At 36.4% G+C, this 72,089-nt stretch overlaps 1 protein-coding gene across 4 annotated transcripts; it reads left to right on the forward strand.

Moving 5' to 3' along the window:
• The first annotated feature begins 14,929 nt into the window (after nt 1–14,929).
• On the forward strand, nt 14,930–53,741 carry LOC117911336 (MADS-box protein JOINTLESS-like). Of its 4 annotated transcripts, none has more exons than XM_034825664.1 (5): nt 14,930–15,058; nt 15,556–15,758; nt 27,632–27,731; nt 27,804–27,843; nt 53,265–53,741. In XM_034825664.1, exons 2-4 carry the CDS (start codon nt 15,577–15,579, stop codon nt 27,828–27,830), a joined length of 309 nt encoding a protein of 102 aa, XP_034681555.1. In that variant the 5' UTR covers nt 14,930–15,058; nt 15,556–15,576; the 3' UTR covers nt 27,831–27,843; nt 53,265–53,741. The 4 variants fall into 4 exon arrangements, with proteins under 4 accessions (XP_034681555.1, XP_034681554.1, XP_034681557.1 ...); XM_034825666.1 differs by lacking the exons at nt 14,930–15,058; nt 53,265–53,741 and adding exons at nt 15,074–15,250; nt 15,427–15,441 and having other exon boundaries at nt 27,804–28,086; XM_034825663.1 differs by lacking the exon at nt 53,265–53,741 and having other exon boundaries at nt 27,804–28,086.
• Nucleotides 53,742–72,089: the final 18,348 nt, after the last annotated feature.

The raw sequence follows: 72,089 nt of genomic DNA on the forward strand, positions 1-72,089 counted from the left end.
AATATTTATGCTCCAATTTGAGGGAAACAATAAAACCAAAAAGTATTTTCCTATTTTGTCTCTATTATTAATGGTAGAATGACATGTTTACTTTTTTTTTTTTTTTTGTGATTCTCTTGTTCTCTTTAAGCTTTATAATCATATTTTCTTTCTAAACTAGGAGAATATTTTATTTTCCTTTCTGTTAAGGGAATATTTTATTTACTTTTTCTGAATTATGAGAACTAAAGCATAATCAACAACTATCTACATTATTCATAATAATGAATGAAAATAAGCTCTCTCTTTCAACAATCTAAACCATCAAATACACTTTTATTTTGCTTGACCTGTCATTTGTCTGCCTAGAAACACATCTTAAGGAGGCTATTTATTCCCCATGAATTCACATGGCAACCACAGTTACAGTTTCAATAAGAATATAGAAGATTTAGCCACTGCAACATTTTGTAGCAGTTACTTGATTCATTTTGATACATAAAAACATATCTGTGGTTCAGATGATATACAAATAATACATTAGTTCAAAGTACATAATAAAATAACTGATTCACAATCCATTAGAGTCTCAAAGCAATAAAACTCGAATACATGACCAGAATTTTAAAGTTCATCTCATTAAAATGATTGTTTGACCATAACGAATAAATCATTATGATTCCATTTAGTGATAAGGATAATCTTTTTTCTCTTTAAGAAGTTACATGCATGTATCTCACAGGCAATGATAAAACAGATATGAATCACTCGAAAAGCTTCACAACCTGGATACAGAAGGATTAAGGTCATTGACAAATTTACGTAAAATCACTGGCATAGAAAAAAGATTTTGATAGAGGTATCACATGGGAAATCTTCAATTTAATTTTATGAAAATTTTACCTCTTTATGTTATGAAACAAATCAGGTTGAAATAGGGACAGTAAAATTCTTCTAGAAAGTTCTTTTGAATGTTCATAAGATTTTACTTAAAGTAATTTTATGATAGATACAAGTGGCAGCCACCTTTAAAAGTTTATCAAAGACGCAAAGGAGTGGGCTCCAAGGCCCAAGCTTTAATTTGGCACTCTCTAGATGATAATAGGATTAGTAGCAATCTTATATAAGTCAATATGGGTTCAACCTAGAAAGTACTTTCAGAAATTAAGTTATGGACTTAGTCAATGGTTAAAGTTACCATTTTCAATCATTATTGTTGTCATTTTCCAACAGTCTTTAATGTGGTCAGTAATCAGTTCAAGTTTCTCATTTTCAAGTTGCACTTATTGTGTCTAGTTCCAAGGAGTTATAAGTCCTTAGAAAAGTCTTATATAGTAGTTGATTAGTCTTTTAGAAGAAATCAATCAATGAATGAATTTTTAGTAGCCAGTTTTTCCTTTGTGAGATGCAAAGAGTACTTGGGTGTGAAGCCTAAGGTTTCTAGGAGTGATTCTTAAGGTCCTTTCAATTATACTCTCCTTTCATTTTTTTTTTTTTCTATACTACATCAATTTTTGGTATCAAAGCAAGGGTGGTGTCATGGCTACACTATCTAGAAGGAGTTTTAGAAGAAGATTAACCGATAGCCAACGTGATGAAATGTTGATTCGGATGGTGGATCAACTTGATAGCCTCCATATTCGACTAAGTAATGTCAAGACATGAATATCTCAGCCCACTAATGAGTCATCACATGTTGAGTAAGGGGAAACATCTCAAGCTAACAGCCAGGAAAATGGGGACGAGCAAGAGGCAATTCAAGCACCACAATACCCTATGTTTAAATGGGCTAGAGGATTACTCAAAAGAAGACATGAAATGTGTGACACTGCTGGAGATATCACAAAGACAGTGAAAATGGAGGCTCCTAAGTTTGAAGGAAAAGTAGATGCTACTCAATTTGTTGATTGGTTGGTTGTAATTAAAGAGTACTTCAATTGGTATGATATGATGGATGATCAAAGAGTGAGGTTCGCTAAAATGAAACTAGTGGGCTTAACAAAAGTTTGGTGGACAGGTATTGAAGGAAACAATGGAAGGATGGGGCTACCACCAATCAGCACAAGGCAAGAGATGAAGGCTAAGCTTCGAGAGATACATGCCTATAAATTACTATGATAAGTTGTGTGACCAACTCATTAATTTGAGGCAGAACAACATGCCCGATTTTTAAGTATATGCAAAAATTTGATAAGTTAAAAAAAAATGAGCCAAATAGTAGAAGACCATTGAACAAAACTTGCAAGATTCAGAGCTAGATTAAGGTCTGAAATCAAGCGGTAGTTGTTGCATCCGCTATTATACAGCTTGGAACATGCCTTTCAAGTTGTATTAGACATGGAAGAATACGTGGGACATTCATTGCATAGGAAACCAGAAGTTATGACCATGGAATCCGCCCAAAAGAAGCTCCATGACACAAGTTGAAGTATGAAGCCAAGCTCATCTCATCCATTTAATCCACCTACAAGGTTTAAGTCATCTTCTTCTCAAGTGGTTGATCTTAAAGGTAAGAGTATCAAATGTTTCAAGTTTCAACAACCTGGCCACATGGCATACAATTGTCCAAAGAAGAACTTGCATATTGGGCTGGAACATGAAAAGGAACCAAAACCACAGAAGGACAAGCAAAATGAAAATTCATTTGACTATGGAATCTATAATCCTGTTGACTTGGATAATGAAGAAGTGGACATTTATCTAGCTTTTGTTGTGAGACATATTCTTGCAGCCCCTAAAATGGAAGAAGAATATGAACTGCTCAACGACTTCTCAGATATAGGTCCAGTAGATTTGCCTAGTGAGCTATCCCCACTCCACAACATTCAACATTCTATAGAGTTTATGTCGGGATCTCAATTGCCTAATTTTCTGGCCTATCGTATGAATCCAATTGAGTATGCAGAGCTAAAAAGATAAGTAGAGAAGCTACCGTCCAAGGGATTTTTTAGCTAAGTCCTTGTGCTATCCTAACCTTACTAACCCTTAAAAAAGATGGCAGCTGGCTCCCATGCCTCGGCTTGATGATATGTTGGATATGATGGTTGGTTCCTACATCTTTTCAAAGATAGATCTAAAGAGTGGGTATCATCAAGTACGGTTAAGGCTCGAGAATGAGTGGAAGATTGCTTTTAAAACAAATGATGGTATCTATGAGTGGCTAGTCATGCTTTTTAGCCTCTCCAATGCTCCTAGCACATTCATGCGCTTCATGAATCAAGTGTTTCAACCATTTATTGGCAAGTTTTTAATTGTTTACTTTGATGATATTTTAATCTACAGCAAGACTAAGGATGATCATGTGTCTCATTTGTGACAAGTTATGAGAATCCTTTGACAAGAGAAACTCTACATAAATTTGAAAAAATGTTCCTTCATGACCTTAGCTATTGTGTTCCTAGGTTTTGTTGTTTCAACCAAAGGGTTAGAAGTAGACCTTAATAAGGTGAAAACCATCCTGGAATGGCCAGTTCCTAGCACATTGTAGGAACTACGAAGTTTTCATGGGTTGTCCACATTTTATTGACGTTTCATCATAAGTTTCAGCAATATTATGGCTCTTATCATTGATTGTATGAAGAAAAACCAGTTTGTTTAGACCAAGGCAACAACAAAGGCTTTTGAAGAAATAAAGAAGAGGCTAACTGAAACATTTGTTCTACAACTTCCCGATTTTTCAAAAGTATTTGAAGTAGCTTGTGATGCATCAAATGTGGGAATTGGAGGTGTGCTCAGTCAAGAAAGGCATCCTATTGCATTTTTCAGCGAAAAATTGAATGAAGCAAAGCAAAAGTATTCAATCTATGATAAAGAACACTATGTCGTGGTTCAAACTTTGCACTATTGGTGTCATTATATCATTTCAAAGGGGTTTGTCTTATATTTTGACCATGAAGCTCTCAAGTATGTCAACTCTCAAAAGAAGCTTAACCATCGTCATGGGAAATGGGTCTCTCTCTTACAAGAATACACCTTTGTTATTCGGCATAAATCTGGTGTTGAGAACAAGGCAGCTGATTGTCACGGACTTAGTCGTTCACTAAGCTCATGCGACACTTAGGCAAGTCAAGACGCTTGATCTTGCTAAGTCAACCTTGCTCCCCAATGCTTAGCTTGCTAGGCTAAGACGCTCACGACTCAAAAGTTTAAGAAGCTTAGTAGGCAACTCTTTAAAGAATGGAAGCTCTTATTAACTCAAGGAAGCCTTTACAAGTGCTTGGAAGCTCACTTGCTTGGTTAGGAAGTGATTTGGGTGGTGCCTTGGCCAAATGAGGGTCTTACCTATTTATAGGCACCAATGGAACTCTCTGGAACCTTGGAGGGTTCCTTACAAATCAAGAATATTCTAGAACTCCCTACACTAATCTATGTACAACCCTATGTACAAGAATATACAAGAGATCTCTAGAATTCTCTAGAAAGCCTTGGACTCCTCTCATGCCTTCCACCATAGTGTAGAGATGTGTGGACATCTCTAGGCATCTCTAGAACCTTTCAGACTCTTCCCACCAATAGCTTAGTGTGATGGCTCCAGGAGTCTCCAGAATCTTCCCTCCTCCTATATAAGCCCATGGGAAGGGTCATTTGAAGCATCCTGTGACACTCTCCCCCACCTATGTCGTCGACGTCCTCGTCGTTGCCTCTTTCTGAAACCTCTCGATATGTTTCCAGAACCTTCTCAAGGCATTCGCATGTTCCCAGCTTGCTTGCCTCTTAGGTAGTCCTTTCCATTGGACTAGATACTCTATCACAGGAGGGACCCCTTGTCTCCTGGTGACCCATTTAGCCAGGATATTCTTCACCTCCTTCTCTTGTGAGGCCTTAGATGGATGCAGACCCGTGCACTTTCGATGCTTAGAGTGCTGCTTCCTCTTACCCATCGAGTTCACCTTTCCTTGGTGACCTCGTCCATGTGTGTGCGGGCTACCTCAACTTGCTCCCATTTTGCCTCCTTTACTTGCACCCCTGATAGTAAGGAGGTCTTAGGCGTACCAGTAGCTGCATTGAGCCCATATGTGCTTTGTCTTCCTGCTCCCTCTTCTCGATCATGGCACTAAGCGCCTTCCTCTTTGGACAATCTCATGCCCAATGTGGACCGTCACACAGGAAGCATTTGATTTTAAGCATAAACTTCTTCCTTTCCGCCTTACCCCTTCCTTCTCGGACGTTAGGCGTCTTACCTAATCCCTTTTTAGGAGCATTGTGGTCCCTTGGAACCTCGTCTCCCTCACCCATGGTGTGGCTATCCTCCAAAGACTCAACCTTGGATGAATCTCCCCTCTTATAATCCGTTAAAGACTCTACTACTGCCATGACAGTGGCTAAGTCTTGAACACCTCGGCGTCTTAATTCCTGCTTGGCCCATCCTTGCAGGTTATCCATGAAGTTGAATAGCAACTCCTCCTCAGTCATGTTAGGAATCTCAATCATGAGTGAAGAGAATTCCTTGACATAGTCGCGTATCGAGCCTGTGTGCTTGAGACACCTCATTTTTTTCCTAGCCAGGTAAGCCACGTCCTCAGGGTAGAACTGCCTCTTAATCTCCCTCTTGAAGTCCTCCCACGTCTCTATGGTGCAAATGTCTTTCTCCATATCGGCAAACCTCCGACGCCACCATAGAGTAGTTGTGTTATTAAGGTAGAGGGTTGCAGTTCTTACCTTAGCCACCTCATCCGTCAATGCGATAGCCTCGAAGTATCGCTCCATATGCCATAAGAAGTTATCCAACTCCTTGGTATCCCGCTTGCCACTAAACCCATGTGGCTTCGGCACCTCCACCCTAGATGCCTCCTGTGTGGCCATGACCCGTGCCGACACAACAGCCTTATAGATGGCCAACTCCTGCCTAACCTCCTGGTCTCAGGACTCCATTCGAGTGGCCAAGGCCTCTATCCTAGACTTCATGCTAGCAAGCATGCTCAAGACCTTTCCTTAGAGGGTCACAAACTCCTCGTGTGACATTGGTTGAACCTGTGAGACTAGCACCCTCTCATGAAGGTCTTGGATCTGCTCCCTTAGATCCTCTAAGCCCTTCTCCATGCCTTACTCGATCAAGTCCAACCTCTCCCGAGTGTCCGCCATGGCTAGCTCCACCTTGGCTAACCTTGCCTCCATGTTGGCAACGACATCACGAGATTTATCCTTCTTGTCCCTGCCCCATGCAGTAGGCTCAGTCTCTCTCCCACGGGTTTGCTCGCTATTCTCTTCTACGTTAGAGCCCAACATGCTTCCTTTACTATGCCCGATTCGTAGCCTCGCTCTGATACCACTTGTCACGGACTTAGTCGTTCACTAAGCTCATGCAGCACTTAGGCAAGTCAAGACACTTGATCTTGCTAAGTCAGCCTTGCTCCCCGATCCTTAGCTTGCTAGGCTAAGACGCTCACGACTCAAAAGCTTAAGAAGCTTAGTAGGCAACTCTTTAAAGAATGGAAGCTCTTATTAACTCAAGGAAGCCTTTACAAGTGCTTGGAAGCTCACTTGCTTGGTTAGGAAGTGATTTGGGTGGTGCTTTAGCCAAATGAGGGTCTTACCTATTTATTGGCACCAATGAAACTCTCTGGAACCTTGGAGGGTTCCTTACAAATCAAGAATATTCTAGAACTCCCTACACTAATCTATGTACAACCCTATGTACAAGAATATACAAGAGATCTCTAGAATTCTCTAGAAAGCCTTGGACTCCTCTCATTTCTTCCACCATAGTGTAGAGATGTGTGGACATCTCTAGGCATCTCTAGAACCTTCCACACTCCTCCCACCAATGGCTTAGTGTGATGGCTCCAAGAGGCTCCAAAAGCTTCCCTCCTCCTATATAAGCCCATGGGAAGGGTCATTTGAAGCATCCTGTGACATGATGCTCTTAGTCAAGTGGTGTATATTCTTTCTTCTATGGCTATACAGGTTTTGGGATTTGATTTGTTGAAGTGGGATTATAATTCTTGCAAGGATTTCAACATTTTATATGATGCCTTTGTAGCAGGGATTGCAAGAGCATATCCAGATTTTTCGCAGCATGATGGATACCTCTTCAAAGGGACTCGCCTTTGCTTACCTGACACATCGCTTCGAGAGCAAGTGATATGGGAATTGCATTCTGAATGAGCAGCTGGTCATTTTGGAAGAGATAAGATGATTGCAATGATAGAACATCATTTTTATTGCCCAAGTTTAAAAAGAGATGAGGCTAAGAATGTTTCTAAATGTCGCACATGCCAACTATCAAAGGGAATGAAGAAAAATATTGGATTGTACATGCCACTTCCAATGCCACATGAGCCATGGAAAGACCTAAGCATGGATTTTGTCCTTGGTTTGCCAAAAACTTTCAGGGGGCATGACTCCATATTTGTCGTGGTAGATTGTTTCTCTAAAATGGTGCACTTTATCCCATGTTCAAAGACAAATTGTTCTTCAAAGTGATTGTCCGGCTGCATGGTTTGCCCAAGACTATTGTTTCTAATCAGGATGCAAAGTTTAATAGTTATTTTTGGAGAAGCTTATGGAAGATGTTAAACACAAAGCTGAAATTTTCTTCAGCTTTTCACCCTTAAATTGACGACCAAATAGAAGTTGTTAACATAAGTTTAGATGATCTACTTCACTACCTAGTTGGAGAACATGTTAGCAATTAGGATCAGATTCTTTCTATGGATGAGTTTGCATACAAAAGTTTAGTAAATAGGTCTATAAGTCGCAACCCCTTTGAGATCGCGACTGGCTTACTTCCTAGGAAGCCTATTGATTCAATTCCTTTACCAATGGAAGCACAACCAAGTGTTGAAGCCAATGCTTTTAGTAAGCATATACGTGATTTACATGAGGATGTTTAAAGGAAGATTGCTCTTAGCAATGAGAATTACAAGGCACAAGCTGATTTGAAAAGGAATTTTGTTGATTTTAAGGAAAGAGATATGGTTATGGTGAGGATAAGGCCAAAACGATATCTTAAAGGTACATACAAGAAACTTCACTCAAAGAATGTTGATCCATATAGAGTGCTCAAGAAAATTAGCTCCAATGCTTATGTTCTTGATTTTCCAGAAAATATGGGTATTAGTAACATCTTCAACATTGAGGACCTCACCCTATGTTCTAATCCTGAAGATGTTATAACTAATGGTGGCCCAAATGCTTGCTTACCACCAGCTCCTCGTTTAAAGGAGGAAATTGAAGATTTTATTGATCACCAAATTGTTTCAACTAGAGAAGGGGGCTATCAAAAGTATTGTGTCAAATGGAGAGGAAGACTGCTTTCATATTGCACATGGATCACAGATGGGGAATTCCAACACTTGAATCAAGACCTTTATGAGAGATTTCATGTCTTTAACCCGTCAAGGTCGAGTTTTCCTAGGTCGGGGAGAGTTGATAGAGACAAGTGGCAACCACCTTTAAAAGTTTATCAGAGGCGCAAATGAGTGGACTCCGAGGCCCAAGCTTTAATTTGGCACTCTCTAGATGATAATGGACTTAGTTGGAATATTATATAAGTCAATATAGGTTCAGCCTAGAAAGTACTTTCAAAAATTAAGTTATGGGCTTAGTCAATGGTTAAAGTTACCATTTTCAGTAATTATTGTTGTCATTTTCCAACAGTCTTTAATGTGGTTAGTAATCAATCCAAGTTTGTCATTTTCAAGTTGCATTTATTGTGTCTAGTTCAAAGGAGTTATAAGTCCCTAGAAAAGTCTTATATAGTAGTTGATTAGTATTTTGGAAGGAATCAATCAATGAATGAATTTTTTAATAGCCAGTTTTTCCTTTGTAAGGTGCAAAGAGTACTTGGGTGTAAAGTCTAAGGTTTCTAGGAGTGATTCTTAAGGACCTTTCAATTATACTCTCCTTTCATATTATTTTTTGTACTACATCATTTTAAGATTAATATGGGTTTAGGCATCATTATGATATAAAGAAATCTCAAATTTGGCTACAAACATGGGCTAGAAAAAACTGCATAATTTTACACAGGTAATGACCACACTTGTGCATGCTTGTTAATTAGTCATATATAATAGTATAACACACACAAACAAGAACTAGAGAGGCTAAAATACATCCATACATGCAACTGTGCGGGCTATGTAGATAACACTAAAAAAAAAAAAGTTCCCTATTGGACTTTCAATGGTTTTTCAAACTTGACATAAACTCTTTGTGAGTTAGGAGTATATCAATTGATCGCATAATAGGATGATTTGAGACTCAAGGATTATAGTTGGTAATATCATTCACCTTGTTAGATTACAGATACCAACTCATAGAGAGCTTACATACAATGGATAGTAGGTCATGGACTAAAGCATTTTTGTCTCATTGTAATATACATAGGATATTGGGGATGTAGTTGACTATAATAGAATGTTAAGTCAACTTCAAAATTGGATTCGTAAGAAAACAATATTTACCCATAAGTTCCAATGGTCCCCTCTTAAGTTCATATTCCTTAATAGCATAGTTTATGAGGGTTGTTTTAAGTTCTTTATTAACTTGTATGCATAAGAATGTTTTAGTAATTACACAAAGTTGCATAAGAGTTTGTGAATGATCTCTTCTAACTGAGATAATTGATTAATCGAAGCCTAAAAGGTTAATTAATCAATTCGGAACCATGAAGACTAGTTTTAGTGACCTAAGGCCAAGATGGGCTCAAGTCACTTAAGCTTATTAGAAGCTTATAAGTACCCCTCTTTAAGGTTAGGGCTACAGTCTTTAAAAAATCTTCATGTTCACTTATAGAAAGAGGGTTCTAAGGACCTTTTTTAGCCTACCATTTTTAGAACCACCTTAACCTCATAGGACAAGCTTTAGATCCTTCGTCTAGAACTCCTATCTATATATGGGTGCATATGTGAGCCTTGGGTGTTGCTTCTGTTTCAAAGCATATTTTCTTTCTATCCTTTCTCCGATCTGATCAAGTGGGGTTAGAGAAGATTGAGCCCAATGTTGACTTTTCAAGACCAGTAAGGTGGCTTGTGATAAGCGAGTGGGTTGTTTGATGAGATTATTAACTATTATGTGGTTGAGGGATCATCTCTGAGATTATTATGAAGCATCTAGAGTGGGGCCTTCCACATATTTTAGAGATTTGACATGGTTATTTTGGATGAATATCGGTCTTTAGTGTTGACCATGTGAGAGCTTGAGAGCACAATGTTTGAGGTTGTATTTAAAGGATAGGTGGTCATCATTTCATGAGCCTATTTACCTTGTTACCCTTACTTATAGTTATCATTTTCCATCCAGTTGAGCCACGAACACTAAGCCTTTTCATTTATTACCCTGCTTACCTTTTTTCTCATACCTTGGGTTAGGGCCTCTTGGCACACCTTGTATATAGATAGGATTGCCTAGTTTGTGGACATTACAGTTGTTTCATGTTTTGTATTCATCATATCTATGTGACCATTCTTATTCTTCCATTCATACCTCTGTTTGATGCTTGTTGTACCTATTTGAGTCATTGTTCATTATTTTGCCATTTTGAGTTGTTACTTGCACATATGGTTTGACTTTTATCTATATATATATATATGTGTGTGTGTGTGTGTGTGTGTGTGTGTGTGTGTCAATATTTATCATCTAGTTACTTTAGGATCCTAGTATATGTTTTCCCTGAATTCAATGATTTCATTATTTCACAAAAAGAAAAAAAAAAGAAAAAAAAAGTTATGAGTCACTCTTTGTTGGTATCATATGTAACAATTTTGGTCCTCCCATTGTACGCATCCACTCTATATGTATATGGAAATTGAGTTGAGTTTTATCCCTATTTTGTGATGTATTGTGTCTCATATATACAATCATGTTTCTCGTTTAGAGTTTTACCATCATTTATCTTGGTTATGTCCTTGGTTTTTGCTCATATATTGAATTAGCATCCATCAACATTGTCTATTTTACCTTTAACCATTGTACTATTCCTCTTTTCCTTTAAGCCTATTTAAGAGTTTCACCTTTAACCTTTTCATTTAGCTAACTTATGCATGTGGATTGTTGTGTACCTTTTCACTAATTTAATCTTCTTGTTCATCCAGTCATATGTATCATAGTCTATTCGACTCATTCACCTTCCTCGCTTTTTGTAAGATAAAGTATCTGTGAAGTCAATGACCTTAAAGCTTCTTTATTTGTTGCATTATGAGTGCTAGAGGCATGCATATTGTATCATTGAGATTATTTAGCCCAATTTCTTTTCATTTCCTTCACTCTGTTACATTCTAAGTCTTGAGACCACCCTAAGGCCTTGATATCATGCATCGTGTTTGATAGATCACATATAGGCAATACTTGAGATTGGTTGGAGATTATGAGATGACCCCATATTGGGTCATAAAACTCTTAGTAGTGTTTGATTTGGAGATAGTGGTTTATTTTAAGGCATGGCCACATTAGAGAGCATTCTTATTGGAGCATAGCCACTTAGCTTGGTTCCCTATAGTAGGGTGTAACCTCTCATCTGTGATTGATTTTTGAGATGACAATATTCTTACTGGGTGTAACCATTTACTTGGAGGTCATCATATATCCCATTCACATCGAAGTAAGAGATATTACTGAGGAAATGTTGATTTGATATGATTATACTAAGATATAGCCATTTGAAAAGGCATTCTCATAGTAGGGCTTCGCCACCTCGTTGGATTTTGACATTGAGATTCAGTTGTTTGCTTATTATTTGGGTTGTGTGAGATTTCTAGAGATGTTGACATTTTGGGTTCAATTTTCTCAACGTACTTGTTCTGATTTGGATAATTACTTACCTATATTGCATACTCGAATATTCTACCTTTAATATTTTCACACTTGTATCTATTTTGTTGGAGCTTGATTGATGTTTTCTATTGAGTGTACCCATTTCATCATCACATGTGACCTTATTCCACTCTCCTAATCAAAGGAGAATGTAAATCAGTCCTAAAATCTCCTGGTCAGGCTTTCATGTGCCTTTTGGACATTGGGTTTAGCATCTTCCATGATGATAGGGCTTGATAGATTGTTGATGGACTTGTGATGATGTCTTCATTTTGATAGTTGACACATCCTTATTAACTTGAATTTAGAATCAAAGCCTCGGTTAGCTTTGCTTTTATCCATCATTTAGTTTTGTTTTATCAACATAATCTCATGATGTGTGGTTCCATTTGGCATTTGATAAGGCCTAGACATTTTTCATGGTATTATTGTTGTGCATATCTCAAAGTGTAGTAGTTTTATGGCATTCTGTATCTCATGTTGGTCATTGTCACATACTACGACACACCCCTTCTTTGAGAGAGCATACTTCATTACCACTCAACTTGGTTTTTGACCTTTGGTAGTTGTCATACTACGACATACCCCTCATTTCATCGAATTTGTTTGCATCATTATGAAAATTTACAATTTTATGAAGTCGAATGACTAATTTTGGGAGCTTACTAATTTTCTAAGCATTTTTAGTCATTTTATGAGCAAAATAACAATATTTGAGAACATTATGTTAAAATTATGCTATAATAAAATTAGTTCTTTTTCTTTAATATTAATAAAAAAAATGTGAAATAAATATTTTTTTTAAGATAGCATGAAATAAATATTTTTTAATAATTTTTTTCTTTAACACAATATTTTATTTCATTTTGTTATTTTATTCTTATCTAAATAATTAGTGATTATGATAAGTTGATTTTTTCATGGTAAATAAATTTTAAGTTAATAAATCTTATCTTTATCTAGATAATTAGAGATTATGATCATCTACTTTTTTTCATGTTAAATAAACTTTACAGGATAAAGATGAAGAATGAAGAAGAAAAAGGGAATCCGGCTATAGCAAACACCCATTTCCTCTCAAAATCAAAATTTTCAATGAATGGTTAAGATTGTATCATGGGATCCAATGATTGGGATCCCATGAAGTATTCCGGTAATTTTCATTTATTGGTGACATATGCTTAAAAAAGTTTATTAAATATTAAATAATTATTTATAAAATATTAGAACATCGATGGAGAAAGAAACCGAAGCAATAAAGGTCGGTGTAAATGAACTTTCGTCCATGCCCAGAGGCATTGAATGATAGATCATATCATACTTCATACCTACCTGATTAGAGGAAGAGCGAGAAGAGATGATGACTCCGGTTTTGCTAATCCCACAATGAGTGAATGACGAATGACATGATGGGATTGATTAGAAGACCACACCAGATATTTTCTGCCCACAGGCCACTTCTTCCCCCAATTTATCGCGTCACGAGAAATTGAACGAGTCCTACACTGTGGGGGACATCACGAGTACGAGGGTCCAACGCTGCCATTATTATTTCACTGCTGTGATGTGGCATCGTTAATTGACGGAAAAGCACACTTCCAGAATAAAAAATGACCAAAATTTTTTTAACTTAACTACGAAGTAATCATTCAACCTGGGTTTGGACATGGGTCCCACACCTTGTACTAGGTTTCTAAATGTGGGATGACGATATTTCAAAAATGGTGTTAGGATCGGATATGCTAAGATGGTGTTTCAAGCATTTTATATGCCACCCACCCCTACCCTAAAGTTTCCTTTAAAAAAAGTTTTATTTTATATTATTTGGTATAGTCTCATATTTTATTTTTTATTTGTTTATTTTTAACATTTAACTCTCATTTTTAAATATCATTTTTTTAAATTTTATTTAATAAATTCGGAAAAATATATTAAATGCACTCACCTATAGTACTTAAAATGATAAAAGATAATTCTATAAAAATAATTTAAATTTAATGCACTCACCTATTAAAAATAGTACTTAAAATGATAAAAAATAATACTTATATTATTAAAATATATTACTTAAATGGTTAAAGGAACCTTTGATAAAAATATATATGAAATATTAATTATTTTTAAATAACTACTTGACATTTATATTTTATAATCTTAAGTTCCTATTTAATGTTTTTTTATATATTAAAATTTAATATAATATCAAATTAGTATCATAAGATTATCGTTTAAATTAACATAACTTCCTAGATTGACAAGCTATTATATATATATATATATATATATATATATATATATATAATATTATAAAAATATAAAGTTTTAGTTATATCCTTTAATATTATTATTTTTAATGGACTTAATTTTTTTTTTCAATTTGAATCCAAAATATTTTTATGGTAAAATAATGATGAACTTTTCATATAAAAATTAGCATAAATATGTCATTAACACTATTTCATTATCCTTCAAAATCTACCTAGTGTTACCATTTTAGCATATATCACATAAATTTCATACTATATGACCATAATGATAAAAAAAAATGACAATTAAAAGAAGATTCTTGAAAAAAAATAAGAAATTTACAACTCTTAGGTGACATTTGTTTGTTTGTTTTTTTTACTTAGTTATAAATAGAATTTAAAATTAAGTAGTATTTAATAATGTTAAGTATTAATTTGTTTATTTTTATAATATTTTATTTTTATTAAATCTTAAAAAGTAAAAAAAAACTACTATATTATTTTTTATTTTAAAAAAGAAATAAAATATTTTCATTTTTTTATTCAATAAAAAAATTATAATAAATTATGAAAAAGTAGAAAAACAAACTATTTAAAATTTAAAAGTAAATTATTTTCAGTAAAAAGCTAAAAAAATAAACACTCTCTTAATCCACTCAATAATTTGCTTAATCAAATCAGATTAATATACAAATTTTTAGGAAATAAAGTATTGAGAAATAACATATGTTGAATTTTTTAAAAACTAAAGTACAATAAAATTTTATTTTATGGTAACTCCAAATTATTATATATAGAATTTAATATTTTATTGTACTCATGCTATAAAGTTATAAAAAGTTGAGATTTAGGTACTAATGCTAGATTTAATGCTGTTGTCAAATATTACTTCACACCAGGACCATACATATGAGAGAAAGTAAAAGGAAGAGAGTGTTTGGCCATAAAAAGGAATCTTCTCTTCTCCCAACAGTGGTCACTGCTCTTTCTCTATCTTTCTTTTTCTCTCTTCCAAACAATTGGTGGCTGGGAGTGTGGGGTTTGTGACCTGTCCACACAACTGGAAGCAACATAGAAAGGTAAAAATGGAATGGAAATCTAGATAGCCAATCCACTATGCTAGCTCTATCTGTGAAAATTGCAGTGCTGATCAGCCCAATGTCTTTGGAATATTGCTAGGATTTTTCTTTTTCCTTCAGCTACCGCCTGGCTCCTTCAACCTTGGTTTCTCATCCAAGTCATATCTTTGGCTTTCTTTTTCTCTCTTTAGGGTTGGTTTTAGATTCTTTGCTTAATTTGGAAATGTGCTTCTTTCTTTTCATGTATGGTCGTTTGTTTATTTTTTCTCTTATCTCACACCCACATTTTTTTTTCTCTCTTCCCAAATCCCCATTTCTCTCTCTCTCTCCCTCTCTCTCCCTCTATTGAATTCTCTTTGAAGTACCAGTTTGATCTGTGAAGGGTCTGATTTTTTTTCCTTATTTGTTCTCTCCTCTCTCTCTCTCTCTCTCTCTCTCTCTCTCTCTCTACATGTTCTTTGGTCTGATACGGAGTTGTGTTGATTTTTTCTGTGAAGGGTTTGGTTGAAAATTTTCGAATGGCGCGGCAGAAGATTCAGATCAAGAAGATTGACAACACAGCAGCAAGGCAAGTGACCTCCTCAAAGAGAAGAAGAGGGCTTTTTAAGAAAGCACAGGAGCTCTCAACACTGTGTGATGCTGAGATAGCGCATATTGTCTTCTCAGCAGCAGGAAAGCTCTTTGAGTATTCAAGCTCAAGGTTAGTTTTCTCATCTCTCCCATTCCTTCTTTTTATACATAGATATATGAATCTCAGTGCATTTTGCAGGCAATCCTAGTACCTTTTCTTTATTTGTTCGCTATTTTTTTTTTTTTTTTTGAATCAAGCTCAAACCCTATTTGTCCTATGCATTTGGAAAAGCATCATCAAATCTAATAAACAAATGGATACCCTCCCAAATGTACAGTACGGTGTGAATTATTTTCTCAGAGTGGAGAGTATTCTACTATTTTGCACTGTGTTATGTGTTACGAATAAAAAATTAAGTTCAACATCATTCTCTATGATGTAGCTGCTTGTTATGGTGATTGTGCTATCCTGATTGTCTTCTGCTTAGCTTAATTTCCCCTCATGTTTTATATATCATTTTATCAGCTGGTTTCCCAAGATCACCTGACAGAAAAGAGAATGAGAATTTAACCTCAGAAGCATTTTTTTTCCCACTCCATTGGAGCAATCAAAGCTTTACAACCTAGAAATAATAATGTATAATTTTCTTTCCTAGATATACATATTGGAAAAGAACTATACATGGTACGTTTTCTGTGAAATATTATTTAGCTTAGGGCAGTGTTTGATCCATTGTTCTTGGTTTCATTTGAAGGCTCAAACTTTTTCAGATCTTTCAGTTTTCCTTACACAGTGGTTCTCTTTCTTGCCAATTGTAAGCATGTGATAACATATGATTTGTGAATCACATGCATGTACTGTAGTACTATTAGATATGATACTCTAGTGAAGTATGAGCTATGAATTAATATTCCTTAATAATTAATCATAATCAATAATTGAGGTTTCTTCCTGCTTTTAATTAAATTAGGCATATATCTAATTATCCTAGACTGAAGATATGTTTTTTTTTTTTCTAACTATCATCTGTGTGTTTTGTGTATTGTCCTTCATTTTGACAAGGTGCTGGTTTTCTTCCTATTGACAATCATTAAGATGATTTTGTAAGGAATAAGAGGGATTAGGGAGAATGATGGAGCTTGAAAGAGCATCCTTTGTTGGGTAGATGTCACAGAACAAGAAAACATGTGTGCACTGCATAAATTAAAGGAGAATATGATGCCAAATTATGACATCAATGACCATGTTTTTAATAACATATTCGTCATTGATTCATATGTATATATAATTTGATTTGGGCATGGAATTTGTTTGATGATCTGTTGGAGTCATTAATTCCAATATTTTTCATAGGCCTAAGTTCATATAGCTATAGATTTGTTTACAATTCAATATTAGGTTTTGGAAAATAGACAGGCTCATTGAATTGGTCCCATGATTAGCTTGGGTTTGACTTGATTTTAAGAAACCTATTATTTTGTATGAACCTAATCTGAGTTTGAGCACTGTGAGAGGTAAAAGCTTGGGAAATCAATGCCATATTAGATACTGTAGGGCTTTGAAAAAGGAGTTCTCTCAGCTTTTGATCTATGAACTTTTGTTTTTGTAAAGGTAGTCTCCTTACAAAAGAGAAAGTACTACAAATGCTCAACAGTGAGATTACAACATATCATAAGGGATTCATTGCATTAAATCTCATTACTTCATTGTATGAAAAATACCGAAAATATAGCTTCAAAATTTGGCCACACATGCATTGAAAAATCAGTCCAAAACAAAATCAGACAATAAGTACTGCATATATCCAATTACATGCATGTTTGTTGTGTGTATATATAGACCGGAGTGTGCTAAAAGCCGAGAAGATTTGTGACGGTAACAGGAAGTTTGAAGCTTTCCTAAACTCTTGTTGTTTAGTTGCTGAGTGAAGAGATTCAGAAAAGAAGTTCAACTCAAATTTGAAGGGAAAATTTTCCCTAGACAAGTTAAGCACCATAGTTTATTAGCATAAGGTATATATGCAGAAATGCCTGCTTACACAAACAAAGAAAAATAAAGGAATAATCTACATGAATATTTTCATTTAGATTATAAGAAATTTATACAAAAGGACAACATAGAGTACTACCATTCTGTAAACTGTATTGAGAAACTATATAGACCATCAAAATCATGTGTGTACAGCCCTCTAACAACTGATGATTAATGAGCATGCTAACAGCCTCTAATAAATAATCATAAAGTTCTCGAGAAAAAAACTTGGTAATAGTTTTATGATTTTAATCATTAAGCTTCTAGCAATCACTTTGTATTGAAGCATACAGCTATTGCAGGAAACCTCAAATCCGGAAAATCATGCCAAGCTTGGCTGATTCTGTTATCTGATCAGTCATTAAGTCATTCTCAAAATCCATAAAATCATGCCAAACTTGGCTGCTTCTGTTATCTGATCAGTCATTAAGTCATTACAGCCTCTGACTTCCATTTCAATATTTATCCCAAAGGGCTTCATCACTTGTATGTCATTATAGCCCAAACTATGCATACCCTACCTTCATTTTCTGTTCTAGTTTACTCATCTTAATTTCTTCTCCTAAACCAATGCTTTGGATTATGACCCCAAAATTTCTTCATTCTCCCTTGCCTTGCAAAATATTTCTCACTCGCATCTCCATCAAACTTGAATAGCATATCCACATAGTTTAGAGTGATGGCATCAAGAAAATCTTTTAAGAACATATCTAATGTACAGCCTCCTTTTCACCATTGCCAACTACTTCATTGCCAACATATTTAATAGAATCAATCAACAAATGACTCAATAAAAATTAGTTTTTGTAGAGTTGCACGAACTTGATCTGGAGTGCTTGGGAGCTCAAATACCTTCAGCATCCCTATGGCAAAAGAGGTAATCAATTAGTTGTCCTTTCAGCTGTTATACCAACAATCCGTAGCCTTGAAACCCTGTCTTTATAATAAATTAGAAAATCTGATCAAAGGGGATGATGCTGGCCTTCAACTTTGCCATTATTCGGTAACAATCATTCATGCTTGCTCTTCCAAATGTTGTTTTTGTTGGCAGCTCAAACCTACTAGATATATTCCAAAACATACATGTGATAACAGCTGTTTTGCTGAAAGCTCTTCTACATGATCTTTTGTTAAGTATTGCCAATCCAATACTCCTACACTAAGGCAACCACTCTTTATCTTTTCTGACTTATTACACTTTTTAGGGCATTAAGAAGTAATTAGCATGCTGTGTGTCTTTGTTCTTATTACAAACTTCTTTGCGTACCCAGAAAACTTTGATCTGCTAGCTGTTAACAACAAAAGAAGGGGTTCCTTTTCTGCATCTATTAAAATTTCAGTTGCCTTTTGAAACTCTTAAAATACCATATAGATGCAAAAAGGGACACTACTACTGTCACATGTGAATCAGTTGATGGAGTAGCCACTAGTCACAATTATCCAAGATTTCATAGAGAAGTTATTTGAAAAAATGTCATAAAAATTAGGCATGGCACCACAGTTGTTGTCTTTCACCACTCGTATTAAAAAATTACATTGTAGATATTTACACTTAACAAAGCAGAAACTTGTAACAGCAAAAATATAGAAACTCCTATTAATAAAATATAGAAATCTTTTAGTACTCAACTACTTAAATATAGAAACTAAATCAACTACTCAAAATAAAATGTTTTCTTTGACTTTTAGAAAGTAAATCTAATTATAATATTTAGAAGCTCATGACTCTTAGCCACCAATTTTTCTTTGTATCTATCTACTTCTCCTTTTACATTCTTCTATGTCTCTTATATTCATCTTATTCTAATTGCCTTTTTCCCTTTTGGAAGAGGTATTATTTCTCATTGACGTTCGTCTTTATTGTTTTTATTTTCTCGTCCATAGCCTTTTTTCATCTTTTATTTTGAATTGTTTTTTCAAAATATATTGGTTTACAATTTGCAAAAAGACAAAAGAGGATTAGATTGTTTTGATTTTTTGTTACCTCATAAATCTCTTGTAAACTTCCAAAATGTGTTGTCCTTTCGTTTGAGTTTTTCAATGAAGATGATGTTGTTGGAACTTCAATGATGGAGGTGTTGATGAAGGAGGAGTAACAATCTCTTGCAAGCTTTCTCTAATTTATTCTTCTTCTTCATAGAGGGGAGGAATATCGTAGTTATCTTCTTGAGCACCCTAATTTTATGTTTCATTTTCATTAAACTTGATATCTCAACTAATAATAATATTTCCATTGTTTGGATTGTATAACTTGTAGTCTTTGGAGCTTTAGTCATAATCAATGAAAATATTTTTTCGCTCGTCATTTGATGTAAGTTACTTTTGATCTAGAACATGAGCATATGCAATACCTTCAAACACTCTCAAATGTGAAATACTCGACTTTCTTTCATTTCAAGCTTGTTATGATGTTTTATTCCTTACACTTCAATTAGGAAAATGATTTAATAAATAAACCATTTTAGCATAAAATTCTTTAGTCATCTTATTTTTCAATATGCTTTGAGACATGTCAAGAATAGTTTTATTTTTCTTTCAACTACATCACTTTGTTGTGGAGATTATGGAACTGTTAAAGGTTAACAAATCTCATGATTTTCACAATATTCTTCAAATTCTTTTAATGTCAATTTAACTCCTTTATCACATCTCAATGTCTTTATATTATAGTCACTTTCCTTTTGTACAAGTGTTTTAAATTCCTTAAAAGCTTTAAATACTTAAGATTTTTCCTTGAAAAAATGTACTCATGTTTTTCTTCTAAAATCATTAATAAAAAGTAAAAAAAAAATGTTTCTTCTTACCAAAAGTGTTTGGATGAATTGGGTCGCATACATCTAATGAATGAGCTTGGAGGTCCTTTGCTCTTGTCATTGCTTCTGTGAAAAACCTTTTGAGGGATGTTTTCCAAGTAAGCAGCATCCTTCACATAATTGATTCAGGTGATATATTGAGGTCAATCCTTTCACTATATTTTCCTTGCTCAACAATTTTAAACCTCCAAAATTAGATTTTCAAATCTTAAGTATCGAATTCTAGAAGAATCATTGACATAGGATTTTAGATATTTTACATCATTTTGAATGTTTAATAAACATATTTTATTTTTTATCATAGACACATTAATAATTAAATTGGCATGCTGATTTATTATTGAGAGACTTTGATTTTTCACATGAATATTATATTCATTTTTTTAAGAGTTGACCTAAGCTTAATATATTATTTTTCATGTTGCGCACATGGTAAACATTTGAGATAAATTGATTTTTTTTATGTTTCAAATGAATGAAGATTTATCTTTTCCGTTTACCAAAATTTTGGATGCATCTCCAAAATAAACATGGCAACTTTCTGATTCATTAAGTTCCCCAAACATGTTTTTGAATCCACACTTATGATTGTTTGCTTTGATGTCAAGATATCATGTGTTTTTCTCCTCACTTTCTCTTTTATATGCCAATAATACAATAGCTTCTTGTTGATTTTTCTTTTCAATATAGTTGATTTTCCTTTCCTTATTGTTAGTGGCACTTCTATGTTCATAAGCAAAATGTCCTTATTTTTTATAGTTATAACATTGAATTTTGGATTTATCATATTGTCACCTTTCATTTTATCTTGAGTTGCATCATTTTCCATTCTCCCTCGATGAATATGAGTTTTGGTTTGTTCCTTCATGTTTGATGAATTGAAACCATCTCTTCCTCCATTGCCTTGATCTCGTCCACACTGCGTCCACTATTATTTTGACTTCTTTTATTAAGATTTTCTTCATGCTCTTTTATTGACTTCTTTTATTAAGAGTTGATATAAACTTAATATATTATTTTTCTTGTTAGGCACATGGTAAATATTTGAGATAAATTGATATCTTCTATTTTCAAATGAATTAAAATTTTATCTTTACCTTTTATTGAAATTTTGGATGCATCTCCAAAAGTAACATGGTCACTTTCTGATTCATTAAATTCCACAAATCTATTTTTGAATCTGCATGTATGATTGTTCGCTTTAATTTCAAGATACCATGTGTTTTTCTTCTCATTTTCTCTTTAATATGCCAACAATACAGTAGGTTCTTCTTGATTTTTCTTTTCAACATGGTTGGCTTGCCCTTCCTTATTGTTAGTGGTGCTTTTATATTTATAAGTATTATGAACATATATTTTTTTTTTTACAATTATAATATTAAATTTAGGACTTATCATACCTTCTCGTCTCATTTGTCTTGAGTTGTGCCATCTTTCACTCCCTTTTAAGCGATATGAGTTTTGGTTTGTTCCTTTATTGTTTGATGAATTGAAACCATCTCTTCCTCTATTGCCTTGACCACATCCACAACTACGTCCATGATTATTTTGACCTCTTTTATTAAAATTTACTTCATTCTCTTTTATAATAAGTTTTGTTTGGAGAACATGTTCTAATTTTTCTTGGTTCTTCTTTTTCAATCTCTCTTCCTAGGCTTGTAATGATATTATAAGTTGATCAATGGTCATAGAATCTAAATCTTTAGATTCTTCAATGACCATAATAGTATATATAATCAAACTTCAAATCTAAAGATTAAGGTATTTTTTCAATCACATGAATGTCGTTTAAACTTTCACCTTAATTTTCCTTTTAATAAATTTACAATAGTCAATACTTTAGAAAAGGTAATTGGAGATTAATTATGATACTTTCATGTACAAACCTTTAAGTTCTCCTTTAACAGTTTGAGCACAAACTTTCACACCTTATCAACTATATTTTGTAATATTTATCTTGCTTCTTTGGAGATGCTTGTACTTAAAATCTTCTTAGAAGGAACTTTATCCATTGCTTCATAGATGATGGTGAGAGCTTTCTTGTCTCTCTTTCTTATATTTTTCAAAAAAAATCCATTTGATTTGGGGATAGAGTAGTTTCATTTGATGACTCTTTGTAACTTTTCTCCACAACCTCCCATACATCTTGTAAACCAAACAAAACTTTCATCTTGATACTCTAATTATCTTAATTGTTTTTTATGGGTTGGGGAATTGAAACGGATATATTCCACTTGTGATCTTTTTTGTATGACTGATACCAGTCTCTTGAAGTAATAGGGTTGAAAGAAAAAAACAAATAAATTACATAAAGGAAGATAAAAAATCAAGGAGAATTACAAATTTACCGCCTTCTACCACTTCTGTTTAAATGTTACATAACCTTTTATTTATATATACTCACGTTTAACAAAATAAAAACTCCTAATAATAAGAATATAAAAATAAAAACCTTTTATGATTCAACTACTTAAATATAAAAACCAAATCAACCACTAAAAATAAAATGTTCTTTTTAACTTTCAGAATCTAAATCTAATTTTAGCTTTAGAAACTTCTTAAATCAAATTTAACTTTCTAACACTACTTTGGCATGTGAATTAGCTGATGCAGTAGCCACTTGTGACAATTATCTAAGATTTCATAGAGAAGTTATTTGAAAAAATGTCACAAGAATTAGGCATGGCACCACAATTGTTTGTCTAAACATTCTTATACAGAATGAGTATTCAATCCATGAGGAAAGGTGATAATTAAGAAGTTTTTAATATTGTATCATTTTATTGAACAATATTACTCATACATCACTTGGTTTCATCCACTGGAAGACACAATTCAGATGCTTCCACATGCTTTTGTTGTTTAAACACAAAGGCTGAAAGCATCTTTTGCAAATCCTCTTCAAGGAAGTCATAGTTAGTTCCATAACAAGGAAGTCATATTATTTTCTTAATTTGTACTCTCTTTTGATATTCTTGTTCAAATTTTCTGTAGGAAATTGTAATAGCCCATCTAAATATGAGGTTTGTTTTTTATTGTAAATGTTGTATGTTATTGAGGACGTGAAAATTGTCTATAACATCATAGCAAAGTGTATTGAATTTTTTTGAAGTTTTGAATAGAAAATTGAGTATTTTGGTTGTATGCCTAAAATTTGTTTATTACATCAAGAAAAGGTTAAGGTTATCGGTAATTTCTTCTTTTAATGGACCTCTTAATGGAGAACTGAATTGTTTCCTACATAAGTGCTTGCCGAGACATGGCTTGTGTCACTACTAGTCTTTTGTATGTATAATGAACCTTAGTAACCTGGAAAAAGATCACATTACTTCAGTCAATGTAGTTGGCTGTACTGGTAGCACAAGTCCACCATCATTTTTGACCTTTAACTTCTAGATGGAATCATCTCCAAAACCTAGCCTGCAGCAATGAACTCTTACATGCAAACAAATTAGCTTTCACACTCTGGTATAAAGAGTCTTTTAATAGAACATATAGACAAGGGCTGGATAGGACCTTTGAGGAACAATTTTTTCATGCATTATTCATAAGTAAACTACAACTAAGAGAAGAGCTGCAATGAGATAGAACTAAAACACATGCTGGGAAGCTTCAAGGGGTTTTTTTTTAGCTATATTCTGGCCTCTAAACTCAAAGCCTTGGAGATGGACCTAAAAGCTTGGAACAAAGAGGTTTTTGGTAGTGTCGTAGTTCGGAAGGAATTGATGTTTTTTGAATTGAAAGGAGAGGTAAGCTACTCACTTTGTTGAAGAGGATGAAGCTAGAAGGGTGGTAGTGGAAGAATAAGCTGCTATGCTGGGAAAAAAAAAAAAAAAAAGCTTCTCATAGGCAGAAGTCTGGAGAGTTTGGTTGAAGGAGGCGAATAAAAAGACCAAAATTTTCCCCAAAATGGCTGATGTTCATAGAGGAAGCAATTACACGACTAGAACAAGAGTGAATGGTTTTTGGCTCATAGAGGATGTTGAAATTAAGGAGGTGTCTAATTCCTTTCAAAGTCTCTTATCTAATCTAGGGGATTAGGGACCTAGGATCAATGGGACGTCCTTCGATTCTTTATGGATAGAGGATTCAAGGGCTTATAGCTGTCTTTTCATGATCAGAGGAGGATGCCTTCTTTCACTTTATCCTAGTTGTTTAGGGATAAATCTTGTGTGCTGCAAGATAGATTTCACAAAAGCTAGCAATGCATAAACAAAAATTCTTATCTAGCATGCTAATTTACTTATGTCATAGTTTGAAATTCCAAGAAAGGAAAGTCGAGACTTGGAAAAATTCAAAGAGGTTTTCTTTGGAAATGAGAAGCCCTTGAGAAAAAGTTTTTACTTGAGAAAATAGTCGATTGCTTGCATGAAAAGAAGGAAGATAGACTCAGAATCAAACATATTTTTCCTTAGCAAGACTCTTCCTAGTGAGTGGAGCTGGTAGTTTACTTAAAAAATAGAGCCCATATGGAAATGAGTTATTATTAGGAAGTCTAGGAAGTAGTTGGCTGTTTGTATTCATGTAAAGTGAAGGATGAGTTTGAAGTAGGGTTATAGAAGGCAATTGGGACGGGTAGGATATTTTAAAAATATAACTTGTTTTATTGCGGAGTATTAGAAGGATATGTGGTGTGGTGATTCAGCTTTGAGCACTTATTTTTTCTCACTATATGCCATAACCAACTCAAATGATTCCTGGATTTCAGTTATGTGGAGATGTTGAAGAATTTGTTCCTTGAAATAATTCCATGATCGAAAGTTGGGAAAGTATCAAAGACATTTATTTTGGTCTTACAAGGGAGATCAATTTGAAGGGATAGTTAGAAAAAGGTCGTTGGGATAGATTCAAAGAGCAGAAAATTCTCAATCAAATCCTCGTATTCTTTTTTTGAGTTTAAGGCAAAATAGGGTTTTCATATTAAATAGCTTGGAATTCTTAGGTTCATATGAAAATAGGGTTCGTCAATTAGGAAGTAGCTTGGGGGGAAAAAAAAAAAGACAAGGGACCTTAATTAGAATAAGTTTTATCTTTTCAAATATGAAGAAAAATCATTTTATCACAATCTCATTCAATTTACTAAACCAAGATTCTTATGAAAACTCGTATTCTCTTTGTTGGGCAGAAAGTAGTTGTTGCCTTCTCTTGTAAGAGAGATTGATCTTTTAAATTGGTATAGAACTTTTGCAGGGAAGAAGTAAACGAAGGCATGGAGGGCTGCGATTTTTGTGCTTAATTTGGACATTTTGAAAGGAGAGAAAGCAAATTATTTGAAAGTGTGGATCCAATGGACCAAGCTCCCAAACTCTAATTTTTTTCTACCCCATTACTCTAGGCGAGAAAGTACAAGAAAGCTTATAGATGAGACTTCATTGTCTATGATAAATTTTGTTGATTGATTTGTTACTTAGCAAATGGAGTAAGTCTTTTTGCTTTTTTTTTTTTTCCCCTTTTTTCTCTTTTGCTTTTTAAGGCTATTTTTTTTTTTTTGGCACCGTTGTATTTGTCTTATTTACTAAATGTTGTTATTAATTTATTTTTTTGTCTAAAAAAATATTAGCATGAAAATGTTAGATGATGTCTCAAATATTAGTATGAAAATGTTAGAAAGTTATTAGAAATATTAATATAAATATTTTAGGTTATGAGAGGAAAAATGTTATGAGATAGAGATAAATTTATAAAGATTATCCTATAAAGCAATAAGCTCATCGTTCAAGGTGTAGATTCAAGGAGTAGAAAAATGTGGGATGTTTCAAACCCAATTTATAATAGAGTGGAAAACCTTCTATATCGATCTTTGTGTTTTTGTATCAATATGTTGGTATTAAAACTATAGCCTACACAATTGGTACAACCAAAATTTTAACTCCTCAAATGAGACTAAAAGGGAAAAGGGAAATTCATCATTTCTCAAGCTCATTTAAAAAACAATCAGGGGATCTTATTCTAATGAACATTTCTGAAATTGATTCAAGATATCAAAATTGTGAAATACTTTGTATCCTTGTATGTTTGAATCACTTAGATTGTTTGTATGTATATTCAACTGGAGGAAAGTTGAGAATTGGCCTCAATAACAATTAATGACCTGATTGATGGAGAATGGTATCTTAACAAAGGAGCCACTGCACATATAGCAAATGTTCTAGGTGATCTCAGCCACTTCATGGATAAGGTTTTTTCACCTACTTCTTCATCCTGTTCTCTCCTCAATATTTCTTTTATCTGTTCTAAGATCATCGACAGTGTTTCCTTTAAAATTTCATTCTGGAAGGCATGCAATAAAGTACTTTTTCCTAATGTTTATTTGTCTCATATGTATACTTGTGAGGTAAATAGTACCGCACACAATCTCACCATATCTTTGATTCGTTTTGTTACACTTCTTGGTTATTTTTCATCCAAACGTTTTTGAGTCTTACTTCCTAAATATTAGGTCTTGGTGTGTTTGGATTAAATTCTAATAAAAGATTTCATTTTCCAATTTCCTTAACAAAATGATCCAATACATGCATGCACCTAACAGGGGGATTCGAAAAGTCCAATGCAAACCAATATTGTTTTGTCTGAAGTTTGGTTCATTGATATCTGAAGCAATTGTTCCTGCAATCATATTACAACATGGTACTGCAGATGCCTTTCTTGTGAGAAAGGAACATTGACTGCAAATATAATGCACCTGAAATTGCAACTTCAGACCCTAATTCTATGACAAGTGACATCCAGAAAAGCCCTTAAAATTTCTTCCTAAAGGCGGGGTAATGCCTTTCTTTAAAAAGGGGCACATCCATTCCAAACTTGACTGGAGTGCTATATGATCCTACTTGTGTAAGATCAATTAAAAGTCATTTTCTTGGGAGTTACTTGCAAGAGCTTTAAGTTCTATACTGAACCAACTAAAGTGGGAACATGATCTTGAGCTTGCATGAGACCATTTGGAATTGGTTTTTCATGGGAGTTACTTGCATGCACCCTAATTTATATTCATATTGTATATAAATACTAAAGTATTTCCGATTGGAACTTTCTGTAGCTGGAGAACAGCACCTTTGCAGTCTTGAGTGAAGAAATTGCCCAAACAATTATCATACTTCCATTCACTTTCTCCATTACATACCACATTGTAATTCGGAGACATAATCTCATCTGCAACAGGAAAATGAGAGGAGAAGAGCTCCAGGGATTAAAAATAGAAGAATTGATTGAACTAGAGGAATTGCTTGAAGCTGGTCTGTGCAGCATTGTGGAAGAAAAGGTCTGTTTTATCGAATTATGATTATGACATTTTCGACAAACTTTAACTTGTTGAAATCTCTTTTGGTTTCAGGCTGAAAGAATTCGAAGAGATCAGTGACCTCCAGAGAAAGGTCAAGAACCTAACTTCGAAATTTTCCAAAGCATTCCATATACAAATTTTTAGAATAAAAGAGAAAACTAAAGAAAATGGAGACTAGCTAGTATCAGGTTTACATTGAAAATTTTCACTTTGTGATTGGTTCTTAAGTGATGATTTCCACCATTTATGATGCTTCCTGGCTCTTTTAACCTTTTGTTAGAAGTCTTAACCAATGCATCTGTTTACGGAAAAAAATTAATTACTATTGCAACTACAGTAGTGCCAATACATGTTGTAATAAGTCCATAAAGATCAGGTTTGCTATTGGAAATAAATATTTCAGGGTAATTTGCAAAAAGAAGGTTTGAACCTGGAAACTACAACAAATTAAACAACGACGAGACCAATAAAACTCAGGAGGGACTTGGGACTTGTTGGATTACGCACACTCTGATAGTGTCACAATAATAGGAATCTAAAGGAACTATAGATAAACTGAGATATAACCTAGGATGACGTCGTAATAATGGGAATCCAAAGGAACTTGAGAAAATCTAAGACGCAATTGCCATGACCGAAATTGAAGGGTGATAAAGGAAACTAAGGATGTGGTCGCCATGATTGAAATCCAAGGATGATAAAAGAAAACCTATGACGCGGTTGTCATGACTGAAATCAAAGGATGCTAAAATCAATGAAACTTAAGATGTGGTCATCATGAACGAAGTCAAAAGATGATAAGATGAAATCATAAAACATACTTAGTCTATAACCGAAATCACCTTACACAAACTTGGAATGAAGGGACACAATCTACAACTAGAATCACCTAAAACATACTTAGAAGGAAAAGACGCAATCCATAACCAAAATTATCTAAAACATACTCAAAATGATAGGACATAGTCTATGACTCTCTAAGACGAAGGAGTAGCTCAAGACTAAAAGACTTGATGCCTAAAGGAGAATGCATGTTGTGACTTCTAAGATGAAAGATAAAAACTTGAGGTTGAAAAGCTTAAAGCCTAACGGAGAACACAAGGTGCGACTCTTAAGAAAAGGAATAACTTAAGACTAAAAGGCTCGAGGACCAAAGATGATTAAAAAGATATAGAAGGCACGGAGACTTAAAGATAGCTGAAGGTGCATCTCAAGGCTGAAGGATGATTAAAAGATGTGGCTAGAGGCCGATTTATGATAAGAAAATGATGAACTAAACCAATGATGTGGTGTAAGGCCAAAAGATGACTAAAGATATACTAAAGGCATGAAGACCTAAAGATAGTTGTAAATGTAACTCAAGACTGAAGGATGATTTGATAGCATGACTTGGGGCTGATCTATGATAAGAGAAAAATCTAATGATGTAGCTTAGGGTCATTCTATGATAATAAAATGATATAATGGTGCAACTCATTATTGACTTATGATAAGAAAAAGGTCAACTAAACCAATTATGCAACTTGAGGCCGAAAAATGACTAAAAAGATATACTGAAAGTGCAAAGACCTAAAAAATTGAAGGTACGGTTTAGGGCTGACCTACAATTAGATAAAGATAAATTAAACCAAAGACGCAGCTTGGGGTTGATCTATAAATAAGAAAGAGATGCTAAAGGCCTTGAGAGCTATAAAACTAAAGGTACAACTCAGGGCTGAATGATGGTTTAAAGGTGCGACTTAGGGTTGACATACGACTATACAAAGACAAACTAAACCAAAGATGTGGCTTGGGGCCAATTTATAACTAAGAAAAAGATGCTGAAGCCGTGGAGACCTATAAATCTAAAGGTGCAACTCAAGGCTAAAGGATAATATAATAGTGCGGCTGGGGCCAAATTATGATAAGAAAAAGATCTAACGGTGGTTAGGGCTAATCTTTGATAATAAAAAAATCTAGAGGCACAACTTGAGGTCGATCAACAACTAAGATGCAAATCTGACAATGTGGTTCAAGGCTGATCTATGATAAGAAAAATTTGAACTAAACTAGTGATGCGACTTGAGGCCAATTTATAACCAAGAAAGAGATACTGAAAGTGTAGAGACATAAAAATTGAAGGTGCGACTTAGGATTGAAGGATAATCTGACCATAAGAACTCGCACCCAATCGTGTAGATATTATTTACTTTGGGTCCAAAAGGGCCCTCACGACTTTAAAACATCTATAAGGTTAAGAGGAGCCCATACATATATAGTGTTAAGACTTTCTCCTATATCTGATGTAGGATATCACAATCACCCCCTTATGCAAACACAATAACCTCATTGTGTCCTATCAGATTACGAGGCCAAACAAAAATACACTTCTCATGTGGGTAAACAAACCCCCACACCGAGGTCAGGAATTGACTCTGATACCATTTGTAATGATTTGCATTCAATCATGTAGATATTGTCTGCTCTAGGTTCAAAATGGCCCTCATGACTTTAAAACATGTCTATAAGATTAAGAGGAGCCCATGCATGTATATAACACTAGAAACTTTCTCCCTTATCCGATGTGAGATATCACAATCACCCTCCTCTCCTTATGTAGACATAATGTCCTCATTGTGTCTTACATGATTATGGAGCCAAACATACAAACAACCCTTATGGGGCCAAACAAACCCCTATACCGGGATCAGGGATCAATTTTGATACCATTTGTAACAACTCACACCTAACCATGTAAATATTATCCTATCTAGGTCCAAAAGGGTCAAACGTGTTTTAGAGTTATTAAGGCCCTTTTAGGCCCAAAGCAGATAATATCTACACGGTTGGGTATGAGTCCTTACAAATGAAAAATTAATCAAATATCATTTATAATGACCCACATCCAATCATGTAGATATTGTTTGCTTTTTGGGGCCCTGATGGCTTTAAAATTCGTTTGGTTCCTTTGAACCCAGAGCAGACAATATCTACACGGTTGGGTGTGAGTTGTTACAAATGAAATCAAAGTCGATCCATGACCTCGGTGTGAGGGTTTGTTTGGCCTCATAAAGGGTGTTTTTCTATTTGGTCCCGTAATCATATGAGACACAACGGGGATATTGTGTCTACATGGGGGGGTGTTTGTTATGTCCCACATGGGATAAAGGAGAAAGTTCCTGATTTTATATAAGTATGAACTATTCTTAACCTTGAAGATGCTTTTTAAAGTCGTGAGGGCCCTTTTGATCATAGAGCGGACAATATCTATACAGTTGGATGCAATTTGTTACACTAATGGTGTGGCCTAAGGCTGATCTATGATAACTAAAAAAAATCTAAGGACACAACTCGAGGTCAATCAATGACCAAGATGTAAATCTAATGATGAGGCTTAGGCCCGATCTATTATAAGAGAAAGATGACCTAAACTAATGATGTGGCTTGAGGCTGAAAGATGACTAAGAAAGAGATCTAGTAGTATGACTCAGGGTCGATCTATGATGAGCAAACATGGTTGTGATGGCCAAAAGGATAACTAAAATACCACTGAGTATGCAACTTCGAGTCAAAGGACAATCTAAAGGTGTGGCTCAAGTCTAATTTATTACTATGATAGAAATGAACTAAAGGTGCCACTCAAGGTCATAGAGAATCTAAGATAAAAATAGTAATATTATGGCATGACTAGAGGTTGAAGGATAATTGCGAAAATGATCTAAAAACGTGGCTGAGGATCGAAGGATGGCTAAGATAATGACGATATCAAAGTGTGGCTCAAGGACAAAATGGGACTAAGATAATTATGCAAACAAATTCGATGAAATGAGGGGTATGTTGTAGTATGACAACTACCAAAGGTCAAAAACCAAGTTGAGTGGTAATGAAGTCTGCTATCTCAAAGAAGGGGTGTGTCCTAGTATGTGACAATGACCAACATGAGATATAGAATGCCATAAAACTACTACACTTTGAGATATGCACAATAATAATACCATGAAAAATGTCTAGGCCTTATCAAATGCCAAATGGAACCACACATCATGAGATTATGTTGATAAAACAAAACTAAATGATGGATAAAAGCAAAGCTAACCAAGGCTCTGATTCTAAATTCAAGTAAGTTAATAAGGATGTGTCAACTATCAAAATGAAGACATCATCACAAGTCCATCAACAATCTATCAGGCCCTATCATCATGGAAGATGCCAAACCCAATGTCCAAAAGGCACAAGAAAGCCTGACAAGGAGATTTTAGGACTGATTTACATTCTCCTTTGATTAGGAGAGTGGAATAAGGTCACATGTGATGATGAAATGGGTACCCTCAATAGAAAACATCAATCAAGCTCCAACAAAATAGATACAAGTGTGAAAATATTAAAGGTAGAATATTCGAGTATGCAATATAGGTAAGTACGTATCCAAATCAGAACAAGTACGTTGAGAAGATTGAACCCAATATGTCAACATCTCTAGAAATCTCACACAACCCAAATAATAAGCAAACAATTGAATCTCAATGTCAAAATCCAACGAGGTGGCAATGCCCTAGTATGAGAATGCCTTTTCAAATGGCTATATCTTAGTATAATCTTATCAAATCAACATTTCCTCAGTAATATCTCTTACTTCGATGTGAATGGGATATCTAATGACTTCCAAGTAAATGGTTTCACCCATTAAGAATATTGTCATCTCAAAAATCAATCACAGATGAGAGGGTTACACTTTGCTATAGGGAACCAAGCTAAGTGGCTATGCTCCAATAAGAATGCTCTCTAATGTGGCCATGCCTTAAAATAAACCGTTATCTCCAAATCAAACACTACTCAGAGTTTTATGACCCAATATGGGGTCATCTCATAATCTCCAACCAATCTCAAGTATTGCCTATATGTGATCTATTAAACATGATGCATGATATCAAGGCCTTAGGGTGGTCTCAAGACTTAGAATGTAATAGAGTGAAGGAAATGAAAAGAAATTGGGCTAAATAATCTCAATGATATAATTTGCATGCCTCTAGCACTCACAATGCAACAATTAAAGAAGCTTTAAGGTCATGGACTTCACAAATACTTTATCTTACAAAAAGCGAGGAAGGTGAATGAGTCGAATAGACTATGATACATATGACTGGATGAACAAGAAGATTAAATTAGTGAAAAGGTACACAACAATCTACATGCATACGTTACCTAAATGAAAAGGTTAAAGGTGAAACTTTGAAATAGGCTTAAAGGAACAGAGGAATAGTACAATGGTTAAAGGTAAAATAGACAATGTTGATGGATGATAATTCAATATATGAGCAAAAACCAAGGACATGACCAAGATAAATTATGGTAAAACTCTAAACGAGAAACGTGATTATATATATGAGACAATACATCACAAATAGGGATAAAACTCAACTCAATTTCCATATACATATAGAGTGGATGCGTACAATGGGAGGACCAGAATTGTTACATATGATACCAACAAAGAGTGACTCATAACTTCTTTTTTTTCTCTTTTTTTCTTTTTGTGAAATAATGAAATCATTGAATTCGGGGAAAACATATACTAGGATCCTAAAGTAACTAGATGATAAATCTTGACATATATATATAGATAAAAGTCAAACCATATGTGCAAGTAACAACTCAAAATGGCAAAATAATGAACAATGACTCAAATAGATACAACAAGCATCAAGCAGAGGTATGAATGGAAGAATAAGAATGGTCACATAGATATGATGAATAAAAAAGATGAAACAACTGTAATGTCCACAAACTAGGCAATCTTATCTATATACAAGGTGTGCCAAGAGGCCCTAACCTAAGGTATGAGAAAAAAGGTAAACGGGGTGATAAATGAAAAGGCCAAGTGTTCATGGCTCAACTAGATGAAAAATGATAACTATAAGTAAGGGTAACAAGATAAATAGGCTCATGAAATGATGACCACCTATCCTTTAAATACAACCTCAAACATTGTGCTCTCAAGCTATCACATGGTCAACACTAAAGACCGATATTCATCCAAAATAGCCATGTCAAATCTATAAAATATGTGGAAGGCCCCACTTTAGATGCTTTATAATAATCTCAAAGATGATCCCTCGACCACAGAATAGTTAATAATCTCATCAAACAACCCACTCGCTTATCACAAGCCACCCTACTTGTCTTGAAAAGTCAACCTTGGGCTCAATCTTCTCTAACCCCACTTGATTGGATCGGATAAAGGATAGAAAGAAAATATGCTTTGAAACAGAAGCAACACCCAAGGCTCACATATGCACCCATATATAGATAGGAGTTCTAGACGAAGGATCTAAAGCTTGTCCTATGAGATTAAGGTGGTTCTAAAAAGAGTAGGTTAAACAAGGTCCTTAGAGCTCTCTTTCTATAAGTGAACATGAAGATTTTTTAAAGACTAAAGCCCTAACCTTAAATAATGGTACTTATAAGCTTCTAATAAGCTTAAGTGACTTGAGCCCATCTTGGGCTTAGGTTACTAAAACTAGTCCTCATGATTCCAAATTGATTAATTAACCTTTTAGGCTCCAATTAATCAATTTTCTCAGTTAGAAGAGATCATTCACAAACTCTTATGCAACTTTGTGTAATTACTAAGACGCTCTTATGCATACAAGTTAGTAAAGAACTTAAAACAACCCTCATAAACTATGCTATTAAGGAATATGAGCTTAAGAGGGGACCATTGGAACTTATGGGTAAATATTGTTTTCCTGAGAATCCAATTTTGAAGTTGACTTAACATTCTATTATAGTCAACTGCATCCCAAATATCTTATGTATATTACAATGAGACAAAAAATGCTCTAGTCCATGACCTACTATCCATTGTATGTAAGCTCTTCATGAGTTGGTATCTGTAATCTAAACAAGATGAATGATATTGCCCTCTATAATCCTTGAGTCTCAAATCATCCTATTATGTGATCAATTGATATACTTCAACTCACAAAGAGTTTATGTCAAGTTTGAAAAGCCACTGAAAGTCCAACATGGAACTTTTAAGCAAAAGCTATATTTTTTTTTTTTTTTGAGTGTTATCTGCATAGCCCACACAGTTGCATGTATGGATGTATTTTAACCTCTCTAGTTCTTGTTTGTGTGTGTTATACTGTTATATATGACTAATTAACAAGCATGCACAAGTGTGGTCATTACCCGTGTAAAAGTATGCAATTTTTTCCAGCCCATGTTTGCAGCCAGATTTGAGATTTCTTTATATCATAATGATGCCTAAACCCATATTAATCTTAAAATGATGTAGTACAAAAATAATATGAAAGGAGAGTATAATTGAAAGGTGATTCGTCCCCATTGCAGTCATGTCATTCAATTCTGGCTCAAACAGGTGTTATCAACAAAATTTATAAAACCTAAATCACCTCACACTAGGATAGCATAGCTAACATAGTATAGTGGCTCTAGGATCGTCCATAGGGATGTGTTTTCATCGTACAGTTGACGTTAGTGAAGGAAATAAAATGATGCTTTTTCTTATGAAAGTTAGCTTTTAAAGAAAATGGAATTACGGTTTCAAAGATTTATTTTAAGTTAAGCAAAAACAATAAGTGAAGTTACTACAAAGAAAAGGTCTCTTGGAGCTTTAGGTCACTAGGATTGAGTTCCTTAGGCAAAGGGGGAGGTTCCGGATCTTCTTCTCGTCTTGGGGATAATAACATAAAGAATGGTTATCTCCCGAACCGGTTTTATGTTAGCAATTAAGATTTGATCCAAAGGGTTCATGGAAATTGATAGTTGCTTCCTATTAATGGCTTCAAACGCTAAATACCCTCACCTTGAACCACCTTCCAATGGCTCATAAATGATAACTAATAGACATCCATGGATCTAGCAATAAGCATCCATAGAATCCAAAAAGCTTACCAAGTATTGGACATTCAAGGTGATTTTAAGGGATTTAAGGTTAAACCTTGAAATAAAAACCATTGATGGTTAACAACTGTCATTTAAAGCAAGGAAAACTCCCACCTTTGCATTCAGGTCCTTCACCTAGCTTCCATCACTCCAAGAAACGTAAAACCTAGCCACTCATCCCCTGAGAAATCATCCTCGGAGGTTGTTTGGCTAGAAAGAAAAGTGAAGACAAAATGAGAAGGAAAGATAGAGCAAAAGCTCTGTATATTTCTTACTTCGGGAATTTTACAAGTGTTTTATGAAAAACATACATATCTCTCACTCTCTCCCTCCTTATATATATGCTACCTAAAAGATATATAAAAATATATAAAAAAAAATATCTAGGTTGGTCACAAGGAGAAACTAGTTACAAGGAGAAACTAGGAAATTACACAAAATATTTGAAGATAAAAATCTAACAGAGTCGGTGCATAGGAAGATTTCACATACCATGCGAAATTTAGCATGGTGTGCAAAATCCTTTGGCTGCCTCAAGTGGTTTTGCATGGTGTGCGAAATTTCGCACAGCCATGCGAAACTGCTGGTTGTTGGATTTCTTCCTCTAGTTTTCTTCCTTGCATCTCTAATTGGCTTGGCAAAGGGCTATGAAGTGCTTCAAAGCTTGGATTCTTCATGTATTTGAGCTTCAACTTGCATTGCCATTGATTTCACAAGATTTTCCCTCTTCTTGGCTTGTTTCAATGATAAAAAAACTACCAAAAACACCAAAAATTGCCAAAAATTGATTAGTAACCCTTGCTAGGTTCCTTAATGTGCCAATTGAGTTAAAATGTATTAACTACTACTCAAAAGAGTTTAAAATAGTTAGTTTCAAGCTATAAAAGAGTACTTTTTGAGTAGTAATCACTCCCCCAACCGACATATTGCTAGTTCCTTAGCAATGAAGGAGAGATAAAGAAGAATAGACAGTAAAATAATTTAAAAAATCATGCTAATCACTCCAAAAAATTTTCGAGTGGCATGATGTAGATTATACTCTCTCATGGAACATCAAAGAGGCAAAACCCAACCTTTAACAAGAGTCATCAAATCTCCTGCCTCATTACAATTTATAAAGAGTAGGCATTATGCAAATTTAAACATCAAAAGAATTTCCACTCCCAAAGGTTCAATCCTTATTTTTCCATAAAGATCTAAGTGTTAAGCTTCTTAGTTTCCGATTATAGTATGTCAAACTATACTCTCCCCCCAACCTAGTTCTTTCTCAAACCTTAGCAAACTGACCAACCTCCAATAGGCGAAGAACGCACCTCTTTTATTTCTCAATTTTTTTCATTGTAGAAGTGCAATGCTAAAGGTATTGTTTCCTAAAGTGTCCATGTAATGGGGATCCATCGATGACTCCCAACCAATCAAGGTTTAGGGCATCAAGCTTTAAGGATCTTTCGACCATTAACTTCTCATATTTTTCCTCGGACTTTTGAGATTGAAATTCAATACCCAAGCACCTACAATATGTTAAACTCAACCTATTCACCCTTGTGACGAGCATTGAGGTTGGTGACTCCCAACCAATAAAGGTTTAGGGCATCGGGTTTTAAAGACTTTCGCCGTATACCCCTCAGACCTTGCTCGGGTTTCAAGGCAAGCGAAACACTTTGTTCTTTCTCTTTTTTTTTCGAAGGCTCATTGGCCTTTTATAAGGTGTCCCAACACTATTAAAACGAGGTCAAAGATACCAAGTCGAAATTTTCCTAAGTTCAAGGGGTGAGATAGTTTTTCATCTTATAACCGGAACCTAATGTGCACAGTGTGTGGTAAGATTAAAGTGGAAGAAATAAGGTTGAATTCAATAGGAGTTTCGATAATTCATCAACTTCAATAAACATAATACAAACTCTAAGATTCAAGTAAAAAAGCAAGAACTCAATTTCTCCCATTTCATTTTGAGAATTTTTCCTTAATAACCATGAAAAATAGAATGAAAACTTTTAAAATTAAGCAAAAAGTAACTAAATTAACAAATTAACTAGCATTATTTAACAGAACTTCCTTTCTCAACTCTTCCCCCAATCGATATCAACATTGCCATCAATGTTTCAAGAGCAATTGAAAATAAAGGGAGGAAGTGGTACCTCCTGAGTGAAATGGAGTCTGAGTCGTAAAAGAGAAACCACATGAGTCAAAAAACAAAATGGTAATGAGTAGAGGAAAAAGAAAAATGCCAAGTAATATGAGATATAAAAAATAATGTCTATATATTAATCTGAGAAAGTACAATATGAGATATCATCAGGCAATACATCCAATCCCAGTTTATAAAGCATCAGAACAAGGACAAATCTCCACTAATATAATATATAAATACAATAAGGTAAAGAGATGTCCTATGATCAAGTAGTGGGAGCCTCGGATGGAGGTGATGCCTCCTCAGGTGTAGCTGTGACTGTGGGAGGCTCATCCTGAGGTGGTGGAATCCGAACCTCTACTGGTGTAGTGTTCTCAGTTGGAGCTATAGGCGTTGAGGATGCGGGAAGGTCAGGCTGAGGCGGAGGCAGGAGTTCTAGGTGCTGTTGAATCTGGCAGAGAATAGCAATCTGCTGGTCTTGATGAGCACGCATCTCAACCATCTGCTGGAAGAGAGCAGAATGGGTGGGGTGAGTGTCTGAAAGGTATGCATAAGGGCACGAAACTTCGAAGCCGATATGGTGATGGACGGCTCAGATGTAGTAGGCGCGACTGGTGGAATAGTAGAATTCGTAGGCAGAGCAGCAAAAGCAGCCTCAGGTGTGGGCACTGGTGGTGCAGTCTATGTTGAGAGCTCGCCATGCTCTGGCTGTGGAGGCACTGGGGGTGCTACCATAGGAGGGACTCCTGGCGGTGCAGAGTAGCCCGCCAACTGATTCCATTTGTTGAGAGTGAATCGTTCTTGACAAAGGCGGCAGCACTCAAGCCAAGGCTCAGTAGGAAAACCTAAATACTCCAGGATCTGGCACAACAACCTCGAAAATTGTAGTGGAATGGTGTTGGCCCTTTAGAGCTTCTTCCTATGGACCTTCTCCTCAAAGTGGATGAGAGAGGCCATGATCAAGTGGTGCGGGCCAAAGTAGAAGCCCTCGGATATACGAAATAAAGCGTCCAAAATAGCTCATCTCTTCTATACTACATGCTGTAAGGGAAAGAGGTTGGAGCGCAGCACCACGTCTACGAGGAGCATCCCAGGTGGAAGCTCTTTCCGTAGAAGGACCGAATTAGTAGAGGTCCTCCTAGATAATATATGGACCATGTCCCTCTGAGATACTGGGGACCACTGTCGGAAAGCGGATGGATCATCTGGCTCATAAGGAATCTGTAGAGCCTCTGCAATATGTCTGGCCTCGAGGACACCATGACGTCCATCAATGCTGAAGTGAATCGCGGTAGGACTCGGGACGCCACGAGTAGTTATAGACTGGTAAAAGTCTAGTGCTACTCTGGGATAAAAGAACTCACGAGGAGTCCTGAGGTGCTCAAGGTGGTACCTCTGGAGTAGGTCGTAAGAGTCTTAGAGCTTAGGCTGTTGTTACATGACCTCTTGATCAAAATATAGCTCTGAATGGAAGGGTCTCACTCTACAATCTGAGTTGTCCTCAATGAGCAGTGCTGTGACCATCAGACATCTGATAATTGACTCCGATGACAGGTCAGTAGGTAACTCAGAATCTGCCGCATGCTCAGAAGCTCTGGATGACTCGCCCGGGCCTGAAGTCTTGGCCCTCTTGGCCGGAGGGCGCCATACTGAGCTCTCGGGGCGCGAAAAAGTCGCCCCTAGAGTAGTAGGTGGTCTTCTCGTCTCATATTTGTGCTGAGGAGCAGGTAAGGAAGTACCAGTGGTCGCTCCACCCTCGGAAGGTGGAATGCGCGGGGCCTCCGTGGCCTGAGATGGGGAATTACTAGTTACCTGAGCAAATAAGGCTCTCTGCCTCGTGGTGCGTTTAGGTGAAGGGGCGGGAGGGGCTCCTCTAGTTCGCGCCATGTTGGAAATGAAAGACGAGCCTCGAGTCTGTGCTCTGAGGAGACACGGAGTGCGTCTCTTCGAAGTAATGTGCGCGGGGCTTGGAATCGAATGGAGAGGGTTGAGGTCTCAAGGTGGCAGAGAAGATTCATAATGACAGGGATGCTTACGAAATGAAAAAGCTAGGGCTCGGGGGGGAGGCGGTTTAAAAAGAAATGGTAGACAACCTTTCATTTTCGTACGCGCCTCTTGAGTTTCGCACAGTGTGCAAAATGGCTTTAGGGGTTGCGAAATGGGTTTGGGTGTTGCGAAAATTTTCGCATGGTTTGCGAAAATTTCACACAGTGATCGAAATGATTTCGTAGGGGTTGGCTTAATTTCTCTGGGTGTGCGAATTTGGTTCACATGGTGTGCGAAATTTCGCACCCTATGCGAATTAAGTTATGTATTTCGCATGCCCTGTGAAAATTTCTTAGTTTCCCCCCTGTTTGAAATCCCCTAAAATTGATCATAAAAAAAAAAAAATCTAAGTTAAATCAAACCAAAATAAAATTAAAACGAGAAATCGAAATCAAAACAAGTAATAATATAGGAAAACTCTTAAATCAGAAATAACATAAAAAGATATGGACTCGATTAGTCTTTAGAAAGACTAAGTCCATAAAAAAAAACTGGTTTTGTCAAGCTTGATGTGGATCGAGGATGAATTCCTCCTTGTCGCAAGAAAAAGGCTCCACAAAGGGCTTGAAATGGTGGTCATTCCCTTTGAAGCTCCCGGTGCTGTTGGAGTTAAGTAGTTCCACTATTCCATTTAAATGCACTTGGTGAATGGTAAAATGACCTATCCACCTTGATTTCAGCTTGCCCGGAAAGATGTGGAGCTTAGAGTCATAGAGCAAGACTCTTTGTTCCTTTCGAAAATCCTTATGGGAAATCAATTGATCATGCCACCTCTTAAATTTCTCTTTTGCAAATTTTGAATTGATGTAGGCATCGTTTCTCAATTCCTCTATCTCATTGAGGTCTAAGAACCTCTTCAACCCAGCTCTGCTCAAATCCATGTTGAGTTTCTTGATTGCCCACCAAGCTTTGTATTCCAATTCTACAGGGAGATGGCATGCTTTGCTATAGACTAGACGATAAGAAGACATCCCGAGAATGGTCTTGTAAGCTGTTCTATATGCCCATAGTGAATCAAGGAGCTTAACTGACCAATTTTTTTTGTTTGTGTTCACCACCTTCATCAATATGTTTTTAATCTCCCTGTTTGCTAACTCAACTTGCCCACTAGTTTGAGGGTGGTAAGGTGTAGCTACCTTATGCTTCATCCCATACTTGGCTAAGAAAGTTTCAAAAGGCTTGTTGCAAAAATGAGTACCTCCATCACTAATTATGGCTTTGGGCACCCCAAATCTTGAGAAGATGTTCTCCTTGAGGAACTTGAGAACCACTCGGTGGTCATTGTGCTTACATGGGACTGCCTCTACCCACTTAGAAACATAATCTACTCCTACCAAGATGTAAGAGTAGCCAAAAGACATAGGGAATGGTCTCATGAAGTCAATGCCCCAAACATAAAAAAGATCAACTATCAAAATAGGGTTCAAGGGCATCATGTTCCTGCGTGTTAGCTTCCCAAGCCTCTGACATCGATCACAACTCCTACACATGGTGCGGGCATCTTTGAAAAGTGATGGCCAACAGAAACCCGATTGTAACATCCTCATGGTCGTCTTATGAGAAGCAAAGTGGCCTCCACATGCATTTTCATGGCAATGACCGAGGATCCCCTGTTGCTCTTCTTCAGGAATGCACTTCCTTATTATATGATCCGCACAATACTTGAATAGAAATGGTTCTTCCCAATAGTAGGCATGAATTTTTGCAAAGAAGTGCTTCTTATCTTGTGCTTTCCACTCACTTGGAACTTCTCCTGTGACCAGGTAGTTCGCAATGTGAGCATACCAAGGAGCAACTTCCACCAACATGAGAGACTCCTCTAGAAAATCATCATTAATGGGCAAACCATGGGAATTATGTGCGATAGCTAGCCTTGAAAGGTGGTCTACTACCACATTCTCCACTCCTTTCTTGTCTTTGATCTGGAGATTGAACTCTTGAAGTAAGAGAATCCATCTAATCAATCTTGCTTTAGCATCTTGCTTAGTCAACAAATACTTCAAAGCAGAGTGATCAGTGAAAACCACAATGAAAGACCCCACCAAGTAAGCACGAAACTTATCCAAGGCAAAAACTACAGCTAACAATTCTTTCTCGATAGTTGTGTAGTTTCCTTGCACCTCATTCAATGTTTTGCTTGCGTAGTAGATCACATAGGGTTTTTTATCTTCTCTTTGCCCAAGAACAACTCCTATAGCAAAGTCACTGACATCACACATTACCTCAAAGGGTAGTTTCCAATTGGGAACCCTCACTATTGGTGCGGTTGTTAGAAATAGCTTCAATTCTTCAAAACTCTTTTGGCATCTATCATCCCATATGAATTTAGCATCCTTGACCAATAGTTCACATAGAGGCCTTGCAAGTTTAGAGAAATCCTTGATAAACCTCCTATAGAATCCGGCATGGCCAAGGAATTACCTTACTCATTTGACATTTGTTGGGGATGACAACATAACAATGAGTTCAACCTTTGCTTTGTCAACTTCAATGCCTTCCTTGGAGATGATGTGCCCAAGGACAATTCCTTGGTGTACCATGAAATGGCACTTCTCCCAGTTAAGCACTAAGTCTTTCTTAATGCATCGGTTCAGGACAGCTTCTAACTTGACCAAACATTCATCAAATGTACTTCCATATATGGTGATATCATCCATAAAGACTTCCATAATACGCTCCACCATATCACTGAAAATGCTTAACATGCATCTTTGGAAAGTTGCGGGTGCATTGCATAAGCCGAAAGGCATTCTCCTGTATGCATAAGTTCCAACTGGGCATGTGAAAGTGGTCTTCTCTTGGTCTTCAACATCAATTTCTATCTGAAAGTACCCGGAGTAGCCATCCAAGAAACAATAAAAAGGATGCCCAGAGACCCTCTCAAGAACCTGATCAATAAAGGGCAACGAAAAATGGTCCTTCCTTGTCACCGCATTCAACCTCCTGTAATCAATACACACCCTCCAACCTGTAGTGAGGCGTGTAGAGACATCTTCTCACGTATCATTTTTCACCATTGTGATCCCAGACTTCTTTGGCACAACTTGAGTAGGACTTACCCATGGACTATCTGATATGGGGTAAATAATATTGGCTTGAAGTAGCTTAAGAACTTCAACTCGCACCAGCTCTTGCATGTGAGGGTTCAACCTTCTCTGAGGTTGATGAACTCGCTTAGCTTCATCCTCCATGTAAATATGATGGGTGCAGACTAAAGGATGATCCCTTTCAAATCAGAAATTTGTCATCCTATTGCCTTCTTACATCTTCTAAGGACTTCAAGTAGACAACCCTCCTGATGAATGGTAAGAGCTGAAGATATGACAACAAGGCACTGCTTGTCTTCTTCCAAGTATGCATACTTCAACTCTGTGAGTAGTGGCTTAAGAATAAGCTTTAGGGGCTCCTCCTTAATTGGTCTTTGCGTCTCCTCCTCATTGAATAAGGGTAGAATTTTTTCTTTCCTCCTCCAAGGGAGCAAGGTAGCAAGCAAATCTGATGGTTCAGGTATCCTTTCATCAAGGTCCCCAAAACTCTCAACCAAATCCTCCTGCATTCTTTAATCACAATGCTCCTCCACCAAAGTGTCAATCATGCACACTTCCTCTAGGCCTTCTTCTTCTTCCGGATGGATATGCTTCTTGTACAAATGGAAGATGTTGAACTCCAATGTCATATTGCCAAACGTGAGTTGCATGACTCCATTCCTACAATTGATGATTACATTTGATGTAGCTAGGAATGGTCTTCCAAGTATGATAGGAACATAATTAGTTCCTTTAACAACTGGATCCGTATCAAGAACAACAAAATCCACTGGATAGTAGAATTTGTCAACTTGAACCAAGACATCTTCGATCATCCCTCTTGGAATCTTCACTGATCTATCTGCCAGAGATAGAGTGATGGATGTTGGCCTCAACTCTCCAAGTCCCAATTGCTTGTAGACATAATAGGGTAGCAAATTCACACTTGCTCCCAAGTCTAACAATGCTTTCTCCACACATGTCCCTCCAATACTCACTGAGATGGTAGGGCAGCCAGGATCTTTGTACTTCACTGGAGACTTGCACTGTATGATTGTACTCACTTGCTCAATCAAGAAGGCTTTCTTGTTCACATTCAACCCTCTCTTTACAGTGCATAAGTCATTTAGGAATTTTGCATATGTCGGCACTTGTTTGATCATGTCTAGCAAAGGGATATTGACCTTCACTTGCTTCAACACTTCAAAAATTTCTGAAGTATTATTGGTTCCTTTTTTGCCATGCAAAGCTTGGGGGAAAGGTGGAGGTATGTGTTTCTTCATCATATCTTCCTTGATTATTATCCTCTCGGGTTCTTCATCCATGCTAGACTCATGGTCATCTGTCTTTGTACTTTTCCCTTTTCTCTTTCCTTTATTTTCCTTACCCTTTTCTTTTTCTGCTACACTCTCTTCATCATGCTTTGGCTTGGATGTGGGCTGATCAACCTCTTTACCACTCCTCAAGGTGATAACTGCTTTAACTTCCATCACCTTTGAAGATTCCCCCTCTTGAGCCTCCACTTCATGGATACCCTTGGGATTTTGATGAGGTTGAGAAGGAAACTTTCCTTTCTCTTGCACTGTGTTGAGGTTGGTAAGCCTTGAGATAGCGTATTAGACATTGTCTATCTTCTGAGACAGATCATTTTGCATTCCATCCATCCTTTTGTTCAATGTACTCTCCACACTGTCAATTCTCTGATTCAGTTGAGCATTGATGGACTTCTGATCTCCCACAAAGTCTCCCACGACTTTGCTAAGATTCACAATAGCTTGTTCAAGATTCGAGGCTTGCTGAGGTGCTTGAGCAGGTTATGTATACTGAGGTGGCTTTGGTTTCCAAGAGAAATTTGGATGGTTCCTCCAATTCGAATTGTAGGTGTTGTCATATGAAGCATTGTTATTGGGTTTGAATTGACTAATAACATTTGCTTGATCACCAAACATCTCTCTCACTACTGGAATTGTAGGACACTCCTCCACCAGGTGCTCATAAGATTGACAAATGGAACAAGGCATAGCCTGCACTGGTGTCTTAGAAATGGCTTGCACTTCTTGTACCTTCTTCATTTCTAGCTCTTCCAATCTCCTTGCCATAGCTTCAACCTTTGCTTTCATGTCAATGTCTTCATTCAAAACATACATCCCACCCTTAGCATTAGGTTGAGACTTCATTCTTCCCACCTCTCTAGCATTTGGTTCATCCCATCCTCTTGAAACTTCAGCCACATAATTCAAAAAGTCCATGGCTTCCTCCAGATTCTTACTCATGAAGTCTCCTCCACACAGTTTCTAGGAGTTGCTTCATTAAAGATGACATACCATTGTAAAAATAGCTCACTAAAAGCCATGTGTCAAAGCCATGGTGAGGACAAGCATTAATAGCTTCCATGTACCTCTCCTAACACTCATAGAATTTCTCATTCTTTTTAGCTGAGAAGTTTGAAATTTGCCTTCTCAAACCATTGGTCCTATGAGTAGGGAAGAACTTCTTGAGAAACTCGGCTTGCAAATCAGTCCAAGTTCGGATACTCCTTGGCCTTAAAGAATTAAGCCAAATCTTGGCCTTATCCTTCAAAGTGAAAGGAAATAGCTTGAGCCTCATCAAATCAATTGAAGCTCCCCCTTTTTGGAATGTATTACAAACCCCCTCGAATTCCTTAATATGCGAGTAGAGATTCTCACTTTCCATCCCATGGAAAGTAGGTAGGAGTGGCACAATGTGAGGTTGGATTACTAGCTGCTTAGTGGGAGGCACTATGCATGATGGTACACTCATACGAGGTGGATGCATGCGGTCCCTCATGGATCGGTGTGCGTTGAAATTCTCCTCTTGACCATGTTGGCTATTCTGATCTTTAGGTGGAACATCGATGATGTTTAAGCACACTTCCAACTTAGTTTCTTGAGGGGTTTCAATCTTCACAAGTCTTCCCTCAATTTCTCTTATCCAATAGGGCATGCACAACTAGAGATCACTGAAACAAAAACAAAGAAAACAAAAGAAATACAATACTAGGAAAAAGTTAAGGTTAACTAAAAACTAAATAAAAGATAAGCTAAAATATAAACAAAGAAAAAGAATTAGTAAAAGAAAAATCACCAAACTTGTGATGAAGATCACAAGTATTCACCAAAAGTCATGTCAATGTACTTTGGCACCATCCCTGACAATGGCGCCATTTGATTCGTACCCATTGCAGTCATGCCATTCGATTCTGGCTCAGACGAGTATTATCAACAAAATTTATAAAACCTAAATCACCTCACACTAGGGTAGCATAGCTAACATAGTATAGTGGCTCTAGGATCGTCCACAGGGATGGGTTTTCATCGTACAGTTGACGTTAGTGAAGGAAATAAAATGGTGTTTTTTCTTATGAAAGTTAGCTTTTAAAGAAAATGGAATTACGATTTCAAAGATTTATTTTAAGTTAAGCAAAAACAATAAGTGAAGTTATTACAAAGAAAAGGTCTCTTGGAGCTTTAGGCCACTAGGATTGAGTTCCTTAGGCAAAGGGGGAGGTTTCGGATCTTTTCCTCACGTTGGGGATAATAACATAAAGGATGGTTATCTCCCGAACCGGTTTTATGTTTAACAATTAAGATTTGATCCAAAGGGTTCATGGAAATTGATAGTTGCTTCCTATTAATGGCTTCAAACACTAAATACCCTCACCTTGAACCACCTTCCAATGGGTCGTAAATGATAACTAATAGACATCCATGGATCTAGCAATAAGCATCCATAGAATCCGAAAAGCTTACCAAGTATTGGACATCAAGGTGATTTTAAGGGATTTAAGGTTAAACCTTGAAATAAAAACCATTGATGGTTAACAACTGTCATTTAAAGCAAGGACAACTCCCACCTTTGCATTCATGTCCTTCACCTAGCTTCCATCACTCCAAGAAACGTAAAACCTAGCCACTCATCCCCTAAGAAATCATCCTCAGAGGTTGTTTGGCGAGAAAGAAAAGTGAAGACAAAATGAGAAGGAAAGGCAGAGCAAAAGCTCTGTATATTTCTTACTACGGGAATTTTACAAGTGTTTTATGAAAAACATACATATCTCTCCCTCTCTCCCTCCTTATATATATGCTACCTAAAAGATATATAAAAAAATATAAAAAAAAAAATATCTAGGTTGGTTACAAGGAGAAACTAGGAAATTACACAAAATATCTAAAGATAAAAATCTAATGGAGTCGGTGCACAAGAAGATTTCGCATACCATGCGAAATTTGGCATGGTGTGCGAAATCCTTTGGCTGCCTCAAGTGGTTTCGAATGGTATGCGAAATTTCGCACAACCATGCGAAACTACTGGTTGTTGGATTTCTTCCTCTGGTTTTCTTCCTTGCATCTCTGATTGTCTTGATAAAAGGCAATGAAGTGCTCCAAAGCTTGGATTCTTCATGTATTTGAGCTTCAACTTGCATTGCCATTGATTTCAGAAGATTCTCCCTCTTCTTGGCTTGTTTCAATGATCAAAAAGCTACCAAAAACACCAAAACTTGCCAAAAACTGATTAGTAACCCTTGCTAATTTCCTTAATGTGCCAATTGAGTTAAAATGTATTAACTACTACTAAAAAGAGTTTAAAACAATTAGTTTCAAGCTATAAAAGAGTAGTTTTTGAGTAGTAATCAAAAGGTCCTTAAGAATCACTCCTAGAAACCTTAGACTTTACACCCAAGTACTCTTTGCATCTTACAAAGGAAAAACTGGCTACTGAAAAATTCATTCATTGATTGATTCCTTCCAGAATACTAATCAACTACTATATAAGACTTTTCTAGGGACTTATAACTCCTTGGAACTAGACACAATAAATGCAACTTGAAAATGACAAACTTGGACTGATTACTAAACACATTAAAGATTGTTGGAAAATGACAACAATAATTACTGAAAATGGTAACTTTAACCATTGACTAAGCCCATAACTTAATTTTTGAAAGTACTTTCTAGGCTGAACCTATATTGACTTATATAAGATTCCAACTAAGCCCATTATCATCTAGAGAGTGCCAAATTAAAGCTTGGGCCTTGGAGTCCACTCCTTTGCGCCTCTGATAAACTTTTAAAGGTGGCTGCCACTTGTCTCTATCAACTCTTCCTAACCTAGGAAAACTCGACCTTGACGAGTTAAAGACATGAAATCTCCCATAAAGGTCTTGATTCAAGTGTTGGAATTCCCCATTTGTGATCCATGTGCAATATGAAAGTAGCCTTCCTCTCCATTTGACAAAATACTTTTGATAGCCCCCTCCTCTAGTTGAAACAATTTGGTGATCAATAAAATCTTCAATTTCCTCCTTTAGACGAGGAGCTGGTGGTAAGCAAGCATTTGGGCCACCATTAGTTATAACATCTTCAGGATTAGAACATAGGGTGAGGTCCTCAATGTTGAAGATGTTACTAATACCCATATTTTCTGGCAAATCAAGAACATAAGCATTGGAGCTAATTTTCTTGAGCACTCTATATGGATCAACATTCTTTGAGTGAAGTTTCTTGTATGTACCTTTAAGATATCGTTTTAGCCTTATCCTCACCATAACCATATCTCCTTCCTTAAAATAAAAAAAACTTCCTTTTCAAATCAGCTTGTGCCTTGTAATTTTCATTGCTAAGAGCAATCTTCCTTTGAACATCCTCATGTAAATCACATATATGCTTACTAAAAGCATCGGCTTCAACACTTGGTCGTGCTTCCATTGGTAAAGGAACTGAATCAATAGGCTTCCTAGGAAGCAAGCCAGTCGCGATCTCAAAGGGGTTGCGACTTGTATACCTATTTACTAAACTTTTGTATGCAAACTCAGCCATAGGAAGAATCTGATCCTAATTACTAACATGTTCTCCAACTAGGCAGCGAAGTAGATCATTTAAACTTCTATTAACAACTTCTGTTTGGTCGTCAGTTTGAGGGTGAAAAGCTGAAGAAAATTTCAGCTTTGTGTTCAACATCTTCCATAAGCTTCTCCAAAAATAACTCATAAACTTTGCATCCTGATTAGAAACAATAGTCTTGGGCAAACCATGCAGTCAGACAATCACTTTGAAGAACAATTTAGCAACATGGACAACATCCAAAGTCTTTGAACATGGGATAAAGTGCACCATTTTAGAGAAACAATCTACCACGAAAAATAAGGAGTCATGCCCCCTGAAAGTTTTTGGCAAACCAAGGACAAAATCCATGCTTAGGTCTTGCCATGGCTCATGTGGCATTGGAAGTGGCATGTACAGTCCAATATTTTTCTTCCTTCCCTTTGATAGTTGGCATGTGCAACATTTAGAAACATTCTTAGCCTTATCTCTTTTTAAACTTGGCCAATAAAAACGATGTTCTATCATTGCAATTGTCTTATCTCTTCCAAAATGACCAGCTGCTCCTCCAGAATGCAATTCCCATATCAATTGCTCTCGAAGTGATGTGTCAGGTAAGCAAAGGCGGGTCCCTTTGAAGAGGTATCCATCATGCAGGGAAAAATCTGGATATGCTCCTGCAATCCCTGCTGCTAAGGCATCATATAAAATGTTGAAATCCTTGCAAGAATTATAATCCCACTTCAACAAATCAAATCCCAAAACCTGTATAGCCATAGAAGAAAGAATATACACCACTTGACTAAGAGCATCAGTTGCCTTGTTCTCAACACCAGATTTATGCCAAATAACAAAGGTGTATTCTTGTAAGAGAGAGACCCACTTCCCATGACGATGCTTAAGCTTCTTTTGAGAGTTGACATACTTGAGAGCTTCATGATCAAAATATAAAACAAACCCCTTTGGAAGGAGATAATGACACCAATAGTGCAAAGTTTGAACCATGACATAGTATTCTTTATCATAGATTGAATACTTTTGCTTTGCTTCATTCAATTTTTTGCTGAAAAATGCAATAGGATGCCTTTCTTGACTGAGCACACCTCCAATTCCCACATTCGATGCATCACAAGCTACTTCAAATACTTTTGAAAAATCGGGAAGTTGTAGAACAAGTGCTTCAGTTAGCCTCTTCTTTATTTCTTCCAAAGCCTTTGTTGTTGCCTTGGTCTAAACAAACTGGTTTTTCTTCATACAATCAGTGATAGGAGCCATAATAGTGCTGAAACTTCTGATGAAGCGTCAATAAAATGTGGACAGCTCATGAAAACTTCGTAGTTCCTACAATGTGCTAGGAACTAGCCATTCCAGGATGGCTTTCACCTTATTAGGGTCTACTTCTAACCCTTTGGTTGAAACAACAAAACCTAGGAACACAATAGCTAAGGTCATGAAGGAACATTTTTTCAAATTTGTGTAGAGTTTCTCTTGTCAAAGGATTCTCATAACTTGTCACAAATGAGACACATGATCATCCTCAGTCTTGCTGTAGATTAAAATATGATCAAAGTAAACAACTAAAAACTTGCTAATAAATGGTTGAAGCACTTGATTCATGAAGCGCATGAATGTGCTAGGAGCATTGGAGAGGCTAAAAGGCATGACTAGCCACTCATAGAGACCATCCTTTGTTTTAAAAGCAGTCTTCCACTCATCCTCGGGCCTTAACCGTATTTGATGATACCCACTCTTTAGATCTATCTTTGAAAAGATGTAGGAACCAGCCATCATATCCAACATATCATCAAGCCGAGGAATGGGAGCCAGCTGCCATCTTTTTTAAGGGTTAGTAAGGCCAGGATAGCACAAGGACTTAGCAAATAAATCCCTTGGACAGTAGCTTCTCTACTTATCTTTTTAGCTCTGCATACTCAATTGGATTCATACGATAGGCTGGAAAATTAGGCAATTGAGATCCCGACATAAAGTCTATAGAATGCTGAATGTTGTGGAGTGGGGGCAGCTCACTAGGCAGATCTACTGGACCTATATCTGAGAAGTCGTTGAGCAGTTCATCTGCCTTCTTAGGTATAGAAGAAATGCTGCCAGCATCTTTCATGCCAACTTTTTTCATTATTACAGCATATATAACCCCGTTTTCCTTGCTTTCATGTTGAAACTTATTCTTAGTAAGAATATGAAGAGATCTCTTCATACCTTCAACAACTTTTGTTGACTTTTGAATCTGATATTTTCCCATTTCAGCAACAGTCATTGGTTTCAACACAACCTTTTGGTTCTTAAACATGAAGCTATATGTGTTCTCTTTCCCACAATGATGCACATCCCGATCATAAAGCCAAGGACGACCAAGAATGATATGTGCTACTTTCATAGGGATCACATCACACCACAAGAAAGAGGAACAAGACAACATTGATTTACTGGAATAGACATGTTATTTATCCATGCTACCTTGTATGGTTGTGGGTGTGGCTCAACTGGAAGTTTAAGACGCTCTACCATGGAGGCTAAAACAACATTCATACAACTGTCACTGTCAATGATGAGTTTCTGAGCTTGATTCCCACATTGGACTAACATTTGAAAAATAGAAGTTTGGCCAATCTTCTTCCTCCATTTTAGGGGCTGCAAGAATATGTCTCACAACAAAAGCTAGAGAAATGTCCACTTCTTCGTTATCCAAGTCAACAGGATCATAGATTCCATAGTCAAATGAATTTTCATTTTGCTTGTCCTTCCGTGGTTCTGGTTCCTCTTCATGTTCCAGCCCAATATGCAAGTTCTTTGGACAATTGTATGCCATGTGGCCAGGTTGTTAAAACTTGAAACATTTGATACTCTTACCTTTAGGATCAACCACTTGAGAAGAAGATGACTTAAACCCTGTAGGTGGATTAAATGGATGAGATGAGCCTGGCTTCATACTTCGACTTGTGTCATGGAGCTTCTTTTGGGCGGATTCCATGGTCATAGCTTCTGGTTTCCCATGGAATGAATGTCCCACGTATTCTTCCATGTCTAATGCAACTTGAAAGGCATGTTCCAAGCTGTATAATGGCTGATGCAACAACTCCCTCTTGATTTCAGACCTTAATCCAGCTTTGAATCTTGCAAGTGTTTGTCGATGGTCTTCTACTATTTGACTCCTTGTTTTTAACTTATCAAATTTTTGGATATACTCAACAACGGGCATGTTGTTCTGCCTCAAATTAATGAGCTGGTCACACAGCTTATCATAGTAATTTATAGGCATGTATTTCTCTCAAAGCTTAGCCTTCATCTCTTGCCTTGTGCTGATTGGTGGTAGCCCCATCCTGCTATTGTTTCCTTCAATACCTGTCCACCAAACTTTTGCTAAGCCCACCAGTTTCATTTTAGCGAACCTCACTCTTTGATCATCCATCATATCATACCAATTGAAGTACTCTTCAATTACAACCAACCAATCAACAAATTGAGTAGCATCTACCTTTCCTTCAAAATTAGGAACCTCCATTCTCACTATCTTTGTGATATCTCCAGCAGTGTCACACACTTCATGTCTTCTTTCGAGTAATCCTCTAGCCCATTCATACATAGGGTATTATGGTGCTTGAATTGCCTCTTGCTCCTCCGCATTTTCCTGGCTGTTAGCCTGAGATGTTTCCCCTTACTCAACATGTGATGACTCATTAGTGGGCTGAGATATTCATGTCTCGACATTACTTAGTCAAATATGGAGGCTATGATCCACCATCCGAATCAACATTTCATCACGTTGGCTATCGGTTAATCTTCCTCTCAAACTCCTTCTAGATCGTGTAGCCATGATACCACCCTTGCTCTGATACCAAAAATTGATGTAGTACAGAAAAAAAATGAAAGGAGAGTATAATTGAAAGGACCTTAAGAATCACTCCTAGAAACCTTAGGCTTCACACCCAAGTACTCTTTGCATCTCACAAAGGAAAAACTGGCTGCTGAAAATTCATTCATTGATTGATTTCTTCTAAAAGACTAATCAACTACTATATAAGACTTTTCTAGGGACTTATAACTCCTTGGAACTAGACACAATAAAAGCAACTTGAAAATGACAAACTTGGACTGATTACTGACCACATTAAAGACTGTTGGAAAATGACAACAATAATGACTGAAAATGGTAACTTTAACCATTGACTAAGTCCATAACTTAATTTCTGTAAGTACTTTCTAGGTTGAACCCATATTGACTTATATAAGATTCCTATTAAGCCCATTATCATCTAGAGAGGTGCCAAATTAAAGCTTGGGCCTTGGAGCCTACTCCTTTGCGTCTTTGATAAACTTTTAAAGGTGCCTGCCACTTGTCTCTATCATAAAATTACTGTAAGTAAAATCTTATGAACATTCAAAAGAACTTTCTGGAAGAATTTTACTGTCCCTATTTCAATCTGGTTTGTTTCATAACATAAAGAGGTAAAATTTTCATAAAATTAAATTGAAGATTTCCCATGTGATACCTCTGTCAAAATCTTTTTTCTATGCCAGTGATTTTACATAAATTTATCAGTGACCTCAATCCTTCTGTATCCAGGTTGTGAAGCTTTTCGAGCGATCATATCTGTTTTATCATTGCCTGTGAGATACATGCATGTAACTTCTTAAAGAGAAAAAAGATTATCCTTATCACTAAATGGAATCGTAATGATTTATTCGTTATGGTCAAACAATCATTTTAATGAGCTGAACTTCAAAATTCTGGTCATGTATTCGGGTTTTATTGCTTTGAGACTCTAATGGATTGTGAATCAGTTATTTTATTATGTACTTTGAACTAATGTATTATTGTATATCACCTGAACCACGGATATGTTTTTATGTATCAAAATGAATCAAGTAACTGCTACAAAATGTTGCAGTGGCTAAATCTTCTATATTCTTATTGAAACTGTAACTGTGGTTGCCATGTGAATTCATGGGGAATAAATAGCCTCCTTAAGATGTGTTTCTAGGCAGACAAGTGACAGGTCAAGCAAAATAAAAGTGTATTTGATGGTTTAGATTGTTGAAAGAGAGAGCTTATTTTCATTCATTATTATGAATAATGTAGATAGTTGTTGATTATGCATTAGTTCTCGTAATTCAGAAAAAGTAAATAAAATATTCCCTTAACAGAAAGGAAAATAAAATATTCTCCTAGTTTAGAAAGAAAGTATGATTATAAAGCTTAAAGAGAACAAGAGAATCACAAAACAAAATAAACATGTCATTCTACCATAAATAATAGAGACAAAATAGGAAAATACTTTCTGGTTTTATTGCTTCCCTCAAACTGGAGCATAAATATTCTTAATGCCAATCTGATAAGAAAACTGATAAGTTCTCCTTTCATGACCATCTCTTTGATAAAATGATATTTAACTAAAATGTGTTTTCATTTTCTCATGATATACAAGATTACTAGCAAAAAGTTGCAGCTTGGTTGCCACTGTACATTATCAAAGGGCTTAATATAAACTATTAATTGGTTCAACAGATTCTTTATCCATATAAGTTTACAAGCTATATCAGCCATTGGAAGTTTCTACTTTTGCACTAGATTTGGTGAACAGCATTCTACTTCTTGCTCCTCTAAGTAACTAAATTACCACATACAAAAAGTCTGATAAGCATTGGCGGATTTCCTCTCAAATTTGGAACTGTCCAATCAGCATCTAAAAACTTAAGTACTCCAAGCTTTGACCTTTTTTAATAATGCACCTACACTAATTGTTTGTTTGAGATATTTGAGGAGTCTGCAAGCAGTTTCCCAATGTATTTGTCTTGGGCTTTGTTCGCATATACTGACTAGTACCAGTAACAACAGATGTGATATCTGGCTTTGTTGCTGCTAAATAAAGCAAGTTTCTCACCAGACTTCTCAATCTTCTTTTGGTTTCAAGCTTAGGATTCTTTTCATCTTCCAATTGTAAGTTAGAATCCATAAAAGTATCTGATGGTTTATAATCTAACATACCAGTGTCTGTCAAGAGGTCATGAACATACTTTCTTCAGGATACAACAGTTCTTCTCTTGCATCTAGTAGCTTCAATGCCTAGAAAATACCCAAGTTGTCCCAAGTTTTTTGTTTGGAAGTGTTTCTTCAATTGACTCTTCACCTCCTCTATGCCTCCCATTCTAGAGCTAACACCTGCACACAGTATTGGGTGGAAATCCCCTCTCTTGAATAAGTGTATGATGTGATGATCACAAGCCATGAATCAACCAATCTCCAACTCTAGCTGCTGAACAAGGCCCTCAAATTATTACAAAGCTACCAGTTGTCTGATGTATTCACTGTTTACCATGCAAAACCTCATCTGCAACCCCCTGGTCCCTGCTCCCAACCAGGGTAGCTGTGAGTTTCTGGAAGACTGGCTAAGGGCATCTTTGAGGGGCATTGCTTGAGGCCATCCCTTTGACTTGGCTACCATGTTATTAAACACAATCATAATTGCAAAAAGAAGTTATAATCCATGATAGAATACATTTTCTTATAATTACATATTCTATCTCAAATTATCCTATCATGTACATATGATATGTACAAGGCATGATACATTGACACTTGACTTTATTTTTTTGTAATAAATTTTAAGAAAAATCAATTTTGAACCTTTTTTTTTCTTAATGATACCATATTCTTTAATGTACTTTAAAGTTGAAATAGAACTTTAGAAAACCCTCTTTTTCTTTTACCCAAACTATGAAAAGAAATATTGTTCTTATGGAATTTAGGAGTTAACATCATCTATAATTCTTTTTCTTTTTAAATTTTTATTGAGTCCCATAGAGGAAAGGAACAGAAATGATTGTGTGTGAAACATTTTACATATGCTGTCAAAGGCATAGATGAAAGATTGAAACTCGCGTGCAATTATTATTCAATAAATATTGGGGACATGTTGTTCAAATGAAAGACATGTTATATAGAGGATTAGAATAATGATTTTGAGGATGATAACAAATGAAAAAAAAAAAAAAAAAATGAAGGTTGTGCTTAGCATATTTCGCTTTAATGTTCTTTTTTAGGTTGTTGGGACCTAGGAGGATGAACTTGAAAAGTAAGAACTTTAGACATGATACATTAACATATGTATGAATGTTGTCTATGCAAGTAAAAAATTATACTTATATGTGCCTGTAATTTCATTTTTAGTGTATTGGTCAAGGACTTGGTGAATATGGAACTATGGTATTGTAATATTTATTAGATGAGTTTGACTTGTGGGAAATTTATACTTTTGATTATAGTTAAAGTTTTTGGATTCTATGAAGTTTGTTTTATGGGTTTTATGATGGATTAAAGACATTAATTATGCCTATATTGCTGATTCGTTCCCAATTGGTGTCTCAGCTGATTTGTGTCCTCTCAATGGTCCCTGACAGTGGTGCCATTTGATTCGTCTCCAACTGGTGTCTTGATTTCAATCCTCAGAAGGGAGCAATCAACAAAATTTATAACCTATTACACCATGTACTAGGATAGCCTTAGCTAGCATAGCATAGTGACTCTAGGGTCGTTCATTGGGATGAGTTTTCACTCTACAATTGATATTAATTCAAAGATGAATTGGTGCCTTTTCATTTCAAGGTTAGCTTGAAAAGAAAACATAAAGATGTTTAAATGAAAAAGGTTTGGTTTTAAACTAACCAAAAATAGTAACTGATTTTACTTACAAAGAAAAGTGTTTCTTGGAGTTTAGATCACTGGGTTCAGATTCCTCATACAAAAAAGAGAGTTTCGGTCACTTGTTTCTTTTCCTCGCATTGGGGATTTAACATATAGTTATTTCCCGAACCGGTTTGGTACAGATGCTTCCCTTTAATGGGTTCAAACACTAAATCCCTCTCACTGATGCACCTTGCAATGGCTCGTGCCTCTCACCTAGCATTTGCCATTCAAGGTGATCTTTAACCTTGGATTACCCTTCACAAGCTCGTAAGAGATAACTAATGGATGTCTCCTTAGAGTCCAAAAGCTTACCAAGTGTTGGCTATTCTAGAAAATCCTACCTTTAAACCACCTCCCAAAGGCTCGCAAGAGATAAACTAGTGCATCTCAATGGATGGAGATCACTAGCCTTATCAAGTGTTGGCCCAGGTGAATTAAAGGCGTTTTAAGTTAACTAAAAAGATAAAAACCATTAATGGGTCACACTTTCTCTTCATTAAAAACTAAAACAACAAAACTTCCAATTTATGCATGAAGAAACTTACCCAGCTTTCTTTACTCCAAGAGACGAAGAGCCTAGCCACTCATCCTCTGAGGAAAAATCCTCAGAGTTTGATTGGCTAGAAAGAAAACTAACGAGAACACAAAAATATGAAGGAAGAATAGAGCAAGTGCTCTGTTCGTTGATTACATATATGATCGATATATTAGATATATCCCTTTTGTAAAGGAGATTACAAACTATATATAAGAGGTTATTCACCCCTTTTTCTTATTTAAAGACTAAGGAATCCTATGATAGGTGGATTACAAGGAGAGTTTGGGGATTTAGATATCAAATATCTAAAGCAAAATATCCCAAAATATCTCAAAATGTCGGTCGAAAATATCTCAAGATGTCGGTCGGAAATATCAGGAAGCTTCAAGATAACACCGCAGCACTGTATACTGAGAGAAAAACTCTCCGGGTAGGCGCTATCAGAAGATCCGGATATGTATATCCGAAGAAGTTGAAACGTCTTCCTCTCCCATTCAGATGTGATATATCCGGATGTAAAATGTCGGCGCACGGAACGTCCTTCTTTCCCATCCAAATGTGAGATATCCGGATGAGGTGGAATGCCAGCCGGATAGAATTCTTCCCCGTGTACAAGGTGTAGGGACCCCTCTCCCGGATGACAGGGAGCGCGCAAGGCTATCCAGATCAACTCCATCCGGATTCCCAAAGAAGACATGTGGCGCGCTCTCCTATCCGAACTCCCTCAGGGAGAAGCACACGACACTCTTGAACATCACACCCGGACGAGAGTATTTCCTATCCGGATATTCTGTCCGGATCATTGACTTCCGCCGCCATCCTGTCCAGACATCTTTTACTCCTTGCGTTCCGGATTTGCTTATGGCAAAGGACTTCAAAGCTTTGGTTCTTCATGTTTCTGAGCTTTCCATTGCTTTGCCATGGATTCCAAAGAACTCTCCTTAATCTCTGATTGCTTTGGTGATCAAAAAGCTATCAAAACACCAAAACTTAACACAATTTGATTAGAATTGATTGCAAAGGTCCTTAATATGTTAATTGGGTTAAAAGGTGATAACTACTACTCAAAAGTGTTTATAAGAGTTAATTACAAGCTATGAAATAGCACTTTTTGAGTAGTAATCAATTGCCTCTTATCATCTTATTAATTGGTTATATATTGCTTTGATAGTAAATTTGTTGCATTTACTTTATTCTTATTCTTTTCTCTCTTTCCAATATAGTAAATTGAAACCTTATGATACATGATAATTATATTACACTAGAGTTTTAAAAGGCTATCGAGCCTTAAGGCCAAGCTATGCCAATTACCCTTGAGGCTATAGTCTCTATATAGGTTAATCGAGGCTTAAGTTGCACTTTGTTGACGCTGACAACCTTGAGGTTATAGTTCAACGGTTATTAAGGCTTAAGCTTCAAATATTTAAAGAGTTTTAATGCAGTTAGAGACTTTATGGACTTTTTGTATATCTTTTATAAGGGATTTAAGCCTCGATATTCAATAATTTTAATGAGTTGTGCTTTGGTGGGGTTTTGGTAAAAACTTATAAGTTTTTGATGAAAAATAATCTCTCGTATATCTTTTCATTTTGATTTACAGCACATATATACAAAGAATGACTGATGAGATTCCTTAAATTAGGCTACCTATACAAAAAAAATCCTTAAAATCAAGCAATTTGATTGCAACGGTCCTATATGGAATTTACCCAGATCCTTGGTACAAGAATCATGGGTAAGCTTTTACAAGAAAGTAAAAATATGGTAAGAGAAATCAAATATATATGGAGAAAAAAATAATTGTTGATTTCCTGGCCTATTCTTCTAACACTCCTCCTCAAGCTAGTGCAAAAATATTTTGCATTCTTATCTTGTCTAAGATTGTATAAAAAGTTGAACTTGGTAAGCCCTTTGTTAGTATATCTACCAATTGTTTAGAAGAAGGCATATACGGAGTGCAAATTAGCCCACTATCAAGTTTTTCTTTGATGAAATATCAATCTATCTCCACATGCTTGGTTAGATCATGATGAACGGGGTTATGGGCTATATTTATAGCAGCTTGGTTATCATAATATAACCTCATGGGTCCTTTCAAAGTCATGCCAAGGTTGGTAAGAATGATCTTTATCCAAAGTAGTTCACAAATCCATTGAGCCATGACCCTAAACTCAACTTTTGCACTAGGTATGGCCACCTCTGGTTGTTTTTTACTTCTCTAAGTAACTAGATTTCCTCCTAAAAAGGTATAATATTTAGAAGCTGACCTTCTATTGACAATTGATCCAGCCTAATCAACATCACTTTAAGCTTCAAATTCCATATTTCTTATCTTTTTAAATAAGATTCCCTTACCTGGTGTAGACTTTAGGTAACGTAGGATTCTATATATTGCCTCCATGTGAGATTTATGTGGTGAATGCATGAATTGGCTTATAACACCTACAACATATGCAATGTCTGGTCGAGTTTGAGATAAATAAATAATTTTCCTTATCAATCTCTGATAGAGGTCATGGTCTACCATATCATCCTCTATTGTTCCTCCTAATTTATGATTTGGCTCAAATCAGAGTCTTTGCTGGTTTACATCCTAGCATCCCTGTCTCCCTTAGCAAATTGAGTATATATTTTTGTTGGGAAATATATATTCCCCCTTTTGAACGTGCCACTTCAATCCCGAGAAAATATTTTAAACTCCTTAGATCCTTGATCTCAAATTCATTAGACAAATAAGTTTTTTGTCTTTGAATTTCCCCCTCATCATTTCCAGTAACAATAATGTCATCCATATAAACCATCAAGGTAGTCAACTTACCAAAGGAGTTATGTTTGATAAACAATGTGTGATCTCCTTGGCTTTGATGGTAGATCATTCTTATCATTGATTTTGTAAATCTCCCAAGCCATGCTCCTAGAGATTGTTTAAGTCCATAAAGAGACTTCTTAAGCTTGTAGTGTCACTAAACCTTGGTGGAGTGTCCATGTATACCTCTTCTTCTAAAGTGCCATGTAAGAAAACATTCTTCACATCAAATTGCTGCAAGGACCAATCAAGATTAGTAGCTAAAGACAGTATAATACGAATAGTATTCATTTTTGCCACTGGTGCAAAGATCTCTTGGTAGTCAATGCCATAAGTTTGGGTGAATCCCTTAGCTTCTAGTCTAGCCTTATACCTTTCTATCGTCTCATCCTTATTAATTGCTTTTCTTCAATTATCATCTCTAAGTGCCTCTTGAATTGTGTTTGGAATTTCAATAGAAGACATTTGGGTAATAAAGGCTCAGTATGTAGATGATAAACGATGTAATGAGGTAAGTTTTGAAATCGGATGCTGAGTGCATTTTCTAGTGCCTTTCGTCAATGCAATGGGCCAATACAAATCATTATAGACACTAGAATGAGTATTTTCATTACATGATTCAAGGTTGGATGATTGGATATGAGAGGATGTTGTGGATTTTCCCTTCCTCGAATACACTTTTAGTTTGGAGGTGTTTACTGGTAGCATGTCTTCCCTTTCTTTGAACTGAATCTCAAGTTCATTGGCTGGAATTTCAATGGGCAAATTTTCTATGATTAGCTCTTCATTAGGAGTTTGCTGGAATTTCTTATGTTCACTAACTGATTCATTAGATGAATCGATGGCTGGAACATTTGGAACAATAGGGAGTGTTGGTACAGAATCTGAAAATTCTGAGGCTGAAACATTTTGGACAATAGGGAGTATTGATGCAAAATATGAAAACTTCAGGCCTGAAACATCTTGGACAATAGGGGAGCTTGATGTGTTTGAGGTAGAGACATTTGGCACATTAACCGGTTGTAGAAGGACACCCTCACCATTCTCACAATTCCTAGGAAAAATTCCTGACAACTTATCTTCCATTCCTCCAATCTCCCCTTAAAGATAAGTGTGTGTGAAATATGGTTGAATCTCAAAGAAGGTAACATCCATGGTGATATATGACCTTTTTGTGGGTGAATAGTAGCACTTGTATCCCTTTTGATTGGAAGAATATCCAAAAAAGACACACCTAAGAGCTCTTGGGTCAAGTTTGTCTCTAGATTGTTTGGGAAAGTGAATGAAAGATACACACCCAAATATTTTAGGAGGAAGTGTTCCAATACCCTTAAAGTTAGGGAAAGACTTTGAAAGTACATCAATAGGGGATTTAAAGTCTAAGACTCAAGAAGGCATTCGATTTATTAAAAATGTGGCAATCAAAATGGCTTCCCCCTAATATGTTTTTGGAAGACACATTTGAAAAAGTAAAGATCTAGCAACTTCCAAGAGATGTCTGTTTTTTTTCTCTTTGCTACCCCATTTTGCTGTGGGGTATCTACACCTAAAGATTGATGCATAGTACCTTCATTTTGAAGATAGGTGGCAAGATCATGGTTGAAGTATTCCTTCCCATTATTTGACCTTAAGGTATGGATTTTGGTGCCAAATTGGGTACAAACGAATTTGTGGAATATCGGGAAAATGAAATTAACTTTTGATTAGGATTTTAGGAAATAAACCCAACTGGTATAAGTGTTGTCATCTATGAAGGTAACAAACCATCTAGAACCCAAAATGTTTGGAATTCTAGAGGGTCCCTAAACATCAGTATGTGTTAAACTAAAAGGAGATGTTTCATTTTTATTTCTTATTGGAAAGGGCACATGATGGTGTTTTACAAGCTCATAAACCTCACAATGAAAATCATAAGATTTAGTTTTGCCAAACAATGTGGGAAACATTTTTTCCAAGATGAAGAAAAGTGGGTGCCCCAACCATTTGTGCCATAGCCATATTTGATCAACTTTTGAGGGATTGTTGGTGGTAATAAGATCTTTAGGATAGAATCACCAATCTTCCAATGTGTATTGAGGTAGTAGAGTCCACCTTTCCTCGCAGCATGACCAATCATCTTCCTCGTTAATTGGTCTTGAAAAACACAATAGAAAGGGGTAAATGTGTAATCACCCATACCCAACCATGTAGATATTGTCTGCTTTGGCCCCAAGGGGGCCCTTACGACTTTAAAATGATTCTATAAGGTTACAAGGACTCCATACTTATATAGTACCAGGAACTTTCCCCCCTATTTAATATGGGATGTCACAAACACCCCTCCATGCAGACACAACGTCCTCGTTGTGTCCTACAAGATTGCAGGGCCAAATAGACAAACACCCCTTATGGGGCCAAACAAACCTCCACATTGGGGTCGGGGATCGACTCTGATACCATTCTGTAACGACCCGTACCCAACCATGTAGATATTGTCCGCTTTCGGCCCAAGGGAGCCCTCACAACTTTAAAACACGTTTATAGGATTATGAGTAGTCCATACTTATATAGCACCAGGAACTTTCCCCCCTATCCAATGTGGAATGCCACAAACACCCCTCCATGCAGACGCAACATCCTTATTGTGCCCACGGGATTATTGGGCCAAAGAGACAAATACCCCTTATAGGGCCAAACAAACCCTCATATCGGGGTCGGGGATCGGCTCTGATACCATTCTGTAACGACCCGTACCCAACCATGTAGATATTATCCGCTTTGGGCCTAAGGAGGCCTTCACAGCTTTAAAACGCGTCTATAGGGTTACGAGGAGTCTATACTTATATAGCACCAGAAACTTTCGCCCCTATCCGATGTGGGATGTCACAAAATGTTACAAAGCAATTCAAATCTTTAGTGATTTTATTGACAAACAAGAGATTACAAGACAAGTTTGGAACATGTAACACATTTTGCAAGGTCAAAGGAGTGATGGAGGCTATGCCTTGACCAATTATGGAAGAAAAAGTGCCATTAGCAACCTTCACTTTTGGCCTACTTGAAAGTATTGTATAATTGGAAAAAAAATTGGAGTGACTAGTCATATGTTCAGTAGCACTAGAATCAATGATCCAAATGCTCGATAAACAATCCTTGGAGGCACTTAAAGCTTCGATATTACTTGTTTGGACAAAAGAGCATGAGTCGGTTTTTGCAGTGGGAATTTTAGCACGTGTCAAGCTGGTTGAGAAGTGTTTTCAGCTTTTCATAATGCTCCTTGCTGAGTAATATAGGTTCTTGTTCAGTGGGAGAGAGATTTTCATGAGAGACATCAATGGTGGCAGCTTGATGCGCCTGTCCAGATCTTATGACAGGATTTCCTCCTCTATTGCTTCCCCCTTTACTTCCTAACTAAGGCTTGCCATGGGGTTTCCGGCAAGATTCATGTGTATGTCTTGGTCTGTGACAATAATTAAACTAAAGTGAATCTTTATCATTTGGTTTTCTTCCTTCTACTTTGGATTCCATCGACTTGAAATTTTCAGTAGTTAGTGCTGAATTTTCTGGAGTGTAGCCTCCTAGCATCACAACTCGACGACTTTCTTCTCCAGTCATATAGGCATAAACCTCCTGGGTGGATGGAAGAGGTTCTTTCCTAATATTTTTACTCTTACTTGGTTTAATTCAGGATTAAGACCAGCCAAGAATTCAAATACTCTCTCTTGCTCCATTATCTTCTTCAATCTAGTACCCTCTTCAGCAACAACCATTTCTATGTGTTGGTAATGAACTAATTATAGCCATAGGCTTCACAATTTATTGTAATATTCAGTGACTGACCAACTTCCTTGCTTTGTAGCATGAATTCGACACTTCATTCAACTCGTACACTTGTGTTGCTATTCCAATCCTAGAATAAGTTTGATTGATGGCATCCTAAATCCCTTTGGTTGTGGAGAGAAACAAGTATGTTTGGTTAATCTCCGGTTGCATGGAGTAGCCAAGACATGACCATGAAATTTTCCTTATCCCATAATTCATATTGTGGATCATTGAAGTTCTGATTTGGCACCCTTGATATAAACCATCTTCGCTTTACTTTTAATGAAAAGTTTGGTTGATTGGGAACATTGTAGGAAATTCTGGCCATTGAGATTTTGAGTGTTGACTTGGAGTGTAGGGCTGTTATTATGATGGGTAGATAAAAGTGGTAAGGTTTGGAAAGTAAAGGAGGGATTGAAGGGTAGGGTTGTTTGAGAGGATGGTGTATTTTCACTAGTTTCAAACATTTTAGGGAAAAGACAACAAGGTTTTTTGTTTTTTATTTTTTTTCTTTTTTTTTCCTAGAGTAAACAAGAGGTGAGCTTGAGGAAATTATAATGGGAACTAAGGAACCAACAATAAAGGCTAGCTAAAAAGAAGGAATAAGCTACAACAATGATAGTTGTATGTGACTGAGCAATGAAGGCTCTATGGATCTTGGCAGAGTCAAACTTCTGGTTTTGATACCATGATGAAAAATAATCTCCCGTATATCTTTTCATTCTGATTTACAATACATATATACAAAGAATAACTAATGAGATCCCTTAAATTGGGCTACCTATAAAATAAAATAAAAAATCCCTAAAATCAAGTAATCTAATTGCAAGGGTCCTCTATGGAATATACCTAGATTCTTGGTACAAAAATCATGGGTTAGCTTTTACAAGAAAGGAAAAATATGGTAGGAGAAATCAAATATATATGGAGAAAAAAATAATTGCTGATTTTTTGGCCTATTCTTCTAACAGTTTTGTCTTGGGTCCAACATTTGGGTTAAACCTTTTATAAATTAAGGGCTTACTTGGCTACCAATTAACCCTTTAAATGGAGAAGGAAAAAAGAGATTAAGAAGATGAACTGAAGGACTTGTTGGCCATTGTAGTGGATGAGCTCATGTATAATCATTATTTTATTATTGATTAAATAAAAGAAAAAGACTAGTGAGATTGATGGATGGACAAGGAGAATAGGTGGATATTAACTTTAATTGGAAGGATGATAGAACAATGGAATATCCTTATGATTCCTTGGAGGATCCTACTAGTGATAGTGATGGTAGTATTGAAGATTATTTGATGAAATCACAAAAGAGAGTTATATTTTGGAAAAAAGAAAGAGGAACTGTATTAGAAACCATTGACAATGATAAACAATTAATTTGATTATTATTAATTATATGATTTTCTTATTAGGTAACTTTCATTTTGTTTTATTAGTTTGCGTATGTAAAGGGTAGATGATTCGTTCCCAATTGGTGTCTCAACTGATTCATGTCCTCTCAATGGTCCCTAACAGTGGTGCCATTTGATACGTGTCCAGCTGGTGTCCCTTGATTGTGGTTCTCAAAAGGGAGTAATCAACAAAATTTATAACCTATTACATCATGTACTAGGATAGCCTTAGTTAGCATAGCATAGTGGCTCTAGGGTCGTTCACTGGGATGGGTTTTCACTCTACAATTGATATTAATTCAAAGTTGAATTGGTGCCTTTTCATTTCAAGGTTAGCTTTAAAAGAAAACATAAAGATGTTTAAATGAAAAAGGTTTGGTTTTAAACTAACCAAAAATAGTAACTGATTTTACTTACAAAGAAAAGTGTTTCTTGGAGTTTAGATCACTAGGTTCAGGTTCCTTGTACAAAAAGGGAGTTTCGGTCACTTGTTTCTTTTCCTCGCATTAGAGAATTAACATAGAGTTAATTCTCTAACCGGTGTGGTACAGATGCTTCCCATTAATGGGTTCAAACACTAAATCCCTCTCACTGATGCATCTTGCAATGGCTCATGCCTCTCACCTAGCGTTTGCCATTCAAGGTGATCCTTAACCTTGGATTACCCGTCAAAAGCTCACAAGAGATAACTAATGGATGTCTCCGTGGAGTCCAAAAGCTTACCAAGTGTTGGCTATTTTAGAAAATCCTACCTTCAAACCACCTCCCAAAGGCTCGCAAGAGATAAACAAGTGCATCCCAATGAACGGAGATCACTTGCCTTATCAAGTGTTGGCCCAGGTGAGTTAAAGGCGTTTTAAGTTAACTAAAAAGATAAAAACCATTAACGGGTCACACTTTCTCTTCATTAAAAACTAAAACAACAAAACTTCCAATTTATGCATGTGAAAACTTACCCGGCTTTCTTTACTCCAAGAGACAAAGAGCCTAGCCTCTCATCCTCTGAGGAAAAATCCTCAGAGTTTGATTGGCTAGAAAGAAAACTAACGAGAAAACAAATATATGAAGGAAAAACAAAGCAAGTGTTCTGTAAAATATATTTCTTACTATTACAAAAGGTTGTCTCCAAGAACAAGCTCTGCAAAGTGTTTTTGCAAACCTCTCTTCATTTTGCAGCCAAAGGGAAAAAAGAAAAACATTTTTGCAGGCCATGGAAAAAATAGAAACATTTTAGCAGCCCATTTTGAAGCTTGGAGCATTTTCGCAGCGGGGGGTGGATTTCGCGGAGGAGGGGAATTTTCGCAGCCCATTTCGCAACTGTGAAATGGGCGTACGGGCGCTGCGAAGTGGCAGGGGTGCGGCTGCATCATTTACATTCATGGTTTGCACGCTCACTTTTGCTGCGAAATTTCACAGGCCATGCTCTCTCCTTGATTTTGAGCTTCCCTTGATTCCTAGCTTCCTTCTTTAACCTCTTTTGAAATTCCTCTTGATTTTGATCATCCAAAAACCTATATTACATCAAAACAAATTAGAATTAAAGCATTAAAATCAAAATTAAAATAAGTAATAAGTAAAACAAAAAGATATGGACTAGCTAGTCTTTAGAAAGACTAAGTCCATCAAAAAATTTGATCCTGATTTAGCTTGCTCGGATCCCATATGAAGTTTGCGTCTCTCACTTGAGACTTGGTTTGTATGTTTTTCCCATACAAAGCTTGGGTGAAAGGTGGAGGCATGTGTTTCATCATTTCTTCCTTGATGACTATCCTCTGTGGTTTTCCTTGTATATTAACATCATAGCCATCTTCCTCTATCCTTTTCCCCTTTTTCTTTCCTTTGATTTCCTCCCTCTTTGCTTTCTCTGTTTCACTCTCTACCTCATGCTTTAGCTTGGATGTGGGCATATCAACCTCTTTACCACTCCTCAAAGTGATAACCACTTCAACTTCCTTCACCATTGAAGATTCTCCCTTTTGAGCTTCCACTTCATGGGTACCCTTGGAATTTTGACAAGGTTGAGAAGGAAAGTTTCCTTTTTCTTGCACTATGTTGAGGTTGGCAAACCTTGAGATTGAATATTGGAGATTATCTATCTTCTGAGATAGATCATTTTGCATTCCATCCATCTTTTTGTTCAATGAACTCTCTACACTGTCAATTCTTTGACTGAGCTGAGCATTGATGGATTTTTTAGCTCCAACAAAGTCTCCCACGACCTTGCTAAGATTCACCATAGCTTAATCAAGGTTTGAGGCTTGTTGTGGTGCTTGAGCAGGTTGCTTGTACTGAGGTGGTTGTGGTTTCCAAGAGAATTTTGGATGGTTCCTCCAATTGGAATTGTAGGTGTTGCAATCACCAAACATTTCTCTCACCGTTGGAATGGTAGGACACTCATCCACCAAGTGCTCATATGATCGACAAATGGAACAAGGCATAGCTTGTAATGGTGTTTGAGAGATGGCTTGCACTTCTTGCATCTTCATCATTTCGAGCTCTTACAATCTCCTTGCCATAGCTGCAATCTTTGCCTTCATGTCTATGCCGTCATTCAAAATATTCATCTCACCCTTAGCATTAGGTTGAGACATCATTCTTCCCATATTTCGAGCATTCGGTTTATCCCATCCTCTTGAAAGTTCAGCCACATATCTCATGAAGTTCATGGCTTCCTCTGTTATCTTGTATTCAATATGGCATGCACAACTAGCAATTTGTGAATTGAAAACATAGAAAATAAAAGAAAACAAAAGAAAAACAATTCTAAGAAATAATTAAGGTAAACTAAAAACTAAATAAAAGGTATACTAAAATATGAACAAAGAAAAAGAAACAAATAAAAAGAGTTAGTAAAAAGAAAAGAAAAGTCACCAAATTTGTGATGAAGATCACAAGTACTCTGAAAAGGTCATATCACTGTAAAGTGGCACCATCCCCGGCAACGGCGCCATTTGATTCATTCCCAATTGGTGTCTCAGTTGATTCATGTCCTCTCAATGGTCCCTGACAGTGGTGCCATTTGATACGTGTCCAGCTGGTGTCCCTTGATTGTGATCCTCAAAAGGGAGTAATCAACAAAATTTATAACCTATTACACCATGTACTAGGATAGCCTTAGCTAGCATAGCATAGTGGCTCTAGGGTCGTTCACTGGGATGGGTTTTCACTCTACAATTGATATTAATTCAAAGTTGAATTGGTGCCTTTTCATTTCAAGGTTAGCTTTAAAAGAAAACATAAAGATGTTTAAATGAAAAGGGTTTGGTTTTAAACTAACCAAAAATAGTAACTGATTTTACTTACAAAGAAAAGTGTTTCTTGGAGTTTAGATCACTAGGTTAAGGTTCCTTGTACAAAAAGGGAGTTTCGGTCACTTGTTTCTTTTCCTCGCATTAGAGAATTAACATATAGTTAATTCTCTAACCGGTGTGGTATAGATGCTTCCCATTAATGGGTTCAAACACTAAATCCCTCTCACTGATGCACCTTGCAATGGCTCATGCCTCTCACCTAACGTTTGCCATTCAAGGTGATCCTCAACCTTGGATTACCCGTCAAAAGCTCGCAAGAGATAACTAATGGATGTCTTCGTGGAGTCCAAAAGCTTACCAAGTGTTGGCTATTCTAGAAAATCCTACCTTCAAACCACCTCCCAAAGACTCGCAAGAGATAAACAAGTGCATCCCAATGAACGGAGATCACTTGCCTTATCAAGTGTTGGCCCAAGTGAGTTAAAGGCGTTTTAAGTTAACTAAAAAAATAAAAACCATTAACGGGTCACACTTTCTCTTCATTAAAAACTAAAACAACAAAACTTCCAATTTATGCATGTGGAAACTTACCCGGCTTTCTTTACTCCAAGAGACAAAGAACCTAGCCTCTCATCCTCTGAGGAAAAATCCTCAGAGTTTGATTGGCTAGAAAGAAAACTAACGAGAAAACAAATATATGAAGGAAAAACAGAGCAAGTGCTCTGTAAAATATATTCCTTACTATTACAAAAGGTTGTCTCTAAGAACAAGCTCTCGAGAGATCTCCCTTCTATGTCAAGAAGATTACAACTATATATAAGAGGTTATTCACCCCTTTGTTCTTACTTAAGGACTAAGGAATCCTATGATAGGTGGGTTACAAGGAGACTTTGGGGATTTACACAACAAATATCTAAAGCAAAATATCTCAAGATGTCGGTCGGAAATATCAGGAAGCTTCAGGAGAACACCGCGGTACTGTATATTGAGAGAAAAACTCTCCGGGTAAGCGCCATCAGAAGATCCGGATATGTCTGACCGGAGAAATTGAAATGTCCTCCTCTCCCATTCGACTGTGAGATATCCGGATGTGAAATGTCGGCGGACGAAATTCCGGATGTGAAATATCCCGTGCCGCCAGGCTATCCGGATCAACTCTATCCGGATTCCCCCGAGTGGAAGGAGCTATGTCGCAAGGGGGGTCGTCTGCGTGTGCAAGGTGTAAGGACTCCTCTCCCGGATGACACGGAGCACGCAAGGCTATCCGGATCAACTCCATCCGGATTCCCCAAGAGGACATGTGGCGCGCTCCCCTATCCGGACTCCCTTAGGGAGAAGCACACGGCATTCGTGAACATCACACCCAGACGATAGCATATCCTATTCGGATATGTTATCCGGATCATTGACTTCTACCGCCATCCTATCCGGACATCTTTTACTCCTTGCATTTCGGATTTGCTTATGGCAAAGGACTTCAAAGCTTCGGTTCTTCATGTTTCTGAGCTTTCCATTGCTTTGCCATGGATTCCAAAGAACTCTCCTCAATCTCTGATTGTTTTGGTGATCAAAAAGCTATCAAAACACCAAAACTTAACACAATTTGATTAGAATTGATTGCAAGGGTCCTTAATATGTTAATTGGGTTAAAAGGTGATAACTACTACTCAAAAGTGTTTAAAAAGAGTTAATTACAAGCTATGAAATAATACTTTTTGAGTAGTAATCAGTAGACAAAGTTCAAATGCAATCCAAATAAAAAATGAAGCCATTGACTCAAGGCCAAAAAACACTAAGAGTGGGTATTGTGTAAGTTGGATATCAAGACGGCATATGATTATTTTAATTGGGGCTTCTTACTAGCACTTTTGGAAAAAAATGTGATTTGGTTCTAAGTGGAGAGATGGATTAAGTGGTATATCTCTATAACATGCTTCTCCATATTGATTAATGGGATACCAACAAGATTTTTCTAGAGTTTTAGAGGCTTTAGGGCAAAGACCCTTTATCCCCTTATTCGTTCATTATGGCCATGGATGCATGCTCTTGTATTCTGAATAGGGAATAGGAATGAGGCCTTCATTTCTTGTGTTATTTTTAGTTAGTGGAAGAGGAGTGGGTATGAACATGTCCCACGTATTATTTGCTAATAATACTCTTCTTCTATGTGATACCAATAAGGAATATAGGGAGTTCTCAATTTGGGCATTCATACGGTTTAAGACAATCTTAGGGTTAAAAATCAATTTGGAGAAAAGTGAGTTTATTTTTTATAGTCAAATATGTCCTTATGAGTTGGCATAGATCTTTTGTTGGTAAGAAGAGGAAGAAAGCTTGGAGAGCAACTCCTTTGAGCTTATTTTGGATCATATGGAATGAGAGAAATAAGAGAGAGCATTTAAATGCTTATTTTCCAATGAATGTCGTTCCAAACGCAAAATGCCTTCTTTGTATCCCCATGCTGAAGGCATACTATATGCCCTCAAAGAGAAGGGAATTGATATGGCTATCGCTTCGAGATCACCAACTCCAAATATAGCAAAAACATTTCTTGACAAATTGGGCATCAAGTCAATGCTTGTAGCCCAGGTGAGTTAGTGAGAATCATTTTTTTTTCTTTATGTTTTTATTTTTTGGAAGGTCAAGATTGCCAAAAGAGTCATTGTTTTGATGAATTCTTTATAGCTAAAGCATCATAGAGTTGTAATTGAATTCTATCTTATATTGCCAAAAAGATGTAGAAGGGGAGAGGTTCAACCAAATATTAAACGAGGAGATTCAGAAATGATGAATAGTCTGTTTTAGCTAACATCACAAGGCATGAGCAGCCGGTTACAGCATTCTAAAACGTAACAGATGTTGAATCAAATTTTATTTCTTTTATCAATTATTGTCACTGATTTGGTACCTTTTTGACATCAATGCAAGTTGTAGTAGCGCACGGAAGCTTTCTAAATGACAGTTGATGGCGGAACTCTTTGTGTTTTTTTTTTTTTTTCCTTCTTTTCATGCTTTTCTGGGGATTTGAACAGTTCTAAACTGCTGTAGAATCTTTACACATCTTTTTATTGTACCTTCTTTGGATAGCCCAGGAAAAATTTTCCAGTTTATCACACAAGACACAGCATTTCCAGATAATTCATAGGACTGGGGTGCCCTTTAACTCCATGTTTTTTTTCAATGATGAGGATAGGAATATTGAATCGGTAAAAATGGCATCCAACATTTCCTCTTCTTTGTTTGCTGATATTTGGATGACTTGGATAGTGTGTAGTTACAATGGGGCATACTGAAATTGCTACTGGTATTGGCAGGTTTCCAAAATGGGAGTAACAAGCATTTTGGTAGGCAATGGGTTAAATATTGGAGCATTAAGCCAAGGGCTCACGAAATTCTCTCAGAACTCAGCTTCATCTGGAAACACCAAACGGAACTGAATGCTATTTTGGAAAAGATTGTTCCCAGATGTAATTCTTATATGTGGTTGCTTATGGCATATACCTATCATATGGTCTTAAAATTCCAATTACACTCTAAAATCATATGCAACCTAGCATGCTAAAGTCATAATGACAACACTCAACACCATTGGTATTCTATCTTTCCTTTGTTTTTCTGCACTTTGACCAATTTAGTGTGATTCAAAAACAAGATAGCAGATGCCCCTTCTTTTTCCATTCACCTCATTCACCTAATTAAATTTAAAATACATTAATTTTATTCATGAACTTGTTGTAAATGAGGTGGTGAATGACTATCGTTCAAGTTCATTTATGAATATTCATTTACTCATCTTCAAGATGAGTATTAAATGGAAGTAGTTCAGCAAGATCCTTTGTATAATTGACATCCTCGAACAAGAAAAGTTCTCTTTAGTACTTTCTTGGTTCTTCCAATTCTTCTTTATACATTTTA

Source organism: Vitis riparia, chromosome 3 (genome assembly GCF_004353265.1).
Source record: "Vitis riparia cultivar Riparia Gloire de Montpellier isolate 1030 chromosome 3, EGFV_Vit.rip_1.0, whole genome shotgun sequence".
NCBI lineage: Eukaryota > Viridiplantae > Streptophyta > Magnoliopsida > Vitales > Vitaceae > Vitis > Vitis riparia.

Excerpts from the sequence above, each read along its gene's own strand:
- LOC117911336 (XM_034825664.1), top strand. The coding sequence starts at position 15,577 with ATGGCGCGGCAGAAGATTCAGATCAAGAAGATTGACAACACAGCAGCA. Across the intron at positions 15,759-27,631 it reads TTTGAGTATTCAAGCTCAAG|GAAAATGAGAGGAGAAGAGC; the intron begins GTTAGTTTTCTC and ends CATCTGCAACAG. Across the intron at positions 27,732-27,803 it reads GCAGCATTGTGGAAGAAAAG|GCTGAAAGAATTCGAAGAGA; the intron begins GTCTGTTTTATC and ends TTTTGGTTTCAG.